The sequence below is a fragment of the Adiantum capillus-veneris genome, chromosome 12 (assembly GCF_014529385.1).
Source record: "Adiantum capillus-veneris isolate H3 chromosome 12, ASM1452938v2, whole genome shotgun sequence".
NCBI lineage: Eukaryota > Viridiplantae > Streptophyta > Polypodiopsida > Polypodiales > Pteridaceae > Adiantum > Adiantum capillus-veneris.
The window spans coordinates 137,262,048-137,334,136 of NC_140942.1; the positions used below are offsets into that span (position 1 = coordinate 137,262,048).

General features: G+C 41.1%; 1 protein-coding gene and 1 pseudogene across 1 annotated transcript; both read right to left on the minus strand.

Moving 5' to 3' along the window:
* Positions 1-19,288: 19,288 nt before the first annotated feature.
* Positions 19,289-19,954, minus strand: LOC147446569 (uncharacterized). The gene has a single exon (XM_086524725.1). It carries the CDS (start codon positions 19,952-19,954, stop codon positions 19,289-19,291), a length of 666 nt encoding a protein of 221 aa, XP_086380851.1.
* Positions 19,955-21,366: 1,412 nt separating this feature from the next.
* LOC147446570 (uncharacterized) lies at positions 21,367-22,083 on the minus strand (annotated as a pseudogene).
* Positions 22,084-72,089: the final 50,006 nt, after the last annotated feature.

The window sequence follows — 72,089 nt, forward strand, 5'->3', positions numbered from 1 at the left end:
TTGAAACAAAATTTCCATGTAAAAAATATCATGGGTAGTTCAAGTTGTGAGAAAAAAAACCATTTAAAATATAACCTTATAGGTTGGACAAGTGGTGGACCTTAATACCCAATCCTTTTTAATACAATGGCATAGAGTGGACAAGTGGTGAATCTTGAGAACAAACCTATCAAGCTACTAGGGATACTAGGTTGGACAAGTGGTGGACCTTGAATGTACATCCCCTATGTACAAAATATCATGGGTTTAGGGTGTTTCAATGGAGTGTAGCATATTGGAGACATGGTGGAGCTTGCTTCGCTCCATGTTTCAAGTGGTGGACCTTCAATTATTTTCCCATACCTAGTTTAGACAACCCATACACTTTGCAACTCTAAAGGTTGGACAAGTGGTGGAGCTTTGTTTATTTCCATGTTTTGATGGATCCTAGCTTGGACAAGTGGTGGACCTTGGAAAAAAGTCCCCTCTATACAATATAGCTGAGTTTTTTCATGTTTTAATGGAAGAGAGATTCGACAAATGGTGGAGCTTGCTTATCTCCATGTGGATTTTAGAACTAGCTTGGACAAGTGGTGGAGCTTTTCTTTTCTACTCTTCATAATACAATGATGTATAAGTTGGTTACATGGTGAATCTTAAGGACAAGCCTCCCATCTTACTAGAGATGATAGGTTGGACAAGTGGTCAACCTTCTATCATTTCTCCATGCCTATAATTAGACAATTAGTAGAACTAGCATCTTTCTATGTTGTCTAGAGCTGAGCTTGGACAAGTAGTGGACCTTGCTACTCTCTTCCCTTGGTTTATTAGTTTGAAGACTCATTATATATGCTTGCTTAGATCTATATAATTACTCATTAGTTAGGTTACAAGTAGGTACGTAATTTGTTAGCCTCAAGGGACTTTGAATATTGAATAGTAAGAAAGTCAAGTGCTGGTTTGAAGATCTTTTGCTTATCTAAACTAGACTCTAACTCAATAATAAGTTTCTTAAGTTGCACAAATTGTCCTATCTAGGCTCCAAAATAGTCTTAATTGGTTTGTGATAGATTCTAACTTTCTTGATGGGGTAGAATCCTAGAAAAATGAGGCACTATAAGTTTTACCTTAGCTCAAATGGATTTTCACTTAAACTAGACTGCAATTTGGCACTCTAGTATCTTTGTCTCGATGGAGTTTAACACTAGATACATAGTAGTGATATTTAAGCTTCATGTCTCTTCACTTGATCGAGATATGACACCATACTTTCAAGGTCACCACTTGTCTTACCTAAAGACCAATGTGAGACATGGGAGCAAGAAGGCCATCCGATATTGTTTACATAGACAATCAATAACTTAAGTAAAGAAAAAAGACTTGGATCTTTCACAATTAATAACTTAAGTAAAGCCAAAAAGACTTGGATCTTTGAGAGTTTTTTTCAAACTAAAAAAGCACAATCTCATGCTAACAAAACTATAAATCACAATTGAAAGTTTTGAACAAGAAAAAGATCAGAAATCTTAATAAGAAGGATACTTTTCATTTCATTTGATGATTACAAATTAAAAGAAAGTCTCTCAAGAAATTGATAAACAAAAAATGTAGGTGACTGCTTCATTATTTTGAGCAAAAATATCAAAATCTCTATTGATTGAGCTCCATCTAGTAGTATCCTTTGTAAGATCCTGCAGGAAGGAATAAAAAGAAAGATTTATTAGATACCATGCACATGAGTGTTCAAGCATGTGTATCAAGAATATATGACATGTCACTAGTACCTTAGGGTTGGTTTCTATCCGGCCTTAGAAGATTGTTCTCAGCTTTCACCTTATTTATATAAGCCTTTGCTATGGTTGCCTTCAAAACTACTTTTGTGTTACAACCCAATTGCCTAGCTAAAGTGGTCAATTGTGATGCCTTCATGCTTTCAATGGGTGTACGCTCCTTTGCCAAGATCTCTTGTATTTGGGCTCTTCTCATTTCATTGCGGTGGCTTGTGTCACTTGCGTCTTCAATGATAGTTTCATCTCTGTCACCTTTTGCAGGTGGTATTCTTCTTGTAAAGAACACCTTAGTTGACCAAACATCATTTTTTTGCTTCCAATACTCCATGATTTGTTTGTATTCACTATCATTTGTCACTATAGGTTGTCCATAATGATTAGAAGCAATTAAATCACGCACATCCCTTCTCTCATCAAGCTGAATCAAGTATGGCAGTAGCTCCTCCAAGAGCATATTGTCAACCATCTTCTCAGCATCAAATTGTGGTGGAAAAATGCAACTGTTTGCTGGTGAAATACATCCCTTGTAAGGAGAGTCATCAATAAGCATTGTTCTTTGTGGATCACATTCAAACCCCATGGCAATTTTGGCTAGAGGCTTGAACATTGCCTCAACGTTTGGATTGTCGGGTCTAAACAATTTTTGAGTTTGAGCAGTGTAGCAAACATCTTGCGACCAAATTGCAAAGAAAGGCAATGTATCCTCAGCTAAGTTGTTTAGTGCTGCAAGGATTTGATACACATTATTCCTAGTAGCTGTCGACCAAATTGCAACATTAAACCTCTGTAAAATAGTCTTCAAGAATTGGATGCAACCTGGCCTGAGTATAATATATCTTTTTGAATCCATTTGCACTGAGTTGTGGTGTGAGGATGGTTGAGGGGAACGTTTCAACAATAGACCATTTAAATCCAATATAATTGTAAGCATGGATTTCTCAACATCTACACTACATGACGTAGTACCAATTGGCAATAGCTCATGAGTGGACTTTTCAGTCTCTTTTGATGTATGTTGCATTTTTGAAGCATCGATTTCTTGGTTCTCATTATTGGAAGCTTGCTCAAGTTGCACAACACTAGACTCTAGTATAGAAATATCATCCATCTTGGGCACTTTAGAAACCATAGAATCTATGGATTCTATAGTTGTTGACTGAACCATAGGAGCATTATCCATCCCAGTTTGTGAATCTAAGAAAACACACACACAAATGGTATCTCAAAACCACTAGAATTTTATTCACCATATTTATATGTAGAACTCCTAGTAAGAAATTTATTTAAGGTAAAGTCGTTGTTAGAATCCTTGCAACAATTTTCAACATTCGTACACAAAACACCACTTGTCTAAAATACAATCTACTAACTCAACATTTTCCATCCTACACTTTAGTAAAGATGAGTACTTTTAGCGAAAACTAAAAGCCACAACTTGTTGAGGAAACATGGATACAAGGTCCACCAAATGTCCAACCTAGACTAAAAGAAAACAATTAGAGATTTGGCTTAGATTTGGATTCAAAGGCCACCACTTATTCAAGTAAGATAACTCCACTTGTTTAAGACAGTAATGTTTGAATCCCCACCACTTGTCCAACCTAGACATTGATTAAATTTTGGTAAGATTTATCACAAATCTAGAGTAGAATCAAGATTCTATGGCCAAGGTAGTCAAATAAGTTAGACAACACACAAAGCATAAGAGCACTCTAGATTCTCGTTGAGCATAAACTAAACAATAATCAAATGTTATATTCACTTGAGATTTCATCCATGAAAAATGAAAATGATGCATGTACTTGAGATTTCCATCCATGTACAATACTTTACAATGTCAAGTAAAGTTATAGTCAGCAAACAACTCTTCTCCTGCTTCAACTTGACAAATAGTCTCAATGCATACATGGCCATATTCTTCTGACTTGATGTGTGAAGAGGTGCATTTATGCCAAGGTGGAAAATTTGGATCAAATGTATAGCATACGTTGGGATAGACATTTGTACTGTGAGAACTATTTATATAGCCCGACACGTTTCCTTCTTCTACACAACCAATAATGTATGATTGATCTTCCTCTTCTTCTATGTTTGGATCCTCTAGAAGAGAATATTTATAAGCTCTTGGAAATATTTTGCATATCTTTTTCCAGTCTTGAAATCTATACTTATGCCCTCCATAGTTTAGAATAGTCAAACCACTTTCCAGGGTAGTATGCATAAATAGCCCATAACTAGCTCCTTGAATACATGAAAGTCGCACTTCAAAATCCACACTGTTAATATGTAAAATTACATCTTTGGGAATAGGAAAAGTTGGTGTCCCAAAAGGATCTTCATGCCAATCATAGTGTGAAATACATCTAGTTTTTATATCACTTAACTCCTTTGTGTCTGCAAAAAGAAGAAAATATTATGCATAAACAAGATCAAAGAAAGATATCATTATTTTATAGTCCAATAGGTCCATTGTATGGAAGACTTAGAGTGCCTCTTACATGGTGCCTCCAAGGTTTCCAAAAAATAAAATCATTGAAAAACAAAAGGCCACTGTGTCTCCAATCTATTGCCCATTTGAAGCATAGAGAGAACCAAGGTCCACCACTTGTCCAAGCTAGACATGGAGCATTGACACAAGATCCAACACTTATCCAAGAACCCTATAGTATATGTGGTAACATGGGATGCGTTGATGCAAAAAAATTAGTCTAGCCTCCTCATCCATCTCTTTTTTCTTGTAGCCTAGAGGGATTAGTTTCAAGGTCTATCACTAGTCAAAAACTACACATAGAACATTGATACAAGGTTCCACCACATGTGAAACCTATCATCTCTAGTAGCATGGATGGTTTGATATCAAGGTTCACCACGTGTCCTACCTATACTCTATTGTAGCATAGAGATTCTGGTTTGGTGGTACTACACTTGTCCAAACTTGGCTTGTTGTTGATATCTGGAGGCAATCAAGGGTCCTCCACTTGTCTAAGTTAGGCATATAAAACAATTGCAAGGTCCACCATGTGTACAACATATGATTGATTATAGCATGCATGGTCTTATTTCATGGGAAACCATCTTCTCTCCAACATGTGTCCAACCTCGGCTCCATTGAAGCATGGAGAGAAGCAAAGTCCACCACTTATCAAAGCTATTATTTTCTCCCAGTGCTTTCAAAAACCATAATACATTGTACATGGGGGGGGGGGGGGGGGGGGATTCTTGTTTCAAGGTCCACCACTTGGCTAAGATTGGATCCATTGAAACATAAAGAGAAGCAAGCTCTACCATTTGTCCAAGCTAGGTGCCATTGAAACATGAAAACCCCATAATATGTTGTATACGGGGGGTGTTTTTCAAGGTCTACCACTTGTCTAAGCTATGGTCCATTGGAACATGGAGAGAAGCAAAGCTCCACCACTTTTCTAAAGCTAGTATCCATTGAAACATGGAGAGAAGCAAGCTCCATTGTTTGTCTAAGCTAGGCTCCATTGGAACATGGAGAAAACAAGCTCCACCACTTGCCTATTATTGCATAGAGATTCTGGTTTGAAGGTCCACCACTTGTCCAACCTTGCCTTCATAGATGGAGATAATCAAGAGTGCAATGCTTCTCTAAGCTAGGGACATAAAAGAGTTTCAAGGTCCACTACATATACGATCTATGATGGGTTGTAGCATGGGAGGTTTCATTTTAAGGTTGACCACTTCTCCAGCTCCGCTTGTCCAACCTCAGATCCATTGAAGCATGGAGAAGAAAGGTCTATCAACTCTCCAAAATAGGCAAGAAAATCTCTATAAAACCCATGAATTGTTAATATATGCTATGCTGTGGAGTTTTGTTTGAAGGTCCACTCCTTATCCAAGCTACAATCCATTGAAGCATGGAAATAAGTAAGATATATCTCTAGTCCAAGATAGGATCCATTGAAACATAGAGAGAATCAAGGTCCACCACTTGTCCAAGCTATGCATGGGTAATTGATATAAGGAACACTTATGTTTTCACCTATACTATGCTCTATCATGGATGGTTTCATATCCCACCAATTTTCCAACCTATTTAGTAGGTTGTATTATGGGGGTTTGGTTTCAAGGTACTTCACTTGTCTAAGGTGGGTTCCATTGAACCATGGAGAGAAACAATGTCTACCACTTGTCCAAAATACGATCCTTTAAAACATAAAAGCAAGGTCCACCACTTGTCCAAGATAATGTTTCTCTCCATTAAAGCATGGAGAGAAACAAGGTCTACCACCTGTCCAAAATATGCTCCATTGAAACATAAAAGAAAGGTCCACTACTTGTCCAAGCTAATATAACAAATGGGTGTTGGTTACAAGGTGTACCACACTTGTCTAAACTAGTATCCATGAAAGGCCCACCACATGTCCAAGCTATATAAGCTTGGTTTGAACGTCTACCACACCTCTTGAAATTAGGATCCATGTAAGGTCCACCTTTTGTCAAGCTATGGCTTTAGTGAGTACTAAAACTAAGTAAATTGCAGTACTTAAATATCTTTCCAAGCTCATTAAGATTTTGATCTCTAAGGCCACTACCACATGTCTAATCTATGCTCTAATTGATTACTTATGCTAGTTCTCAAAGTCCAAACATAAGCTCCCTTCTAGCAAGGTTAGTTTAAATTTAGGCTCTAGCACCTGTCTAAGCTAGGTTCAATTTATGAAGCATCACCATTTAACCATGCTAGGATCTAATGTATCATATCAAGGGGGTATTGATAAAAGGTCCAAAACTTATTGAGTTCAAGCTCTTAAGTAATTAAGTGTTTGTGAGTATTAAATGTTATAGTTTTAGTCTAAAGATCCACCATTCAAAAACTCAAGTAATTTACTATTTACATTCAAACCTTGAATGCCTGAGATAAAAAATACAAACTCAATCAATACTATATAAAGCAAAATCTAACATTAAAAGTATCAAATCAGTAACAAGAAACACTAACATGCACAAGAAGCTCAAAACATACGTGTCTCCATTTCCAAAAAGTCCTCCATTGACAGAGGATGTTGTTGTTCTTCTTCTTCTTCTCTGTAATAGGCACATTGTCGTCTGATTGTGAAGTGGATTGTTGAAGTCCAGCCCATTTTTCTATATCTTCATGAGACTTAACAAAGTCTAGCAGCATGGTCTCCATGTTTTTTGCCTCCTCCACACTATCAACTAAGCATATAACTTCTTTTTTCTATTGTATTCCTTCTTGTGCAACCAAGGAGCCATCACCAAAAACATCAACAAGCTTGTGGTCTTCAAAACAATATGTACGAATGTAGTGCTTGACCAAAGCTCTTTTTTTGGCCTCCAAATATTGCAAATCTGACATATCGTTATTTGCTACTTGAAGAAGAGAACAATCAATTGGCATGGGATGTTCCTCTGATCTTCTTCTCAGGTCTTCAAATGCATTGCCTTGTCCCAAGAAGGCAATAACTGTTAGGAATTGAATTGATCCTTTGCAAGGAGCTGATGGAAAGTGATGCAATGCACCACAACAATGGTAGCTCAGATTATCTCCCATGGCGTGAAAGGCACATTGCAATTTTGTGAAGTTAGTGAAATCCACAAATGCAAGAAAGACAAATCCACGATCTGTTGACCCTCCAGCAATAGCCAAGATCCCATCCAAAGCATTGTTAAATGTCTCCTCACTCCACTTCAAATTGCCTCCAACGTTTTTTGTCATATCTAAAACACATAAGCCAATAGGCACTTTATTATTGAAGTGGCGCATCAAGTAGAGATTGCCTTCCATTTGTAGGCTCACCACATAGATTGACCATGGCAAATCTCTAGGCTCAAGTTTTCTCCTTTTGAAGGTGAATTGCCCATTGCATGTATTTTATTGCTCCATCTGGAAAAGCCATTTTCTTTGTTCCACGCGTCAAACTAGATCTGATCCATTCCTCGCATAGCATTAAAAGTGTTTTATAAACAACATCATTGATGTTATACATTTTGACCACCTCCTCCCAGTCTTTACATGGTGAAGACTCATTCAAATTGTTGAAGCCTTCAAGAAGTGCATCTTGAATCAATTTGTCTTGCTTCAACTGCTTGATTCGATCATACATGTCAGTTGCATCACCATCCTTTTCACTCTTTGACAGTAAAATCTTCTCATCTCTAATCTCTTCTTGAATAGTCGTTACCTCTGATTCCTCAAGGCCACAAAGGTATCTAAATACAGTTGTTGGGGGTTTCTTATTTTCCTCTTCTAGCCTTTCAATGATTTCTATCCAGCAATCATAAATTAAATCAGAGTACGTGACCATGTGTGGCATGTTTAGCAATCTAACTTACTGCTGCACTCATTCTTGCCAATCGAAGAAAAGCCTAAAAAGAAATAGAGAAATAATTAAACTATTGAGCAAGATTTGTTAATTAAACACTATAAAAAAGACAAAGAAAATAACTTACATCCCATCCGGCACGAGATGCATGTCCCTCTGCAATTCCACTTGCTGCCTTTGGTGGTCGTCCTGAGAAGATTCATTGACTCCGTAAGTGTCTCAATATTTGGCTGTAAGGTTGCTTGACATACAATGCCTGAGCCTCCTCATTTGCAATGGCAGATATAGCAGTTGCAACAAATGGAGGAGCATTCACAACAATGCGAGCCTTTCTAAATTTATACACGCTAATCAGTCTTTCAAATATCTCTTTGTTGTTTTGTTCATTGTGAAGAAAAACTTTTGCAGCATAGATTGAATGCTTCCCATCAAGAATCCAATAATGATAATCTTTAATTTTTTGCTCTTCTACCTCTTCTACTGCCAAAGGAGTCCCCTTCTTTGACTTTGCATTTCGAACATGCATCAAATATGCACATGCTGCACGCTTGGTCATACTCCGTGAAAATCCAAATAACACACTTTCAACGTGTTTTTTATCCATAATACGTGCATTATAGTGATCAGGAGCAAGCCAACAATTTTGAATAGGGATATCAAATTCTCTATATTGGAAAGGAAAAAGTTTATGTACTTATTCATTCCACCTGTATCTTTTTCTTGTCCTTTCATGGCCTCAGCTTCTAAAACATCTGGATCCACAATTCTCATCTTTGACATTGAACCCTCTGTTGATGAGGATGCCAAGGATGCCTTGTCTACATCCAAAATGGAACTAGTTTGCTTAGCTGCTACTTTCTGCACTTTTTCTTGCTTCTTTGTGGATGGTGGTCGTGAAGCTTTCAACTTTTTTCGTTGTAGTGTGGCAATTATGGAGCTTTGAAGTTGATCTGTTGTGATATTTGGATTTGATTCTGCAAACTTCCATCCTCGAGAAAACATTGTCTCTTCTTTGTTTCTAGACATGCTCTCCAATGCATATGCTACTGGAGATAGTTGAAATTCTAGATTCATTGGAACTAGAATTTCAATGCATTCCACCTTCGGATGACTATCAACTACAGAGACAGATGCTTCCACAACTTGTCCAACATCTTCAAACAAGCTGTCATTCTCCTTTTTGGCAATAAATAGATGCACCTTATGAAATTGTGCACCCTCTATACCATGTATGTACAAATACCATTTCCTGAGATCATTGCAAGTATAGTCAACTGAGACAGCAACCCTTGCAACCTGTTTTTTTGGAGACATCTTTCCTGAAACAAAAAAAAACCAAATGTTATTTTAACATATTCTTTTTTGTAATGGATTAAGTTTGTGTGAATACAAGGTCCACCACTTGTTCAAGCTAGATCTAAGCAAGTATACATAGTGATCTTTTAAGCTAGTAAACTAAGGGAAGGGAGAAGTAAGGTCCACCACTTGTCCAAGCTCAACTCCAGACAACAAGGAGAGATTTGAGGTCTACTAATTGTCTAATATAGGCTAACTCTATTGAAACATAGAGAGAAGCAAACGTCCACCACTTGTCCAATCTAGGGTCCATTGAAACATGGAGAGAAGGATGCTCCACCATTTGTCCAAAATAGGCTCCATTGAAACATGAAGAGAAGCAAGCTGCACCATGTCTCCAAGATGCTGGGATCCATTGAAATATCTTAAACCCATGATATTTCGTACATGGGGGGTTTACGTTCAAGGTCCACCACTTGTCCAACCTATTATCGCTAGTAGCATGAGTGGTTTGGTCTCAAGATTCACCACTTTTCCACTCTATGTCATTATATTAAGAAGATCTGGGTGTTAAGGTCCACCACTTGTCCAACCTGTAAGGCTATATCTTAAAGGGTATTCTTTCTCACCACTTGGAATGACCATGATAGGTTTTACATGGGGGTTTGGTTCCAAGGTCCACCACTTGTCCAAGCTAACTCTATTGAAACATAGAGAGAAGAAAAGGTCCACCACTTCTCCAAGCTAAGGTCCATTGAAACATGGAGAGAAGGATGCTCCACCATTTATCCAAGATAGGCTCCATTGAAACATGAAGAGAAGCAAGTTGCACCATGTCTCCAAGATGCTAGGCTTCATTGAAATACCTTAAACCCACGATATTTTGTACATGGGGGGTTTACATTCAAGGTCCACCACTTGTCCAACCTATTATCACTAGTAGAATGAGTGGTTTGATCTCAAGGTTCACCACTTTTCCACTCTATGTCATTATATTAAGAAGATCTGGGTGTTAAGGTCCACCACTTGTCCAACCTTAGACGGCTATATCTGAAAGGGTATTCTTTCTCGCCACTTGGAGTAACCATGATAGGTTATACATGGGGGTTTGGTTCCAAGATCCACCACTTGTCCAATCTAACTCTATTGACACATAGCGAGAAGCAAAGGTCCACCACTTGTCCAAGCTAGGGTCCATTGAAACATGGAGAGAAGGATGCTCCACCATTTGTCCAAGATAGGCTCCATTGAAACTTGAAGAGAAGCAAGCTGCACCATGTATCCAAGATGATAGGCTCCATTGAAATACCTTAAACCCATGATATTTCGTACATGGCAGGTTTACTTTCAAGGTCCACCACTTGTCCAACCTATTATCCTTAGTACCATGCGTAGTTTGGTCTCAAGATTCACCACTTTTCCACTCTATGTCATTATATTAAAAAGATCTGGGTGTTAAGGTCGACCACTTCGAATGACCATGATATGTTTTACATGGGGGTTTGGTTCCAAGCTCCACCACTTGTCCAAGGTAACTTTATTGAAACATAGAGAGAAGCAAATGTCCACCACTTGTCCAAGATAGGCTCCATTGAAACATGGAGAGAAGGATAATCTACCATTTGTCGAAGATAGGCTTCATTGAAACATGAAGAGAAGCAAGCTGCACCATGTCTCCAAGATGCTAAGATCCATTGAAATACCTTAAATCCACGATATTTTTTACATGTGGGGTTTAAATTCAAGGTCAACCACTTGTCCAAGCTATTATCCCTAGTAGCATGAGTGGTTTGGTCTCAAGATTCACCACTTTTCCACTCTATGTCATTATATTAAGAAGATCAGGGTGTTAAGGTCGAGCAATTGTCCAACCTATAAGGGTATATCTTAAAGGGTATTATTTCTCACCACTTGAAATGTCCATGATATGTTTTACATGGGGGTTTGGTTCCAAGTTCCACCACTTATCCAAGCTTACTCTATTCTTCTCATAGAGAGAAGCAAAGGTCCACCACTTGTCCAAGGTAGGCTCCATTGAAACATGGAGAGAAGAATGCTCCACCATTTGTCAAATCTAACTCTATTGAAACCTGGGGGGTTTACATTCAAGGTCCACCACTTGTCCAACCTATTAACGCTAGTAGCATGAGTGGTTTGGTCTCAAGATTCACCACTTTCTCACTCTATGTCATTATATTAAGAATATCTGGGTGTTAAGGTCCACCACTTGTCCAACCTATAAGGCTATATCTTAAGGGTTATTCTTTCTCACCACTTGGAGTGACCATGATAGGTTTTACATGGGGGTTTGGTTCCAAGGTCCACCATTTGTCCAATCTAACTCTATTGAAACATAGAGAGAAGCAAAAGTCCACCACTTGTCCAAGCTAGGGTCCATTGAAAGATGGAGAAAAGGATGCTCCACCATTTGTCCAAGATAGACTCCATTGAAACATGAAGAGAAGCAAGCTGCACCATGTCTCCAAGATGCTAGCCTCCATCGAAATACCTTAAACCCACGTTATTTTGTACATGGGGAGCTTACATTCAAGGTCCACCACTTGTCCAACCTATTATCACTGGTAGCATGAGTGGTCTGCTCTCCAGATTCACCACTTTTCCACTCTATGTCAATATATTAAGAATATTTGGGTGTTAAGGTTCACCACTTGTCCAACCAAAAGACTATATCTTAAAGGTTATTCTTTCTGACCACTTGGAGTGACCATGATAGGTTTTACATGGGGGTTTGGTTCCGAGGTCCACCACTTGTCCAAGCTAACTCTATTGAAAGATAGAGAGAAGAAAAGGTCCACCTCTTGTCCAAGCTAGGCTCCATTGAAACATGTAGAGAAGGATGCTCCACCATTTGTCCAAGAAAGGCTCCATTGAAACATGAAGAGAAGCAAGATGCACCATGTCTCCAAGATGCTAGGCTCCATTGAAATACCTTAAACCCACGATATTTCCTACATGGGGGGTTTACATTCAAGGTCCACCACTTGTCCAACCTATTATCCTTAGTAGCATGAGTGGTTTGGTCTCAAGATTCACCTCTTCTCCACTCTATGTCATTATATTAAGAAGATCTGGGTTTTAAGGTCAACCTCTTGTCCAACCTATAAGGCTATATCTTAAAGGGTATTCTTTCTCACCACTTGGAATGACCATGATATGTTTTACATGGGGGTTTGGTTGCAAGGTCCACCACTTGTCCAAGCTAACTCTATGGAAACATAGAGAGAAGCAAAGGTCCACCACTTGTCCAAGATAGGCTCCATTGAAACATGGAGAGAAGGATGATTCACAATTTGTCGAAGATAAGCTTCATTGAAACATGAAGAGAAGCAAGCTGCACCATGTCTCCAAGATGCTAGGATCCATTGAAATACCTTTAACGCACGATATTTTTTACATGTGGGGTTTAAATTCAAGGTCAACCACTTGTCCAAGATATTATCCCTAGTAGCATGAGTGGTTTGGTCTCAAGATTCACCACTTTTCCACTCTATGTCATTATATTAAGAAGATCAGGGTGTTAAGGTCGACCACTTGTCCAACCTATAAGGGTATATCTTAAAGGGTATTCTTTGTCACCACTTGGAATGACCATGATATGTTTTACATGGGGGTTTGGTTCCAAGGTCCACCACTTATCGAAGCTAACTCTATTCTTCTCATAGAGAGAAGCGAAGGTCCACCACTTGTCCAAGCTAGGCTCCATTGAAACATGGAGAGAAGGATGCCTCACCATTTGTCAAAGCTAACTCTGTTGAAACCTGGGGGGTTTACGTTCAAGGTCCACCTCTTGTCCAAGCTATTATCACTAGTAGCATGAGTGGTTTTGTCTCAAGATTCACCACTTTTTCACTCTATGTAATTATATTAAGAATATCGGGGTGTTAAGGTCCACCACTTGTCCAACCTATGAGGCTATATCTTAAAGGTTGTTCTTTCTCACCACTTGGAGTGACCATGATAGGTTTTACATTGGGGTTTGGTTCCAAGGTCCACCACTTGTCCAAGATAACTCTATTGAAACATAGAGAGAAGCAAAGGTCCACCACTTGTCCAAGCTAGGGTCCATTGAAAGATGGAGAGAAGGATGCTCCACCATTTGTCCAAGATAGACTCCATTGAAACATGAAGAGAAGCAAGTTGCACCATGTCTCCAAGATGCTAGGCTTCATTGAAATACCTTAAACCCACGATATTTTGTACATGGGGGGTTTACATTCAAGGTCCACCACTTGTCCAACCTATTATTGCTAGTAGCGTGAGTGGTTTGCTCTCAAGATTCACCACTTTTCCACTCTATGTCATTATATTAAGAATATCTGGGTGTTAAGGTCCAACACTTGTCCAACCTATAAGGCTATATCTTAAAGGGTATTCTTTCTCGCCACTTGGAGTGACTATGATAGGTTTTACATTGGGGTTTGGTTCCAAGGTCCACCACTTGTCCAAGCTAATTCTATTGAAATATAGAGAGAAGCAAAGGTCCACCACTTGTCCAAGCTATGGTCCATTGAAACATGGAGAGAAGGATGCTCCACCATTTGTCCAAGATAGGCTCCATTGAAACATGAAGAGAAGCAAGCTGCACCATGTCTCCAAGATGCTAGGATGTCTCCAAGGTCCACCACTTGTCCAAGCTAGGGTCCATTGAAAGATGGAGAGAAGGATGCTCCACCATTTGTCCAAGATAGGCTCTATTGAAACATAAAGAGAAGCAAGCTGCACAATGTCTCCAAGATGCTAGGCTCCATCGAAATACGTTAAACCCACGATATTTTGTACATGGGGGGTTTACATTCAAGGTCCACCACTTGTCCAACCTATTATTTCTAGTAGCATGAGTGGTTTGGTCTCAAGAGTCACCACTTTTCCACTCTATGTCATGACGTTAAGAAGATCTCGGTGTTAAGGTCCACCACTTGTCCAACCTATAAGGCTATATCTTAAACGTTATTCTTTCTCACCAGTTGGAGTTACCATGATAGATTTTACATGGGGATTTGATTCCAAGGTCCACCACTTGTCCAAGCTAACTCTATTGAAACATAGAGAGAACCAAAGGTCCACCACTTGTCGAAGCTGGGATCCATTGAAACATGGAGAGAAGGATGCTCCACCATTTATCCAGGATAGGCGCCATTGAAATGTGAAGAGAAGCAAGCAGCACCATTTCTCCAAGATGCTAGGCTCCGTTGAAATACCTTAAATCCACGATATTTCATACATGGCGGGTTTACATTCAAGGTCCACCACTTGTCCAACCTATTATTCTTAGTAGCATGAGTGGTTTGGTCTCAAGATTCACAATTTTTTCACTCTATGTCATTATATTAACACTAGAATGGTAACCTAACAGGACATAAAAGTGTCCTTTGAGGGTTTTGGGAAAAAATTCCAAAACCATCGTAGATCCACTCATTTTGGAAAATCCTTTCATGAGCTTATAGTTCAATAACTACTACAGATGGAAAAAATGAGAAACTTGTAATTTTTCTCATCCCTAATAAGTGCTGGTACCTTTTCCCATTGATGTGTCTCCTAGAGGTATTCTTTGTGTTTCCTAGTGTGTATAGGAACGTGTTGCTGTTGTTAGGATTTGGACCTTCATGGAATCTTTCTCTCGTTCATACTTCAAATCAAGCACGACCATCAACACAAACAGGTGTTTCTTGTCCATTAGCATTGTCCCTTATCTTTTTGCATCCATGTTTGTCTGCTTTAATTGTGATTGTGATAACATAATTTTCAACACATTTTCTTAGTATCAAACCTATCAAACATTAAATTCAATGTAATTTTTTGTCATAATCACTTGTCTAGGTTTAAAAATCAAGCAGTCTGACTAAGCTAGTTTGACCAAGCTAGGCGTTAGAGATCTTCTCTTAATACCATGGGGAATGCCTTCCTAATTATCAATGGTTACTTAGATTCTTAATCCAATTTAGGCAGCATTGTGTAAAATGTACTAGGACTTTCTAGTGGGCTTAGTCCCTATTGACCTTTAGCTTAAGTATCATAAAAGGGAGTTTACTAGTGTGATGAGCCTGGGGAGGGTAACAGTGTTATATGACTCCCCAAAGTTACAAAATTAAAATGCTAAAAACGAACAAACAAAAAAATCAAAGTGCCACAATGTAAAATCTAAAGTGGAAAGAGAAATATCAGCTTGGTTTGGTACTCCACTCACATGCATCGCCTATGGTACTAGAGCCCTAGAGGTTCCCAGTGTGGGCGCTTTTCCTTGAAAAGCAAAAAACCCAAGGCATACAAAATAAGCACGTACATCAAAATTTAATCACTGTGATGAGACTCTGGGGGGTCAAAGAAAAGGTAATCAGTCAGGTAATGATTTCATGAGAAATTACTTTTATCGTAGCTTAACTACAAGGTCTTCTAGGTATAGCCTCTAGTCATCTCTCCGACATGAAATACTTGGCTCTCGTTAAACAACTTAATTTACCAGAGAAAATTGAGAAGCTTGCCCATGGTATTAATAATCGATCTTTAGTGCCTTTCGACCATTGTTAAATTAGTGACCCTAGACTTGTTTAATTTTTTACATTTACAACTGTTTATGCGTTTGATTATATTGAAACTTAATGTTTTTGCTGACAAATGTTTTAAATTTCTGTTACCAATCAAATTGTCTGCCTACAAGTGCATATGCTTTTTAATTGTATATGAGAATGCAATTACTGTGCCAATGTTGTTTGATTTTGCAGTGGAAAAAGACGGCTAAGGACATTCATCTCAAATGATCTTCCACCTCGACGAACGAGCTTCAACTCAATAGCTTCCGAGGACAGAATCTACATCAAGTAGGGGGGCATGTTAACCCTCACGCACATTCCTATCACCTAAGATGGACGTCGTATTATTTATTTGGTAGAGTGTTAGAACGTCATCCTAGCATAGGGAGGACATCAACATAATGTCAATCCGAGGAGTAGGATCCGGCTAGGGCATGGAAACACACAAGTGGCTTGTGCGTGCCAAATGGAGGATTAGAAGGTGAAACCTACACACAAAGAAAGCTACGGAGAGGGTATGATGTTGCTACGAGGAGTGAGCACACTACTTACTCTACCATTCGGCCTAATCTCTCATACACAAGCTTAATCATGCACTACTCTCTAATCAATCACTAATCCAACTCTAATCAAGCACACAATGAGCATAGAATAGCATAGAATGACCACACCGGGCACCAACACTCTACACAAGCCTACACACACTTAGTAGCATGCTTAAACAAGAGGGAAATATGAAAAAAGAGAGAGATTAATAAAAAAATCAGCCACTAATCTTTGATTAATCAAGCATTGATTACACCATGAGCAAATGAGAGAGAAGAGGTTAGAGTTTAGTGATTGGCATGAGGCCAAATCGTCCATGCACGCGCGTAGGAAGCTCAAGAACTCCATAGCCATCTCCTTCTTCACAAAAATTATCTCAAGTGAGTAAGAATCCCCTTTCACATTGTGTGTTTTGAGTTATATACTCTCTAGGCTTTTTAGTAGTGGTCGGGCACTCAAATGGCCAAACTCACTTAATCTGCTATCTGCACTGCCCAGGATCTAAATATAGCTCAATGTTTACAACTTGAAACTCTTGATGAGCCCAAAACATAATTACAACCCGCATTTGTGGTCATTTGATGGAAAATCCTAAAACTTAAGTGGCCGTCAATTGTGACCGTAACTCCATAGATAGTCATCAATTCCAACTCTTCTCTGCATCTGTTGCTTGTATTTGCTTCATCTTCATCTTTACTTCACATCCGCATCATCTGGCCTCATTAGCATTTACTAATAATAGTAAATAGCCTCTTTGACTGGTCCGTTTGGCCATTGTTGACTTAGCCACCAAACACTCCCCACATCCGATTTCAGTGCACGTCCTCGTGCGTTGCCTGGTTGGCTTGCACTGGAGAGATTTGAAATTGGTGGTAATGTTGTTCTGAAGAGCTCTAAGCTGTTGGGTTGACTTGTTGGTGAATATGAGATTAGTGATCTGGATTCAAGTAAAAGCAATTGGCTTGATTTATTATGGGAATAAAGAAAAATAAAAGAATATGTATAGTGCATTAGGGTCTGGAAACCCTGGATGACCAATGGGGAAAAACCTCATGGGAAAAAGTGTCCAAAGGTATGTGATCTTATTATGGGAATATACAATGGTGGGTGTTTAGGGACTGAATTGATTGGGCTTATATAAATAATGTGAAAGTGAATTGTTTAAGCCTTCTGTCCCTTGAAAAGGGTCGATGATCTTCCTTGAGTCTGGAGTTGTTTTGCTGTTGCCTGTACCTGCAAGGTGTGTGCATGGGTGGAACAATAAAGTGTGTGTAATGCAAATGTCCAATAATGGGACATTCGATATGCTTGCAGAGGTTTATGCATGGGTAAGATTATGCTGTGCGAGAGAAGTGTATTGATGGGTGCTCCTCAGAGTTTAATGTAGCTAAAAAAGTAAATTAAATTCACTTTACTAGCTTCCATTAATCTCGAGAAGGTCGTTTGATGCAATGGTTACCACTCTCCTAATGTGCGCAAGTTCGTGTGTGTTTTGTTTTGAACACTTCGCCTCTCCACCATGATTAAAATAATACATTGACTATGCTCACCTATTCAGAATGAGCGACTTGATATAATTATGCTCAACTCTTCCAGCTTGAGCTGTAGCCTAATTAGCTAGACTCATAGACCACAGAAAAATATTAGGACTCGAAGCTTAGGTCTAATGCTTTGCTCATTTATCGGCTCAGCTGCCCGACTCTTGATTTTTTTTTTTGTGACTTGACTTGACTTGACTACTGTCTTGAGCTCTCAACAAAGTATATATCTAGACATTTAGAGCTCAGATCCTCAAAAAGAGGGTTATTAAAGGACCATATTGGCAAGGTAGGTTTTTTTGGCCATACCTGGGTGACCTTGGTTGTCAAAATTGCTTGTTGTAACTTTTGGTCTATTATCTGAGAAGATTGGCTAGTTTCATTTTGTTGGAAATGGGAGATGACTTTAATCTTCTTCTGCTCGTTTGTCTGCTTTGGCACCCATACGTATCTGCTATTTGTTGTTGGCTTATTTTTATAAACGACTTATTGACTTTTTGGACCTATAACCTTTATCTATCGGTGTTTGTAGCTGAAATTATCTTCAAGTTGTGTAAAATTTGGTCTTGGTGCCTTGGGTAACCAGATTTGTTTTTGTCCTCTGTAATATCCCTGTGCTTGAAGTATATTTGATGGCACAAATATTTTTGTATGTACTTTTGTATTCAACTGTATCTGTTCCGTGCCATTTTTGGGAATCACGGTTGGTAAATTCCCTTGAAGATATGTAGGCCTTTTAGATTGAGAATCGTTTTTGAACCTGTTTCTAGTCCTGTTGTTCGATCTCCTATTTTGAGTTGAATTTAATCTTGATTTACCTGTTTGTTGTTTTGGTTTGAAGTTATTTGCTACTGTATAGCCTGATATCTTTGGTTTGGGTAACCAAACATTCGGTTGACCATTGTAGTAGCCTTGCTCTTCTAAGTTGTACTGGGAGGAAATCCATCCCATTTGTTTACCTGAATTGTTGAGAGTAGGATCATTTACCCAAACTGGATCTTTGACATTGATGTCATTGGCTGCAACATAGGTTTTGATGTGTTGCTTGTGTCTTTATTTACACTGAGTTGGGTATTTTGGCTGAAAGACCTTTTATACTCTTGTCGAGGTTGTTGGTCTTGGTTTCCCTGGGGTGCTGAAGCCACTCCTGTTTGCTTTGATTGTTTAATTTCATTTGTGACCTCCTTGTTGGACTTTTGTTCTTCAGAGGAAGAGGTTAAGCCTCCTTGGACTTTTGCTTTTCCCTTGTCTTCTGATGATGAACGTCGAGATGTAATTACTTAGGATGTTTGTAACTTTCCTTGTTGATGACATGCTTTGGTGATTTCTGCTTTTAAACTGACTTGAACCGTCTTTTGTGCCTCTATTTTTGAACAACTGTTGGAGTCTTTAATTTCCTCTACCAGCTGGACAGAAGTAAGTTGACTCTTTTCTTCAGATGCAATGCTTACCGTGGCCTTTGGTTCACATTGCTCTTTATTGATCTCTTTGTTTGTCTTTTGATAGGCTCCATGTGCTTGATGCCCCATTTGCTTCTGATTGTTCAAGTTAATTATGATTTGCGTCACCTTTGGCTCTTTGGCATTTTCCACTGGTGGGACAATATTAGGATCTGACTTTATGACCGGCTCTGTTTTTTGATTCTTGCCATCATTTGAACACATTGAGATGTCTTTTTCTTGGTTTTGATATTTGATCTCTGCCTCTGTTGAAATCTTGGGTACATCCCTTAGCGATGAACTATCTGTGCTATTAGCATTATTATGTAGGATCTTTGATTCCACATTTCTGCTTCTTGAAATCTTCACTGGCAAGTCCTTGACTGCCCATCCCTTCTCTGGTTCTGGGTCACAGATAATTTCTTCATCCACTTCCTCTGACATTGAGTTCGCTGCATCCTTGTCAGATCTTTCGACTTCAGGCCTGAAAAATTCCAAGCTGACCATCTGTTGTAGCTGATCTTTTTTGGTAGCTTGATTTTCAATTAAAATATCATTGACGCCTTTGACCTCCAATATTTTAGTCATCAGTTTGTCTCTGGTATCCTTTGACAAGATATGCTTTCTTTCTGTTGACTTTCGACTTGGAGACGTCTGCTTTAATGATTCTGTTGCTTACAGTCTGATACTGTCTTGGTTTTGCTACTTCATCATATCTAAGTGCATCTTTACTGGGAAATTGGGTATTAGATGATTAATGCCACATCCGTAGCAATGCACATCTATTCCTATTTGTTCTATACCTGGTCGAGGTATCTATTCATAATATTGTTGGTATTCGTTTCCCATAGTATCTTTGATCAAATATGTCATCATCATGACATGTAGATACTTGAAAACCAACACTGACACTGGCTTTGACTGACTGCCCTTATCTTTTTCGACTGTGGCATTCTCAAGAAGCTTGTAATAGCTTCCATTGTAACCCTGGTAGATGGTCGTTTCAGCCCTGTGACCAACTTTAATTCTATGTCTGTTATGAACATGTGATCCTTTATCTGTGGCTTTTGTATAGTCTTAGGACTCTGTTGTCGCTTCGATCCTGTATTTGGCTTTTGTTGTCCTCTGATTTGTAAGAGAGTATTGTGACTCTCTTTTACTGTTTGCAGTTGATAGGGTTGTCTTGATTGCAGTAAGTGAGGTGGAGATTGGACTCCCCCCATCCGAGAGTGTTCCCTATCTATAAGAGGCATCTTCCTTATGCCAGATGTGGATATTTTAGCTTTGTCATCTAGCTCAGCTGATTGAGCTAGGTCTTTGTGATGTCGTGCTATCTCAATAGTTGATTCTTCCATTGATTGTACGTGTGTTTGTGTTGGTACATTTTGTGGTGCATGTGTAGTGTTTTGTACCCGTGACTATTGTGTTGTGGCACTCATCTGTGTAATGAAAGAAGTTGAATTGTGCTCATACAAATTCAAAGTCTGATCATGTTTCAGTGGAAGCCTAGAGCTTTTAAAGTGCACTTCCCTATCTTCTAGTGATTGACTTTGTGCAATAGTGGCAGTGTGACCAATATTTACCTGGTTAGATATCATTTCATCATGTGTCCGTTTCTCAATTTGGTCTTGTGGAGTTGAAGGTGACAAGATGAAAGCTACAGCTCTTTCTGAGAATTTATCTGCAATAAGATCTAATTCATAGCATCTTCCATCTATATCATAGCTCCTGTCCCCATTGCACGTTGCCCATAGTGTCCTAGGAATTGACTCGCAAAATGTCCTTACCCCTGTGACTTGAACCCATCTTTGTCCATCAGAATCTACATAAATTGGATCTTTCCATCTTGTTTCGTTGATCCAATGAATGGCTATTGGTTCAGATTGCTTGTTGACTTTTGAAGTGGTTGAAGGCAACCTTCATTTACACATGGCTTAAAGGAATTCCTTCCTACTGACTGTGTCTTCATTTTTTGGCAGATTGATTATAGTAGGCCTTGTCTCTTGAGTGATTTCTCTGTTCTGAGCTACCAGTGTATCTGCATTGGAAGCTAAAGGTAAGCTCATTATCAAGCGGTAAATATTACCACTTGTCGACATGTATTTGTAACCCAACTTTGAACCATCTTCATGTGCTATGAAGCATTGATCTGGCTCTTCCATCGCTTGTTGAGGTGTTTCTGCTTTGTACCATCTACCCTCCATATCTCTATAGAGACTGCTACAGTTTTTGTCCTTGTAATTTGACTTTATCAAGTGCACAGTGACTCGGCAACTGCTAACCTCTGGAAGATCTTGCCTGCGCAATTTTATTATGTCCAACTCACTACCTGGTTTGATCTTCATGTACACTGATCCTAAACAATCTTCCATTAGGTTCTTTTGTGAATTAGCCATGTTGGTAGCTTCTTCTACTTCCACTACCTGTATTGTCGGGCTTTTCAGAGCATTTTGCTTGGACTTTAGATAGCGATTGTCTGCATCATCCATGTAGCATGGAAAGTCTTTGAAATGACCTATTAAATCCAACCTGACGCCAACTGTTTTGACTGTTATTAATGATCTTGAAGTTGCATCATAACTGCTTTGATTTGCCGATGTTGCCATTGATTGTGGCTGTTGTATCTACTGCTCCATTTTATCTTTCAACCCTATTACTGACCTGCTGAGCACTTGTATTCCCTTTTTCTAGCCTCTCCCACGGGTGACCAGTGGTTTTCCTAATTCAAAGTTCATTGCTAAGCTTAGCTGTGATCTCTCTGATTTGACCTACCTGTATAGCTATAGCACTAGTTGGCAAGATACTTACCACTGTACTGCAACGACTGCATCTTCATAGAAATTAGTGGTTCGAGCTAACCTGTGTTTACTTTAGCACACAATCTGCAAAATTCTATTTAGCAGGACTGCCATTTTACAATGAACACAAAATTCTTGGTGTACCCTTGACAGTCACACTTGTGCCTTGAGCTCTCACTTTTAGCTGAATTAGATTGAAGCTAGCACAAAAGGATTTATGCACTACTTGCACTGATTTGCTAGCTAATGGCTGATTCAGAAACTTTCAGAAACTTGCGACTGTTACGACAAGTCGAGGTTCCTTGTGTACGGTCTCACCGCTACCAAATTCGTTTATGGATTCACAATTTTATACTAGGCCTTGGATTGATTTTACACCTTCACGCGGGTGACCAGTGGTTTTCCCAATCTATAATTTCAATTTGCTAGTATTAGCAGCCCTTAATGATCAATTAGAAGGCCTAAAGACCGAATCCGATTCCAATTTTCAGTTTTTAGATGATGAATAGCTCACATGCACTCGTGCCATCTCTAGGTCAACTTAAGCGGTCAAATTCAGTGCCTGGGTTGAGTCTAAGCGGTGGCCTAACTGCCAAATTTCTATCGTGTACTTTGATTTTACTCTGCTCAGAGGCTTGCAAGTGTGTTCACTTATGAATGCCACTTAGATATGGAATGAGGGATCTAGAAGTCGAGGCCAAGTCTAGAACAAGATACGGCTAATGATTTAGTCAATAAATAACTCGCTAGGCCTTCTTGTAGGCACTCAATTTCTTAGGTAACAATGTCTCAAATGGCGCTCACTAGTCGATGCAATGGATGTAATAGGTTTCTCTCGTGTACAATGTGCACGCAGTGTACTATACAACCGGCAATGTGATCCAAATGCACCGAAATCCAAGCCCAGAGTATATCCCACAAGCACAGCTTTCCAATCCTATGCCCTTGTCTCGGCCTAGATGAGAGATTTTATAGAGTCGAAACTCTCAATGCAATATGTTTAATCATGAGCTCGCTGGCGAGTTGGCAAGGTATATGGGCAATTTGTGCAGAGCGTGATGCTGACGAAAAAGGTGTGTGTGTGTTTCTTTAGCCAGGCCGAGATTAGCACTAGGAGGCGGTAGCTGCGGCCTTGCGCATGTGCAGGTGGGGCCGGCATCGGCAGCCAAGGCGGGACCAGGTAAAGCGAGAGAGAGAGAGAGAGACGATATGTGTGGAAGCTTATAGATAATTCCATTTTGTCAATCTAAATCTTTCTCATATTAGTAATGGAAAGAAAGCAAGGCAAAGTCAAAGGAACGGACAACCATGAAGTTACAAAGGAGGATTTGTTGAAGATTGGGGAAAGTGTAAAAGGGGCCTTACAACAGGTTGAAGCAAGGCTTACTCATGTCTCAAAACAGGTTGATGCAAAGCTTACTCGGAAAATTACATGCGTGCAGTTAGAACAAAGCAGATGGAGAGAGGGCTTGGTCAACAAGTGAAGTCTTTGGAAACAAAGATGGTGGCCTCTGATAAGCAACTTGCAGCCCTTGCGAAGAGCAGTGGTGCACTGATAGAGCATGTTGTGAGAGAGAGATTAAAACTTGAAGCAAAGTTGGGAAATCCATTTTTTTTTTGAAAGTAAAGCCAGCCGCCCGATCTGAATTAAAGTTAGTGGATCTTCAAGGCATTTTTAAGTATCTTGAGTTTACTAAGGAAGAGGAAGTGCTTCTGCTTCAAGGGATGGTCAAAACCTTGACAGGTCCAGAGTTTTTGAAGTTTTTACAATCAGTTCTTAAGGCTGTCAAAGCTTCAAAAATTGATCTCAATGATAACATCTGTATGAATATTTTGAAGAAAATACGACACACGTTGAACTTTATACAGGCAATTCATCGAAAGAAGAAAGTACTAGCAATCCCTGATTTGCTGGAGCACATGGGAGATGTGGACATCATGGATGGCATTCAGCTTGTTCCACAATTGGTGGAGAGTAGCCAGTGAAGTAGGGAGTGTCTGTTCATGTTCATGGTTTGGTTATCCACCAAGGAGAGAACATGCAGGTGGAATTGCTGGTCCGCATGGACTGTCGAGGCTGTGAGCGCAGGAAATTTTCTCGCCATTTCCTCTAACCTTATCTTAAACAATTTCCTCGCCATTTCTCCTAACCTTAATTAAATAACCTAAATCTAATTTAATATAACAATCCTAAACCTAAATTAATAAACCTAAATTTAATCTAATACAACGTAAATCTAAATCTAATGTAAATAAAACTAAATCTAATCAAACGTAAATCTAACTAAAAATAAACATAAATCTAATCTAATTTAACTTAAATAAACCTAAATGTAATTTAACGAAAGTCTACATCTAACCTAATCTTTAACGTCTTTTGGGATAGTTTCCTACGACGTTAAAGCTCTCTTCTTCTTGTGTGTGTGTGTGTGTGTGGGTGTGTGTGTGCCAATAAAAAGAGAAAAATGGTATAACCTTTCTATCACCCAAGTGTGGTAGATTGGTTATGCCATTTTCCTCTTGAATAACAAGTCTTGGTTTCAACTCCTCGTCGGCTAGAGTTTTAGGTCTCTTTAATTAGTTTCCTACGACGTTAAATTAAACTCTCTTCTTCTTGGGTGTGTGTGCACGCCAATAAAAAAAGGAGAAAAATGGTATAACTTTTCTATCACCGAAGTGTGATAGATTGGTTATGCCATTTCTCTTATGAATAACATGTCTTGAGTTCAACTCCTGGCGACTAGATCTTTAAGGTCTCTTGGGATACTTTCCTACGATGTTAAGACTCTCTTCTTCTTCTTTTCTCTCTCTCTCTCTTTGTTTTATATATATATCTCTCTCTCTCTTTTCCTCTCTCAATGTGTGTGCATTTTTTGATTATTCATGTATGTGTGCGTTTTTTTCGTTTATATATTTGTCAAAAGTACATTTCATAATCTCTTTCTAATCTTGTGCATGCGGTGATGTGGGGGATGTTGGTTGAGGTTGAGGAGAGGTGGTGGCTTGGGGGTTTGGGGGCTCTAGAGCTCATTCATGAGTAGGAGAGGTGCTGGGTGGGGGGTTTGGGGGATCTGGAGCTGCTTCATGAGCAGGAGAGGTGCTAGGTGGGGGGTTTGAGGGTTCTGGTTTCTTGAGGACGAGAGCTGCTGGAAGTTTGGGTTGGGGAGGCATCTGAGGAGATATTGATATGTTCTTGTGTTGGTATGGCAGACAAGGGGTATCTTGTCGACGGAGGCCTAGGCGTGGGCCTTGGTGCTGGCGGGATAAAAGCATCATGTGCTCCGTCTAGATGCATGGTCGCACAATTGATCAAGTTTTCAATCATTCTGTTTCTAAACGAAGAAACATCAGCCTTTGAATAATCTACCAAATTTCTTACCTGCATTAAGAACATCATGTTTATTAACATAGCTACTAACTTATTAAGATACAAATCTGTAAACGAGTGTCAAATGCTTACACTTCTACGACTTCCATCAAGCATGACCCCTAACAAAATTTTTGCATTGATTAAGAACCTCCACCCACAAGAGTAGGCATCGTCCTGCTTAGGGACTTTGCAACCAATAATAGTAAGATTATCATATATCTGCTCTTGCGTTAAAGCTTCAAGAGCGGACACAAGCTTCCGAACAGATCTGCGCAAAATACAATTAAATTTCATAAGCGCCTTTTAACATAATTCTATGCGATGTCGAACAAAATACAAAACCTCTTACCTACATACTTCACCATGAAATCCATGGGATGAATTAGCAAGGTAGCACCGGTTTCGTTCAAGGTGTAAGAGAACAAGACTCCAATGAGCGCTGTTACAAATAAACATAAGCAAAAAATATGTCATCACAACAAATTAGAGTTCAAGATAAAATAATTTTACTATTGAAAACATTGCGTATCCTTCATGATAAGCCAGAATAAAAAATTTTGTCGTCTCCATGTTCATTGACTGGAACTAGTCAACTACTTCCACTAAAGATGTATTCTCGGCCGCCAAAACGACCTAGAGGTTCGAGTCAAGGACGGCGACATCATTTTGCATATTCCAAGGCAAATTTGAAACTACAAAACTATAAAGAAATTCGTGTCATACAAAATTCAATATATTAAAAGAATTTATTGTGAAAAAAAGAATAGCACACACCTGCAAAGCAAGCAATTGATGATTGAGTCTATGAGTTCCCTCGTCTGGTTCTGTAAAATTGCAATCTCGTGGGGGTGATAGGGAAAATACAGAATGCGTCCCCACACAGGAAGGCCAACATGGAAATAAGGAAACAACAATGACAAATCATCAGCGTTGGCGTCTCTTATGGCATCTTCCATTTGTTCCTCCATCATCTCAAGGCGTAACTTCTCCAATCTTTCACTATCGTCTTCTGTTGTGTCCCGCTTGGTGTTGAGACGGGTGCTGTATCGATGTATTTGTGTAGACACTTCATGAACTTTGACCTTGTCAATAGGTGGTATTCTAAGAATATTGTCCATCTTTCGGTCTGAAATATTGGCAGGTGATATTGTTTTGTCATACCTGAACCTGAGAAGGCGAAGTGTGTTGATGTCTCGCGGCATCAATGTTGCCCTATGGGCGTGGGCTGAGAGAATGTAGCTGTCCTGGAGAAGCTCTACAAAAACATCCTCGACGGCCTCGTGCAAGCATCCCATTGCACTTCGAGACCACCGAAAATTCAGGTTGTGTTGCTCGCAACTCTCGCAAACAACTCTCTAGAATGGCAGTTTAGGTATTGCCAATGTAATGTGCTTTTGGAGCTTACGAAGTTCGAGTAGAACGCTCCTATTCTGCTCGTATCTTCTTCTTCGCATTGTTGCCCGTAACTACGGTATGGTCTTGCTCGGAATCACTTGCGATGTTGACGATTGCACTGCAGACGAGCTAGCCAGGCCCTACGGACTAGACTGGCCAAGATAAACCTTCCTTGCTGTTTGCTTTGTGCGGGCCATGACCTAAACGAGGAGAATGCGAGGAAATATGGAAATCTGGATGTGGGTAAAAACGCAGAGTGACTAGAGACACTTCGGAAAAATGATGAGAAAAAAAGAGGGAGGGGTGTTTGTATTAGCAAAATAAGTATAATCACATCTTAATCATGAGAAGAGGCGACTGCATTAATCATGACATTGCGAGGTATGACAAGAAGCGTGCGAGCATAATGTTTACGTGCCACGTGGCACATCGGGACTCGACGCGATATTGGTGGTGCCGAAATTAGTGGCATTGCCTATTCGCGGTGTGGTACGATGAGGAAACAAGTGCCCCAACGGGTTGCCCTAGCAACAACGGTATGTCGCGGCACAACGCGAGGAGGCGGACCCTGAGTACTCTGGATTGGCCGTATCGCGTTATGACGCGACAACAAGCTGTCGTGCCAAAACGCGATAGCGGTGCTTCTGTGGAGTGGCGGCACCAGTTTCGCATTGTGGCGCGACTGTTCCACAGCAACTAACACGTGGCGTAATCATCACGGAGATTGCATGATGTACGGGTGGCGCGACAAAAAGGCGTCGTGTCACAACACGATACAGGGCGTTCTTGAGTACTCTAGATTGGCCGTATCGCGTTATGACGCGACAACAAGCTGTCGCGCCAAAACGCGATAGCGGTGCTTTTGTGGAGTGGCGGCACCAGTTTCGCGTTGTGGCGTGACCGTTCCACGGTGGCTGACACGTGGCGTAATCATCACGACGGCGACTGCATGATGCACGGTGGCCCCATGATGCACGTCAATCGATGTCATCAATGTCCTATAAATATGACTTGCTCCCCCATTTGCCCTTTGTTTGGATGTTGTGCTCTCTCGTCTATCTTTGCTTTTGAATTTCCGTTATGGACCCCTTCAATGTTGAAGCAGAGGAGGAAGTGCCTTGCTCTGAGGATGCCCCCCAAGACAAACTATCTCATTTTCTATACTGCATTGGGCTTCAGCAGCGCGAGATAGAGATCAGGCCGATGTTCAATCCAGATTTTTCTTTGCATGAGTGGATTGTCTCCGTGCAACATTACCTATCAGGTTTTGAGCAGACCTACCAGCAGCAAACGCCCGGTGGCACTGTCGAGATACAAGGAGTTCGTTTTGTTCACATGAAGGATATCAATTCGGACTCCTCCAAGAAACAAATATTTTCAAGGAGTTGCCTTTCAAGCTGCTAGTGCACTTGCGGATAACAGACTACAAGTGTACACTTCATAACCACAAGTGTCGAGTGGCTGAATATTATGCAGGTTTTATTTTATATTTGCATTTAATTTTGGATGAGCATGTTGATGTTGCAAAGGCCTCGCTAGAGGATCAAACTGGGGAGGGTCAAGAGTCCAAATCTCGGGGAAGCCTTGCCTTTCAGGTTTCAGAGGGAGTCCAACTTCAGGAGGGTGCTTTGCCTACTAGTGTTCTACCTACCATACCTATTGGTGATTTGCAGTATGTCATGCTTAACGACATTATGGAGCTTTGTGACCTTCGAGAGGACTATTGCCTTGCCATTTTGGCACATAATCTTGAAGAGAATGATGCTGTCATTGACCTTGAGCACGATAAGTATTCTGTTATAGATGCCCATGTAAATGACGATGAGTTTGTTGACCCCGCAAGCGCACTTGTGATGATTTACAATGATGTTGCTAGGTATGTGTGCACGCTTCCAACAGAAAAGGAGTTCATGGAAGTGTAAAAAAATCTAGGGATTGAAGAAATGGGTAAGGCAAGAACTTCTTCATCATCTTTGGCCTCAACATCCAATGCGTCCACTGGACGTCAGGGCGGCATCAACCTATGGAATGAGGACTTACTTGAGGAAGATGAAAACCAGAAGGTAATCTCTTTTTTTTTCCTTACCTTTTTGGTTTCTACTTATCTCATTTCATAACTTTAATTTGTTGCAGTTGGTGTCTATGATGATACCTTCATTCCTCGCCCTCGTGGACGAGGCATGGGAGATTTAAGGAAGAATTCCTCTCTCGGCCAATACTTAAAGAATCTTAAGTATCCGAGTTTTTTGGTCTTTCTTTCGTCCTTCTCCAATGACAACACGGAGCTACCCTTGATGACATTGAAGACACTTTCAAGATATTTAGGAGGGGCCGTCATTAGGTGGAACGCAGATAAAATAATGCTTTTAGAAAAAAAGGCCGCATTGTATACATTTGGCCAAGGTTCAGGAATGTATGGTTTGCGTAGTCGCTATTTTTTGACCCAAGCAGCATATGGTTTGGCATGCGGAGTCACTGACCCTGTGCAATTACTAGAGTATGACAAGCATGCTATGTTTTGCAATAAACAATCAATTGCGCATCTGCCTACTGAAGAAATGTCTCTTGTGGCTGTGGAGGTGGAGACAAATGTATTGTCGACAAACGAACCTGTAGGACTAGGTTGCAAAAGACCAAGGCAAGAAGAAGACGATAACACACAGCAAGCAAAAAGGAAAGAATATTTTGTAACTTTTCCTGACAAAGATGAAGAATAGAGAAGCTCCAATGTATATTGTCGATGCCAAAAAATAGTACATTTTCTATCAAAACAATGAGTACATTATGTTTCTCACTTTTGTGACTGGTTGTCTTTTCTTGGCACAAAAAATTATAATGTGTTACAATGTGCTATCTTTAGGGAGTCTCAAACAACTTGGGTCGAAGTTGTCCAAGTTTTTCCAAAGCGTTCTTTTTGAAGTCGCCACTCTACATGTCACGATGCCGCAGAAGATGCCTCCCATATTTTCTTCTTCAGTCGTTTGCTTGCTAATCTCATTGCTTGGCCAATCTGACTATCTTTGAAACATTCCTTTCGTTGTGTTCTATGCATAAGTTTTCGATAAGTCCATTGATGTAGTTCCTCCAAACTGTTGGCTTTGTTTGCACCACCTCCGTGACGAGTGTGGCTGAAATAGCCAGTACGAGCTTGGTAGTGAGTTTTCTCCATACCTTGTGTAGACCATATAGCCAAGCTACCATACTGCCTAGCAAACCAAGGCATGTGGTTGCATATGATATGCTGCAAAAAAGACCAGCCTATTGTTTATATGTAAATATATAATCAAAATTTTATCAAATAAAGTAATATACCATGTAATGAGTTATGTGTTGATTTGTCCATGCAGCTATGTAAGACCTGTGGAAGGTCTCCAGAGCGTCTTGAAACAATGTATAGTCAGTATCTCTCCAAGTATTGAGCTCACAAAACTTGAATATGGAATCCAAACTTTTCTACACGTTCGCTTTGCGAGTCCATGCTGCACCATTGTCTGCGTGGTCAACCACTGCATTGTGCAGGTTTCTCCACCGGTTGTATCTCAATGTCAACCTTTCCTGAGCACTTTGGATTTTGCATTGTCTGCCACTTGTTGGTATCGATAAGAAGAGACGGGCTTTCACAGCGCCAATAGACAACTTCTTTGGCACATCTCGACCATTCTTAGACCTCTTCTCGTCCTGCTCTATTTTCACATGTCCTCCATGCAAGCCCATATCTGAGAAAACTGTTCTCAATGATAATATAGCCCTTTGTTTTGTTGATGCTGGCCGAGTGGTCCAAGCAAAACAAATGTAGAGAAACATAATTTTCTCAATGATTCTGCAGAGTGCATGCATCGTGCAAATATGTACTCTGGATAGTGGAATATCCAGCACTGAGCGGAAGTTAAGGTCCTGCAAGTGCTTGTCCGGTGCTCTCCTCCAATTTCTTTTATCAAGATCAATGACTCCTCCCATGCAATACAAACAAGGTCTTTTACTTGTTGCTCCTTTTGAGATGTTGTACATACACTTTAGGGTTTTGAGATCTCCAGCCATATGCCACTCTACTGTGTATGAACACATGCCTAATACATCAAGTGTCTTCCCATTTCTCTGTTTGCTTATGACTTCAGGGATACTTGTTTGATAGAAAACCCAATTAAGAATATCGAAATTCTCTGCAGACACCTGAAATGGGAAAACCAAACCAATCAAATGAAACATGTCTAACCATTTTTTAAAGCAAAAACTTGTTGATATCAAACCTTGAATGTGGCTAATAAGAAAATATTGTTTTCGGATTGCACGCTAAAGTTTCTAGGATCGTCTGAAGCAATGCTTTCATGTAATGCTCTATTCATAAGTGTTATTGTGACACGCTCAACCTTTTTCTCTTTCACTAGCTCGCACTCATCCAATTTAAGCAAAACTTCAAAACTCCATTGCATTCCTTTTGAGAAACCTCGAACAATTGAACAATATATGTCTGTAAAGCTACTAAATCATAAAATATATTATTGTATTTGTCATAGACCACTTCCTCTGCTGATGGCGATCTGTACATTGATTCAATGTGAAAAGGAGTGTCCAATGTCCAAAGCACTTCCTGGTTGACCTCCAGTCTTGTCTTTTGAATGGATAAAGTATTTGGCAGCAAAGTGTGCTTGAGATTGAACTTCTTACTTTGTTGCTGCATAGTTCTGTGAACAGAAAATTAAGTAAATGGACTATTTCCAAGTTTTCAAATGCTACACATATCCAATATACCTAAAAATTATAGACATTTGATTTGACAGGTGAAGACAATTGATTCAAACACCAGGCATACCTAAAAATTGCAGAATAACCTTTGTTGGATATTCCGGCTTCATCCAGAATTGACTGAACATCACGTGTTTGGAGTTGATTCTGTTTCAAAAGAGTGTCAAGGTGCTTAGCAACAATCTTGCAGTAGCGCTTATTGTCCAAAAGTCCGGTGACATCTTTGAGTTATAGTATGAGACTATAAGGAATTGAAGAAGTTGGTGTGTTGCTGTCAATATTTGACTGAGGATGTAGCAACGATCTAAGCATAAATATGAAAAGTAAGATATAAAACTACAAATATAAAGATGAATTAAACCTGCTTGAATGATAATCTTACTTGATTGCTTTAACCCAATTCTTCAAACCCCCAAAACCAACCTTCAGCTATTCAATGTCTCGTAAGCGTCGTTCTCTTAACCGAGGACCCAAGACAATATTTTTTTCTCTGAGATCCTGCATGAGCTGCGTGATGCTTTCGTCCTTGCCTTTCAGTTGCTGAGCGCACTCTGTCACAGTTCGCTTCAAGCAAAAGTTTTCTTTGTGTGCAAGGTCTCTCTCAAGCTTAAGAATATCACTTCTGGCCGCCAAATGCTTGGTGTAGTCATATAAACTAGAATAACCGTCTCCTACGTAGTTCATCAATGATGTTATGTTTCTGAACAGTGGAGTTGAGTTGGTGATAGGATGCTTAGGATACATCCTGCCATCCACCCAAAGATCGACAATTTTTTTACCTTGAAGTCTAAAGTTCTCTTTTGAAGCTTTGGAAAGGATGCCTTGCTTATTCTTCTTCTGGACGGGCTCGTATTCTCTGGACAGTTTGATATGCATATGATACACATCGTTTTGAATCCTCGTCTGAGTTTTGTGTGAAGGTGATAATGACATTGAGACGACTTGGTGAATGAGAAAGCTCAAAACAGAGGAGAGAGCAAGAGTGGAGCAAATGGAAGAGAGGTCAAGGGAAGAGACTGCGCGCAGGCGGAAAGCAAGAGAGACGCGAAACTGAGGAGAAGAATAAAATTCAATGCACCTCGTTGAGCACCAAATCTTAGTTTTGAAAAATCCAAAAGATTGAGATAATCGGCGTTCAATTCGGAGCCGTCGTATGTTATCATTGTCTGAGCACTTTTTGAGAGTTTTAATAAACGTACTCCCCAAATCTGCGTCTTCTTTCTCTCTCTATCTCTGTAGCAGAACATTCTTCTCTCAACACTTCATGCAATGATAGTTGAGAGTTAATGCGAGTGTTTATTGATGATATAATTTCTTGAGTAAGATTTTACAAGTATCTTCCTTGAAGTTTTAAAGATTGTGTATTATGTTTTTTACTTATCTTATAGTCGAATGGGTGCATAAAAAGGAAGAGGCTAATGTTAAGTACCATCTCTTTGCTAAAGCCCGATCCTAGATTTTAGTTCGTTCTTATCTTGTGCTGAGTTTAGTCTTCTCAGTTGAAGTAATCTTAGTTTCGTTTGCAACGTTTTCTTATTAGTGAGAGAGGAATATTGAGAGCTTTCCTAACTTCCCTTAGCTTTTGCAGGAAAATCTTGCAATACTTTCTAGCATGTCCAATTTGTGAAAGTGGACTAAGTCTTCTTTACCAATATGTCTTGGAATTCCTATGGATTTGAACATGAACGGTGAAGTGATTCTCTCTCTGCGCTTCTTTTCTTCCCTTGTCTTGAAGTATTGCTTGTCGTGTGACTTGTCTTGAACTTTCGCTCTTAAATATAGATTCTTTTACAATTTTACCAAGCAATGAACATCTCAAAAATTAAGTGAAGCTCCTTGCACCGAGAACTTGCCTGAAGTGGCTTCAAGTAGTGTGCAACTTGGATCACCGAGTAGTTCTATTCCTTAAGCCACTCAAGTAAAAATCTTAGTACTAAATCCAAACTTAAGAAAACTTCTCCAAGAGCTGTGCAAAAGGCTTTGAACATTGCTAGAGGGATGGGTTCCATTAAAGGTATATATTTATATTGTGCTTTTCTTAATCTGAATATTTGTCAACATTCTCGAGTTTGTCATAGGGCGTTCTACGCTTAGCAATTTCAATAGAGCCGATCCTTCATTCGATATTGTGAATTGCTCTTTGAGTTTAGCACCTATCCAAAGAACAGACAAGACCAATTTTTGACTCCTTTGGTTCTCAGTTGGCATTGAGCCAATCTACACCTGCGCTTCTAATATCAGAACTCTCTGATAGTATAAGTTATTGCTTTGTCTTTATTGGAAGGTCTTTGCAAAGTATGGCACACACAAAATCTGAAAAGCCAACTCCAGTAGGTTTTGGAAAGCGGATCTAATGGATAAAGTTGTTGATCATACTATCATTTTTGTTGTGACAAAAAATTACATTGATCAATTTGTCAACACATTTGTGGTGGATGATTTCTTGCGCATAGAGGGTCATGTTGTGAGGAAGAAAAACCCCAATGATGGAGGCACTTGTCAGCTTGCTCTCTATGATGATGCAACTACATTTATTGTGAAAGCATCTTCCTTTGACTATATTCTTACTTTATTTATTGAGCACAAGATTAAAGATCCTGTTGCAACATGGAGTTCAGTTCTTGAAGACAATGTACCTACTATTGCGTTCACTATTGTTAGAGTGGAGAATGTGGCCAAAAGTAATGGTAGTAGTGGCACCCGACTCATTGTCACAGATGGTCCTTTCGATGTTGATAGAGTAATGGTAAGCATACCACATTCAGTCCCGAACATACATTTTGAGTATGCTCGTATACTTTGTGTTGTTATTGTAGCTCTTGTTTGTGCCATCTCGAAAGGAAGATTATTACCATATCACCAATGAAGAGAAAGGGTTCTGTGATTGTGTGGCTCACAATATAAATGTTTCAAGCAATTGCCAACACTCTATCTATTGTGGATTATATTATCTTGTTGCCCTTACATGAATAGTTTAAGGCACTCTTCAAAGACATCCATTCAAAGTAAATCGCCAATATGGGATTTGGAAAGATGGTAAGAAGCTTTTTGTAAAGTGGGTGAGGCTTTTTCTATTATTGTGTGATCTTGTTATGCTTTTTTCAGGTGTTTGGATCTCTCAAGGTTGTGAATGTTAATACTATTGGCTTGGAGTATTTGTGCGGTGTATGCAAAACAGGTCAAGTTAGCTGTCAAGTTCAAACCTTACTATTTCACGTGTGACAAGGTTGTTGAAATATGGAAAGTTCTTGCTCTTCAAGCAAAGTTGGTTGATCATGACAGTAAAGGCATTGCAATCACTTTGCATGGAAAGATTGTTGATCAGTTACTTTGATTTTCATCTTCTTTCTTGCACATGTATGAGACTGATGTAGTAGGCTTGAAAGCTTCATTGGTGGGAATGAAGAGAGCTGGCCACTTCTCAATAGATGCACAAGGTTATGTAACAAGCTTTAAGTCTGAATAAGAAGAGACAAGCCTTGTTTCTCTCTTTTCATAGTAGCCTTGCCTTACACCTATCCACAAAAAGATAATATTTTGCCAAGTAGTCAATACTATCCTATTGTATGTACGCATTATGGCGATGTCGCTTAATGAGAAGACTACCTTTTGCATAAATGACGCGACCTCAAGAATTGATTCAAGTTTTTTGAAGAAATCTTTTTGCAACCAAGATGTTTTAAGGGAGTTTTTGTTTGTGTGTGATGTAAGTATTTCCATGCAAACATTAGAAGAAAAATGGGTTCGACACATTGCTCTATAAATTGTTTCTCACGACACCGAGACCATAAATGTCTGGTGTCTGGATGAAATTGTGGAGTGATAAGTATGATGTTTGGCATTGTAAGCACCAAAATCTTGAACATTTAATATATCAATGTCTGAATACAAGAACTAATTCAGTTTTGCTATCAATCAATTTGATCACTCTAGCTTGCCATGTGTTGGAGATACGTGTTCCAAGAACAAAATCATCAACATTCTTTCAATAATATCCTTGCATTGCTTCTTCTTCCTCCTCTCATGGCTTGTTTGTCTTTATTACCCAAAGTGGCTTGTTTGTTTATCCACAGGCAACTTTACACAAGAAGCTTAAGCGTTGTTTATGGTCTAAAGATCACATTGCTAGTTTACTTGATGTTGTGAGGAGTTTTACAAATGAGACTGCATTACATGTAGCTAACAATTATAAACCCAAGTCCCTTCCTCTTACACTTTGAAATAATTTCAAACAAAAGTTTACTCTATATGGAAAATATTGCATGAAGACAATGATGTGCGCCCATCATACAAGAGATCAAAGATACGAAAAAATGTGGAAGAAATACTAGACACTCCTTCATATGCATGTTTTAGCTGTGAAAACCTTATGTTCAAAAATAATTGACTTCTTTGGAGGTTTCATTTCTTGAAACTTTGTGGGATTAAACACCTTCAGCATTTCTCCAGATAAAAGAGTGTGTTTGTCTTGTAAACAAAGCTTAAAAACTAAAAAAAAAACCACTCTTTTGCATTTATCCACATTCTCAATTGAATGAAAGTATTGCAAGCATCACATTATTGAATGGAATTGAGAAACGTCTTGTGTCACTTCGCATTCCTTTCACGCAAATCCAAGAGCTCAATTACGGGATTCGGGGGAGTGTTGTTAAAGTCATGGCCGATTTAACAAGAATTCAAGCAATCTTGCCACGTTTCAATAGTGAGCATGCAACAATCCTTGTAGAGATTAAGTGAAAACTTGATTATAACCATGCATATCTTAGTGGTGTTGTTTGTCCCTTTTATGTGATCAAGCATTGAAGGACTTGATTCGTACCCCTTTGTACGTAGAGCACAAAGCCTCTATTAACAAGACTTGGGATTCTAGCTTTCATATGAGTCTACATGTAATATTGCATGAAGAAGATGAGTTTGATTAGTTGGGGGATGAGCATTCTGACACCCTTGTCCATGGCATCTACTCCTCACAACAAGTCATCGATCATAATGCACATGCACATAGTGTTGCACCCTGCAAAGGATCTAGTCCATTGGGCTTGTTTGATGATGCCAATTGTGACGAATTATTATTCCTAGATTTTTTCTTTGGAAAACAAAGAGCCTACGCTCAGCTTGCAAATAAAAAATACCTTAAATACCTAAAGTGGCGCAATGGGAACTTAAAAACAAAGATAGATGCTTCTCCATAGATATTAAAAACTTGTTCTTCAAAGTGATGAAAATTATGATCGGCAAGGTACTTGGCTCTATATCGTCTACGCAAGGGGAAATTGCAAGGTAGACAATTATATGCAAAAGATTTTCAAAAAATCATTAACATTGAGCAAATACTATCATCACAACTAGGATATCATGACTTTGAATCATTGCCAACATCATCAGAGTACAAAAACAAACTCAAGCGCAATGTGTTCGCCATGATTTGACAAGTAGGACAACGTGATTTTTTTTGTCACTCTATCGTGTGCTAAGTAAAGATGGAAGCCATTGCATGAATGCCTTACTATGCTCAATCCACAAATCAACAAATCTGATTTTCAAACTATTGCTCACTTTATTCGTGCATTGGTGCGAGCTGATCCTATCAATCCAACTTGATACTATGTCCATAAATTCAAAGCACTCAAGAAGGAATTGAAACGAAATTCAGAAATACTTGACCAAATCATGGATTTCTTCTTCGTTTGAATTTCAACATAGGGGAAGCCAGCATGATCATGGATTCATTTGGATTAACAATTCTCCAAGCTTGGATTTCTAATGATGAAGAAGTGGTCGCTTTTGTTGATAGATACATCTCAATTAACAAATATGAATTGGGTGTTGAGCTACAAAAAGTGCAGATCCATTCCCATTGCAAGACATGCAAAAAACAAAAGAAGCATTGCCATTTTGGATTTCCTAGAGCACCTGCAAGGCAAATGACTATCCTACGACCTATACAACCAAGTGAAGCAAGCTTAAACATGCTTTTTTCACACAAGAAACAAATTGAGATCCAACTTGAAGCTCTATCACATTGCCTCAAAATGAGTTTCGACGATTGGTTATCCTCTTTGAATATGGATGAAGGAATGTATCTTGAGACACTCTCAATATCACTCTCAGAACTCACACTTTTGCTCAAGAGACAACCAAAAGATATAGACACAGAAAATTTTAACAAAACATTATGCACGTTGTGGGATGGTAATGTTGATATCCTGTTTATTTTCAATGCTCATGGAGCTGCTGCATACTGCACATCATACATGACAAAAACAGATTTAGCCACAAGCAGAGCAATTAACAAAATCCTTGAAAAGCGCAAGAAAGAGAGTCTTCCTGCAATGGAACATCTTAAAAAACTGGAGGTGCCTTGATCAATGCACAAGAAATCAAATCCCAACAAGCAGCATACATTTCACTATGTCTCACATTGCACAACACAAGCATACTATCTATGTTCATCAATACAGACTTCAAAACCCAAAGAATGCTATTGTTAAAGAGAAAGACTTCCTTGCAAACACTTCATCTTGATGATACAAAATACTCTTTGATGACCCCTCATGAAAACACACACAAAGAGACCAGCTAGTCCAAACAATCTTTGGTTGGCAGAGTATGTAAGAAACTACATCAATTCACAAGGGACCCATCACAAGTGCAAGAAGCCCCACAACATCAGATATACAAACTTCAGTAAAGAGGTCGACAGTGAGAGGCATTATCATCAATTATGCTTGCTATTTCTACCATTCACAACTAGTGAAAATGCATTCAATGTTTCCACAACAACTTGGAGAGAAAGGTATGAGTCTACATTTGCCACAAAGATGCACAAAACATGAAACCTTTCAGAAAGCTATAAGTCAACAATAAAAAATCATCAACATCATTCTCTACCTCCTCACAAGAAACACAGCAAGAACAATTCACTTATGAGCTTGATCTCAATTTGCCAAGTGCAAGGCATTATACCACTCAACTAGCAACATCATCTAGACTTATGAGCATACCAAATGAAGAATATCACTCAATTGTCATGAATGTGAATATAGAGCAACAACATCTTTATGATGATACCATGACAAGAAAGAGACTATGTCCTAAAGATGCAATCCACCTTTTATTGACAAGTGGTGCCGGTACAGGAAAAACCTTTACTTTGCGTGCAATCGTGCAAGACCTGGTCCTACACTATGCACCTTCGATAGAAGGCAACATTGAACTTCCAACAACATTGTTGATGGCGTATATAGGCAAAACAACATTTAACCTAGATGGCACAACAATTCACGCTGGATTGCACCTCCCATTGATGCTAAATGATATGGTTCCTCTTTCCAATGACACCCTCAATGAATTATCCCAAGTATACATGAACCTCAAACTAGTTGTCTTTAATGAGGCTTCCTTGATAGGCAATAGACTATTGTGCATTATTGACAAAAGACTCTGAGCTATCAAACATAGACACAACCAACCCTTCAGTGGCCCATAAGTTATCTTCTATAGTGATCTTTGCCAAGAAAGCCCTATTCGTGATTGATGGATATTCAATTATACAAACAATACACTTGACATCCTCACACCATCATGTTGGAACACACATATCACATGTGCTGAGCTAAAAACACCAATGCGACAATCAACGAGCTATTTATAGGTGTCCTGAATAGGATAAGGGTTGCATAACAAACGGAATCAGACTTGGCATTTATCAATGACACAACAACTTTGACATTTCCACAACACCTCATCTTTTCTTCACAAACAAACTAAAGTCCAAAGCACAACCAAAAGGTCTTTGAGGACCTGCAAGAAACACCATACATCATCAAGGCTTGTGACAAATTCCACAAAACATGCTCAAAAAGACTAGTCATTCCAAACAACCCTCAAATAAATGTTGGGTTATTCTCCATCCTTGAACTAAAACCAGGAATGATAGTCGAGCTTTGTGCTAGCAATATCAATGTTAGTGAATGGTGCGGATGGAATCTTCCAAATAGCAGACAACAAAGCACAGTCATTGATAGCATGGGTAGAGCTCTTTGATACCTTGATTGGAAAAAAGCAAAGGTCTCAAAATGAATATCTTTACCATAAAAAAATTAACAAAAAATAGAGACCAATACTTGAAATCACGAAAGAAATCCAAGTAGGTAGGAACCCACTTAATCTAGTCTCAAGAACATAATTCCCAATACAAGCAGTGAATGCATGAAGACTCCATAGATCCCAAGGCTTGATGATGGAAAATAGTGGCGTTTGACCCTAGTGGGATCCAATCTCATGGCTTGGTCTACACAACGCTATCATGTATCAAAGACCCTGCAAATTTGCATATTCTTAGCCCCATTGTCAAGACCCACATCAGAACTGACCCCATCCTGCTAAAAGAAATCATGTGCCTATGAACAAATGCTAAATGGACCTACTTGAACGAGCCCCTGATTGCATTAAAGCAAACCCATCACATTATTGTATAATTGAATGTAGTGTCGATTAAGAAACACATTGACCACATCAAGAATGATCTAGACTTCATGTCATCCAGCATCTTGTGCTTCCAAGAGCAAAACAAAAAAGGGATACCAACCTCCTCACACTAGAATTTTGGCATATTCAACATTATAATGGTTATGCTCTATCCATATCCCATAATCCAAGCATTCAATCCATAAACCAAAAATCTATCTCAAGACTGCGACTTGAAATATTGGATGCCGCTTTCTCTTTTGGAAATAAATCTTCAACTCATATCCATGTCATAAATGTGTACAAGTCACCCAAGACACCAATAAGCACACTTCTTTTAGAACTCCAACACTTGATACAAGACAATGATAAAAAAAACTAGAGCATCATACTAGGAGACTTCAACATTAAACAAATATCATCTATATATTAAGGAAACAATTCAATGCTTGACCATATTTGGATGAGAAGCCAACAACCTCACTACATTTGTGGCACAAGATTTTGCTTTTGGTCGGATCATTCCACCACATATACATTACTTCAAAAAAAAACTCCATTAAAAGACCAAAGATTGCTGGAGGGGACACCTCCCCTCCCTCCTCCCACCCAAAAGCAAAGAAAATCCAAGTTCTCCTCATACCAAACAATAACAACCCCTCCAACTAAATATTGTATTTCAACAGTACCTCCCTCCAAAACCTTGTTCCGCTCGTTCCACCATGTGAATCAAACACAAATATTGTAATCTACTACCATTTTGTCAATATCGTTTTTTCCTCAATCTCAAATCTGGGCATGAGTACACAAAAATTCTTTTGTCTCTGAAATCTTTGTCTTCAATACAATTTAGCTCCAAAAAGCAGACCTCTCATTTTATCACTTTTTTAAATAGAGAGCTTCACGACTAGAATTTTGGCCTTCCCAAGCCATGTGCTAGTGGATTCAATGGGTTTCCATTTGCCTCTCTTTCCTGGTTAAGTTTTTCTTTACATTGTTACCAAGCACTGTTACCATATACATGTGGTAGTGATGTGTGTGAACACACTAGGACCGCCGGGGCAATTTTTCCCTCTTTAGGAGGGTTTTTCCCCGTGCATTGTATATACGCCCATCACTCTAGGGCTATCTATCTTTCCATTGCACACTAAGTAATATACTCTCTGTTGTGTGCCTTGAGCTTCCTTTGTCTCCTCCAAGCTATGTGCGTTTCCCTGCAACCCTAATTCCAACAATTGGTATCAGAGCTGGTCACGTCCTCCCAAACTTAGTCGCCAGAGTCAACAGAAGACCCTTGCTTGTTTTCTTAGATTTCAATGAGCTTTGGCATCATTTTGACCTCCATTTCCACTACAGTCAAGTCAGCACAAGTAATTTTGTCATTTTGTGCAGAAGTTTCGTCAATGCCAAAATTACTGCATAATAGGTCCCATACAGTCTATTGCGGGTTGTGCTATATAGCACGTGCTAGTCTCACTCAATTTTTTGTCATTTTGGGTAGTTTTCACATCAGGTGCAGGCATTTTCCATGGCCGACAACAACATAGACATGTTCAAGATGTTTGCTACTGTGGACAGATTGGATGGGGACAATTACCCTATGTGGGCTTACATGATGCAACATGTGCTTGTATCAAAGGGAGTTTGGAACATTGTGCAGGGCATTGATGTACATCTTGGTACTGTGGATGTAGGAAATGTTGAGGATGCTCTAGGTTTTGCTACCACGGTTGCTGCTGTCAAAGTTTTTTTGCCTACGGCTAAGCAAGCTCGTTGGGATGTAAGAGATGCGCAGGCTCATGCATTGATTGCATTGTCTATGAAGTGCAGTATCACTCCTCACATTCGTTCAACAAAATTTGCAAAACAGGCTTGGGATATTCTAGCAAGTCTTTATGCAAGCCGCAATGAGGCTAAAATTGCTTTGCTGTGTAAAGAGTTGGAATCAAAGATTATGCATGAGAAAGATGAAATGGAAACTTTCCTTGCTAGTGTTAAGGATGTTAATGAGCAACTAATTTCTGCAAGAGAAGTAATTTCTAATAGTTCACTTCTGCAGAATGTTCTTGATGCTTTGCTAGATTCTTAAACAGACTTCTGCTACTACTTGGAGACTTATGACCAAAGAAAATACTAAAGTTGTCAAATTGCTGTTGCAAGAGTCACTTTCTAGAAAAAATAGGACTAGGCAGCTGCAGTTGAACACGCTTTTATGGCATCTCAAAGAAAAGCTGGGAACAACAATGTAACCACTTCTTATGGGTATCCTGCAAAAGTGGAAAAATTTATGTTCCTAATGCTTTTGCTGGAAGAACTTCGTCTGACAATTTTGGTGATAAGGGCAAAAAGAAGATGCGTTGCCATTATTGTAAAGCTAATGATCACTTGATCAAGTGTCCAAAATTGAAGGCAAAAGAGGCTAGATCCACTACAGGGTCCAATACAAGTGCAAAAATTGTAGAGTCTTCTGTCAAAGGAGATTGTGATGCAAATGTTGATGCAGAATAGGCATTTAGTGCAGAGTGCACTTATGATCCTATTGTCCATGATGCATGTTTGTTAGTTGCTGCAGATTCACATGTATGGTATTTGACAGTGGTTCTACAAAGCACATTACCTCACATCGTGCTTTGTTTACCATTATCCAGTTTGTCCCTCTTGGGAATGCACTGACTTGTTCCAACAATGCCTCTTATCATGTTCAAGGAGTTGGAAAGATTGTGCTTTGCTGCAAATGGCAGTTCTTTCACACTTGTTGATGCATTGTATGTACCTAGGATAAAAAATAACCTTTTGTGTGTATCTGCACTTGCTAGACTTGGTCTCATAGTCAAATTTGTGGATGACTGTGCGCGTATGTCGCACGTGTCAATGCAAGGAACTTGCCGATACACCGTGTGCGAGCCACAAATGGCTCCAAGCACACAACAAGCCTAAACTAGTAAGCTCAAAGAAGGCAATGGTGTGTCACTCACCACTCTATGCTTGCTTTGTGGAGGATTCCTTGCCGCGAAGAAGAAGGAGCCGCTGCTTCGCCGCGTTCAACCGCTTCGCCGCCGCCGTGTCGTCGTCGTAATGCTCGATCGCACTCTCTCTCTCTCACATGCATACACATACACAAGGAGATGAAGAAGAAGAAGATGGAGATGGAGCAAGAGCACTCTTCTATCGCACAAATGAGAGAATGAGTGAATTTTAGGTTTAGTTGACTTTTATATGAGCTCGCCCCATTCACACCTGGGCACCCATGCTTAGCCAACTAATCCCTTGAATGTTCTAGTTAAAGTGCGCCTCTCATCGTCGATCACTCTTACCCTTTTCCTATTGGACCGACAAGCCCGATACCTGACTCTACCAAATAAATAATACAATGTCCGCCGTAGGTTACAACGTCCACGTAGGTGATAGAGTGTCCGTGAGCCATGAGGGTTAACATGCCCCCCCTTCCTGATGTAGATTCCGTCCTTGGAAGCTATTGAGTTGAAGCTCGTTCGTCGGGGTGGAAGAGCATTTGAGATGAATGTCCTTAGCCTTCTTCAGTCACTGCAAAATCAAACAACATTGGCACAGTAATTGCATTCTCATAAGCGATTAAAAAGCATATGTAGTTTTAGGCAGACAAATTGATTGGTAACAGAATTTTAAACAATTTGTCAGCAACATAAAGATTAAATTGCAATATAATCAAATGCATAAACATATGTAAAGGTAAAAAATTAAACAAGTATGGGGTCGCTAATTTAACGATCAAAAGGCACTAGAGATCGACTATTAATACCATGGGTAAGCTTCTTAATTTTCTATGGTCAATTAAGTTGTTTAATCGCGAGAGCCAAGTATTTCATGTTCGAGGGCCGACTAGAGGCTATACCTAGAAGACCTTGTAGTTAAGCTACGATAAAAGGAATTTCTCATGAAATCATCGCCTGACTAATTACCTTTTCTTTGACCCCCCAAAGTCTTTTCACAATGATTCAATTTTGATGTGTGTGCTTATTTTGTATGCCTTGGGTTTTTTTCTTTTCAAGGAAAAGCGCCCATACTGGGAACCTCTAGGGCTCTAGTACCATAGGCGATACATGTGAGTGAAGTACCCAATCAAGCTGAGATTTCTCTTCGAGCTTAAGATTTTACATTGTGGCACTTTGATTTTTTGTTTGTTCATTTTCAGCATTTTAATTTTGTAACTTTGGGGGGGTCATATATCATTGTTACACCTCCCCAGGCTCATCACACTAGTAAACTCCCTTTATAATACTTAAGCTAAAGGTCAATAGGGACTAAGCCCACTAGAAATCCCTAGTACATTTCACACAATGCTGCCTAAATCGGATTAAGAACCTAAGTAACCATTGATTATTAGGAAGGCATTCCCCATGGTGTTAAGAGAAGATCTCTAACACCTAACTTGGTAAAACTAGCTTAGTCGGACTGCTTGATTTTTAAATCTAGACAAGTGATTATGATAAAAAATTCATTGAATTTAATGTTTGGTGCTAAACAAAGGCATTAAATATTATTCTACTAATCACAATCAAAGCAGACAAACATAGATGCAAAAAAGATAAGGGGCAATGCTAATGGACAAGAAACACCTGTTTGTGTTGATGGTCGCGCTTGATTTGAAGAGTGAGTCGAGATAAAGATTCCATGAAGGTCCAAATCCTAACAACAGCAACACGTTCCTGTATACACAAGGAAACACAAAGAATACCTCTAGGAGGCACATCAGTGGGAAGAAGGAACTTTGCTAATCACTCAACTCTAAAACAGAAACACTTCTATCATACTAATTCTACCTATCCTCCATCACTCGAGTGATGAGGATCAAAGGTGCTTTATGGCATAGGTTTTTGTTTTAGTGTACGGGATGTGAATGTGTAGGTCTGGTCAATGTTTTGACTTTTATTGTGCATACTCGTTTGCTATTGCTCTTGCTCTTTATTATTATTTTTTTTGGTGAGTATAAGTCTTTATATGTACATTCCCTAAGATTGGAAGATTTAGAGGTCAGGGAGGAAGGTTGAGAGGGAAGCAAGTGAATGATAACTGTCAGCAAACACTCACCCCTTCCTTGGGTAGATCATACCGTTTGAAATGAGCTTGTCACCCTTTGAAACCAATTGTTCCAGTTGGTAATAGGTGAGGATTTTTGCCAGTAGTTGCCACGTCGAGTTGCAAGGGTGGTAAGGTACTCTCCCAGGATCGAACTTGAAGTGGTTCATCAGGTGATTCTTGAACACTGGGAGGTGTGGATTCCTTTGTAGCTTCATGGAGGTCCACTATTGTAGGTCGAGGTGTGGAGAAGCTTTTACCTCTATGGATGCATTACATGAGGAGCTAGAAGCTTCATGGGACTCCCCCCTTCCTGAGCTAGGTGGAACAAATCGTTCTTTTTTCGGTACCCAAACTAGCTCTGGAGCGGGTGTGTAGCATTTTGCGATTTTTTTCTTTCCGTGATCGTTGATTTGTTTTGGAGCCACGGGATTGGGCTCACATGGAGTAGGTGACAAGTAAGAACACAATCTACGTTTTGGCACCCAGATTTGGTCATTTCCTTGATAGTAGCCTTGGGCTTCCAATAGTTGTTTAGGAATCCAACGCCACGTTTTCTTACTTTTCTTGGAGCGAGTGGTACATTTCTTGAAAGGCTTCTGTTTTTTAGCACTAGCTATGGTCGCTAAAGAAGATTTAGGGACCCACTTGTATGTTTTCTTCGTTATATTAGCATGAGTCTTGTCAGAAGCTATATGCATTGCTTGTAGCATATTTAAGGGTACGGGCATTTCATCCCCTCAGGTGTTACCCAGGTCGTCCCCCTATTTCCCCAAGTGTCTATGGTTGCTGCTAGATGGACGCAATCCACATTGTCTGACTCAGTCATCCCAGGTAGTACATCCATATAAGGAGAATCTTCCCCAACATCAGTGTCCGCTTTACACGTGTAACAATACTGCAACTGGGCCGAGTGAACTGTGGTGTCAGATCTATGATCAATTATAAAACTGTTTCCTAGAGGATGTGCTCAACCCGTCACAAGATCCACTCAAATGACAGAATCTTGGAGCTGCAGGTAGACATGGTTTTTAGACCAATCATGCACCATTTTTGCTTTCCTCATGAAAGGACATCCTAAGATCATCTCCAATGCCATAGTGTGCTTGGAGAAATCCATAACAATGAAGGTAATCCTTATTTTATGTCCAAAGACCTTGATCTTGAGCTCTTCTAGCATCCCAATAGGTTTAACGATAGACCCATTGGCCATTTTCACTACTATGGTTGTGGTCGCAAGGTGAGGTCTTCCCATAGTTTCCCAGCAATTTTTAGTCACAATGCTAACCCCAGCGCCACCATCAAGGATTCCTTTCATAGTGAATCCCTTAGTAATGATTGGTATGGTCGCATTACATTCATCACCCTCAAAGTATTGTCCCAACTTGTTAATAGGTATTTCTATAACAAGGTTCTCATCTAGGTTGGGTTGTGGATCTAAGTGTTCCTCCTCTATTGGCATCTCCACAGATCCATCCATCTGTGCAAATTGTGGTATCCGAAACTTTAGTTCTCCATTGAGTAAGGCTCGAAGAGCTGAGACTAGCTCAGGGTCTTTATATAGTTTGGACATGATGGTGGTTCTAACTTCTGAAGACATGAAATCCATCAATTTCGCAATGTTTAACGGCACCTTTTGGCCTTGAGTCCCTTGATGTGGGCAAGATGGTATCTCCATTTCTTTGATAGGATCAGGTAGTCCCTCTGTAAACATTCTTTCCATCAAGAAGTGAGTACGTCCACTTTCCCATGACTTTAAGTCACTTTCTTCTCGGATGACACTAGGTATGTCCAAGGGTCTATGGACTTGGTGAGGTTGTTGTTGCGTAGGGAACACGGTGTCTGTAATCTGGATCTTCCTAGGTGCTGGTTCTTAGGTGCTGGTTCTAGATCCCTTTGGGTATCTTCTACCAAAATCCTTAATTGATTGACTCGCTCAATCTCCTCTATAGGGTTTGGGTAAGTTCCTATCTTCTTTTTGGATCATGGCCATTGTGACTCATGAAGATCTTCCTTGTTGGTTTCTATGTTAGTGGTCGTTTTGGTATCCATGGTTTCACCTGAATCAGAATCTTCTACAGCGTCGTTCATATATACGGGGTTGTCACCAGTCCCTATGTTGGTCTTTGAACTGGGGTCTAACTTCGCTGCTTTTTGCGATCTCTTTCTTCATGTTTTCTTCTTTTTCTGAGACTGGGCAATTGATGCCGTGTCTCTTTCCTCAAGAATATAATTTTGTTTTTGGAGCATCGATCATGTGAGTACGTTTACTGGTACCACAGGTGTACTTTGTGATGGCTCCTCGGTAACTTCAATCAAGTTTAATGGCGTGATCTTCGGTGCATTTGGATTATTTGGACATTGGGCAATCAAATGATCTATGCCACATCGATTACACATGAGTATCGGCATTGTAGACGTGCTCGCTTGACTGGTTTTCATTAGTGTGGGGTTCTTTTGTAGCCTAATAGGACACTTGGCTACACGATGTGGACCTCCACACTCATAGCATTGAAGAGGTGGTCTCTTAGCAGTGTAATTGATATTTTGGCCTCTTGCCACAAGAGCAGCTACTTGATATACAGGTTTGACTTGTCCCCAATAGTCCTCCATGTAGTATTGTGGACTTTCTTCAAGCACATCCATCCCATAGGCGATATTAGGATCTATATCTTCCTCACAGCCTTCCAAACAAGAAATAGATGACTCACAACCCACTTGATTCACAGAAGTGATTCTCTGATGTGGTGGTTGTGGGTCCTAGCACTGGAGGTGGTAAGGGTGTTGTTTGAACAACATTTTGGGCCCTAGAGACCATGTGTTGTGCTATTTTTTCAAGAGGTGGGGCCGACATCAATGTAGGCACTCGAGGTGTGTCTGTCCATGCTAAGGTTGGTCTATTGGCCATCATGCGCTTAAATACTATGCAATCCTTAGCTTGATGACCATACCTTCCACATGCATTGCAGTTCCCATTGAATTTTACGCTAAAAGTAGGGCATTCACTGGTACTATGCGGTCCATAGCATACCGAGCACCATTGCTGCTCCCTTCTTGGATACATATAATTGTTTTGCGGAACACGATTGTCTCTAAGACTCTCTTGAATAACCTTGGTGAGATCTGCTAAAGTCATCTCAGATATCTTTGGCTCCTTAGCAATAGGCTTTAGGGTCATTGGCTGATGCTCTGATGCTTGCGAGCTAATAGATTTAGTCTCAACAGACACTCTTTCTCCTTGAATCATTAAATTATCCTCCAATTGGATCGCATTGGTGGTGACTGCTTCCCAAGTGGTGATACCTTTAATGACTAGGCCATTGTAGATATCCTCATGTCGTAACCCCCTAATGAATATATCGAGCAATTGGTTATTGTTGAAGCGTTCATTTGGATTACAACGAGAATTCAAATGCTTCAAGCGACTAATAAAGTCTCTCACCGACTCTCCTTCGTCTCGTTGGGCTTTTTGGAGCTGAGAGGCTACACCCCAAAGTACTCCCTCTCGTATGTATTCTTTTAAGAACAGTCTCCTAAGAGTAGGGTAAATCATTTTTTCTTCCACCCTTAGGGTTCTATACCAATCCCCAGCCTTTCCACTTAAGGTTAGGCTTAAAGCATTACTCTCATGCAGGTCATTGTGTTCTCCTAGAGAATCGCATATTTGTTCAAACACTTTGATATGATTTCTCACATCCCCGTCTCCACTAAATTTTTGTGTGAGCTTGGCTATTTGTATTGCCTTACTTCTAGGTTCTCTATCAGGCGCGTAATGCATATTCTCAGCAATAGATCGACCAATAGCTTGAGAAAATGTTGCCAAGTCACCTATGTGTGCAGGCACCGTGGGTGAAGGCGCTCCAGAGACTACATGTGGAGTAGGTATTGGCATTGGGCTTGGCACATAGGAGGCCCTTAGGTTCCACGTTGGGTACGATGTTGTGCCATGTGGTGGTCCATAGTTCATATGGTAGCTCAATGCCTGCAAACAAGACCTACAAGTGTGTACCAAACGTATACACCCATGGGCCTCGTATTCATGTAGTCCCTACCCCTCCCGTTGTTTCAACTACCTATGCTCCACAACCACAATACACAAGTTCTTATTTCCATGGGACTATACCGGCTAGCATTAGCATGTCACATCCGACGTCTACTATGGCCGCTTTACTAACAAATGAGGTCCATGGCGTGTTTCTCGGCATGCCCATCATTGGGGTAGGCATGGTAGCCATGGTGTCATCAAGGGAAAGATGAGCTAGACTTGGAAAGGTAAAGCTATCACTTGTGGGCTTAGATTGCACTGAGACCCCTGGCGAAACAACATATGGAGGATCCATCGGACTTATCGAGGGAGTCTCCATTTGCGATAAGGTCGGTTGTTTAGCCTTTCCTGTATCTAAGAATCTCATGAGACCCGTTGAAGGAATGTTGATCCCCTTGTTCTGTCTCTCTAACTCAATGACCCTATGGATGACCTCACAAACTCTTTGTTGTTGATCCTCTACACTAGTAGCACCCATTGTGGATTGTAGGACATCTAACCAACCCACGTGATAGGTGTGACATGTGTATAGATCGGTCAGAGTTTCCGTTTGTAGTTCGTACTCCCAGTTCTCATTTAGGAACACTCCATCTAGGATTGAGGTGTTATGGGTGTCCTTTCAGCTAGATGCAATGTTTCTTTCTAGGGGTTGGCCCTTAGCGGTTGCTAAGTCAGGAGCACTCGATTGCTCTCTTAGCAAGGATATTGACATAGGCCCTTTAGATTTTAACTCTCTTCGTTGCTCCGCTTTGCGTAAGCTCTCGACTTCATTTTCCCTCGCTGCAAGGATATATCGCTCAACCTCTTGCACTTTGGCAAGGCTTTTACCATCGGGTAATATGACCTTGGAGGGAAATAACTCTGAAGAGTCACGAGGTGCAGTGAATGAAGTATTCACATGCACATTCTCTAATGGTATATTGTCTACGTTGGTCACGAATGGAGAATTTACTTCCCCACCCCCCTCATTTACATCATTAGCTCCATGTTCCAAGCGAGTGGCTCTACTAAAGGTTTCCTTCAGGCGGCTAAGCACGCTCGGCCCGGATCGTGGGCCCATGGGATGCATGTCTTGGCTTGAGCTATCGGGATTAGGCATTGAGAAACCCTCCATGACGTCGTAGTCAGAGGAAGAGTCACTAGCCGCTATGTTTGGGTCTTGGTTTGTCCTACCTTGGGTCCCCGCCGAGGGCCCGGAACCTAAAGTAGGTGGATATTGAGAACTCGCGTAAGTCGAAATTCTCTCTAGTTGCTCCGTCTCTAGCACACGACTAGAGCGTAGATGCATGTGCCTTTGGCACCCTACAAACGTCAGCGAATAACCTCGAAGGTTAACCGCTTATCTTTTTTAAACGTCCGTTTTCACTCGTGTTTTTTACGTTTTTAATATTTTTTTTAATGTTTTTTAATGTTGATTTTTTTGATTAAAGTGTGTGATAGCTCCAAATGAGCGTATCACTTAGAGGGTCGCTGTGTGCTTTACAGCACAATTCTCGGACATCTGAAGTTCCATTGGTCCTCAAAAAATCGATTTTTAGCTACGTGTGAAGCTTGTTAGGATTTGGATCGTGCTAGCTATGGTGGATAAAAGAGAAACATGGTGCAAGTGTATGAGTGTGTGTAAGCAAGATTATCACTCAAGTGAATTAGGTTCCAAGATAGGATTAGCTTGGACTCATAAACACAATCTTGAGTATTGACTTAGCTTAGCACAAGCTCACCATAGACAAGCATGTAGTGAAAAATGAGTTGTTGTTTATTCATTCAAAAAATGAGCTTTAAGTAGCTTTATAGCCTTGCTCCACAGTATGTGGGATAAATCCACTCTCCTCTTCTAGACTCACACCTTAGGACAAAGCTCACACTTTACAATCCTCCCCTTGAGGGTTGGACTAAGACAAGATACTGAAGATGCATGATCCACACAGGCTAACCAAATCCACATAGGATGGTTATATCCACACAGGAAAATAAAGTCCACAAAGGATGGTAATATCCACACAGGATGGTAAAATCCACAAAAAAAAGATCCACAAAGGATGGTGATGTCCACACAGGATGATAAGCTGGTATCCACACAGGAAAAATAAAATCCTCCCCTACCAGTAGAGAGTCCGCATCTTCAAAATGGGTCTTCCCAAACGCTACCTTCGTCTTCATCCTTTCTGTCTTCTACTATGTGAGCTGATCCTCTGCCAGGTCTCTTGCCTTCGTTGCTTCTGCTGTTGCTTCTACTGCTGCTGCTTTCTCCACTGCTACTGCCTCCACTTGAGTAGCACCGAGAAGGAGGGTGTCCCTTCCTACCACATTTTTTGCAAGGTTTGTTTGTGTAGCAATCTTTCGCTACGTGTCCCATTCTTCCACATTCATAACACTTTTGTCCGTTTGTCGATGTCGATGGCGAATATCTTCCCTTTGAAGATGTTGTGATGAAAACTCCTCCTGATGGGGTAAGTGAACCTCTTTGCTTTCTTTCTTCTGCTTGGACTGAGTTGATGACATCTTGGAATGGTGGTGCTGGCTCGTTTTCTTCAAGAATTGTGACTAAGTGGTCATAAGAAGGTGGAAGTGCACTTAAAGTTTAGCCACTTTGTCATCTTCTGGTACTTCAACTTGGATGTAAGTGAGTTGTGTGACAATGGTCTTAAGCCTATTCACTAGGCTAGCAATGTCCTCCCCTTGAAGCATAGTAACTTTGTAAAGCTGTCTTTTAAGACTAACTTTGCTTCCTTTGGCCCTAGCTCCAAAATTATTTTCTAGGACATTCCACGCTTCACGTGAATGCTTACATTCATCTATGAAATGCACGTAGTTGTCATGCAAGGAGGTGATGATGATTCCCAATGCTTATTCGTCTTTGGCCAAATTTTGTGCACTTGCTATGAGTGTAGATGCCCTAGTGTGCACTCCATCAGGTTCGGCTTATTGCTCTAATGCAGTGCTAATGACAGACCACAAACATTTTTTCATAAGGTAGCCTCTTAACTTCGTTTGCCAAGTGTGAAATCCCTCCCCATTGAATTTCTCTATTCCGTTGTTCCCCATCTGTGCCAATAGAGGGGTCTTAGCTTAGGAGACTCTGCTAGCCAGTGTCTGCCTCTTTACATTGTGGACAATTGATGATAGAAATTTTTAATTTGCAAAATTGTGCTTGGTTGCAAGATTTCAATTTCAATGTCACTTTAATAAAAAATTCTCTCAATGTGAAGTACCTCTTCACTCGAGGTGAAGTCACCCTTCGCATACACCTTTGAGTTCTTCTTTGATGGCTGAAATGAACCTTCGAAGTTGGCTTTGGATGTTGTTGAAGCTTCTTTTTAAAAGCTTTGTATGCTCGAAGAAGCTGCCTTTGAATGCAGGCATTAGAAAATTTCGGAGGTCATTTGGAGGGCCTTGTAAGAAATTGTATTTCTCTCTCTAGAAAATTTTTTTAAAATGCACTTGCACCTTGTAAGTACGTCCAAAAGGACAACCAGACACTCTGAAAAGTAGATTTATATTCCCAATCGTCCTTGAAAACGGTCACTTTTTTATTTTAATGCGAGCGTCTTTTTCAGGAGGCAGGTGCGGCGCATTCAATGCAGCTTACGTCATCACTGAAAGTTGAAAAGTCACAAACTGTAAAATAGTGATAGATTTTGAGGATTTTGACACCACCAATGCATCCGGAACGCCAAAATACCTTAAAAACGAATGTCTACTTGTCTCATTCCGACATCCGGAGAGGCAAAAAATGTCAAAAAACCCCCAAAAATGGGCTTTTTACTAAAGGCGCGCGAGGAGGCATTCTAAAAGTTTAGAATGCCCCTCTGCGCGCCGTTAGTACAAAGCCCATTTTTGGGGGTTTTTGGACACTTATCTTTCCAAAAAGCCCCTTTTTAGAGGTTTTTGGACATTTTCCTCTCAAAAAGCTCCCTAAAAAAAAGAAAAAAGGGCCTTTTTACTAACGGCGCGCGAGGAGGCATTCCAAAATTTTGGAATGCCCCCTCGCGCGCCGTTAGTACAAAGCTTTTTTTAGTGATTTTTGGACACTTATCTTTCCAAAAAGCCCCTTTTTAGAGGTTTTTGGACATTTTCCTCTCAAAAAGCTCCCTAAAAAGAGGAAAAAATGGCCTTTTTACTAACGACGCGCGAGGAGGCATTCCAAAATTTTTGAATGCCCCCTCGCGCGCCGTTAGTACAAAGCTCTTTTTAGTGATTTTTGGACACTTATCTTTCCAAAAAGCCCCTTTTTAGAGGTTTTTGGACATTTTCCTCTCAAAAAGCTCCCTAAAAAGAGGGAAAAAGGGCCTTTTTACTAACGGCGCGCGAGGAGGCATTCCAAAATTTTGAAATGCCCCCTCGCGCGCCGTTAGTAAAATGTTCTTTTAGGGGTGTTTGACATTTTTGGCCTCTTTGGATGTCTAAGCGAGGCAATTGGACATTCATTTCTAGGAGATATGTGTGTTCCGGACGCATTGGCAGTATCAAAAGTTTCAAAATCTTCCACCACTTGATAGTTTTGTGAATTTTTGAGTTCTAGTGATGACGTATCCCGTATCAAATGCACCGCATCTACCTTCTGAAAAAGGTGCTCGCATTAAATAAAAGAGAGTGCTCGTCTTCAAGGACCACTAGATTATTAAATGAGGAGAGGGGCACCTTTTATATTTTTGTTAATATAAATCTATTTTTCTACGTAACGTAGGCTCTTCTCTCATTGGAGGAGCTTATTTTCCTCTCTCTACCAAAAGGCCCTCCAAAAGACCTCCGAAATCTCCTAATGTGTAAAAGCTTTCCGAAGCTTTGCTGCAGCTTTGGTGTACTTGCCTTGGAGCTCTTGAGTCAGCTTGGGAAGGGAGGCTTTGGGCCTCTTGGAGTGCTTGGCGATAGGCTGTGGGAAAGGGGGCGTAAAAAGCCCTAGGATTTTTTCTTGAGGCAGTAGGTTCGTGGGATTGCCCCCTTGAGGGAATTGGAAGTTGATTGGAGTTCTTGAGACTTGTTGAGGCAGCGCGAGAGTGGTTGCTTGGTGAAGGCAATGTGGCAAGGGGAAATTCGGGCACGCGGGGCAGCCCGTCGGGCAGTGGGGCAGGCGGGGGCAGGTCGAGCGGCGGGTAGCGTTCCCGGGCAAGCGCGGACAGCAGGGCAAGCTAGGAGGCCGAGTTCTGGGCAGCGTCGAAAAGCGCTTTGGGCAAGGGAAGGCGCGCGCGCATGTGTGGGAACCTGCCCTAGCGGACCCGCCAGGGGCTAAAAGTAGTTTTAAGGCGACTTTTCAGATCCACCGGGCTTGCCCGCTTTAGGTTAGACAAATTGAACCTTGGACCCCACGAAATCAAGAGTCAACCATCTATTTTGAGCTAGCCACCAAGCCCAAGGGAGTTGCTTGTGGAAAAGCTCTGGAAAACAAATTCTTAAGCTAAAGTCGGCAGAGTTTCCCACACAAACTCACACACACACACACACCTATTTTTGGGCAAGATTGGGGATAGCTTCAATGGAGTTGTCGGGCTCAGTTTGTAGAGCTTGAAGGCTCTATAGAGAGCTTGCGTCGAGTACTTCGAGATGAGGTTAATGTTGTTAGGCAATTGCGAAAATGGAGAGATTCATTGGAGGTGCAAATCACTAGAAAATTGACACAAAAGTGAATTAAAAATGCAAAAAATTGGATGCTAATCTTCTCCCTAATCAAACCTATCTAGCCATGGAGGGTAGTGGCCTCTTGGGTGTGCCAAGGACATGCCCACACATAACTAGATTAAGGCCTAATTAGTGAGATGCAACTAATTATGAAGAATGTTAATGGGCCGTGATAATGAAATGCAAATCGATCTAATGGAGATGCTAATGATTAACACACACTAATGCATAATGAAAATCCTAACTAGCACACCATGGCTTTGTTACCAAATGTTAGGATTAGGATCGTGCTAGCTATGGTGGATGAAAGAGAAACATGGTGCAAGTGTGTGAGTGTGTGTAAGCAAGCTTATCACTCAAGTGAATTAGGTTCCAAGATAGGATTAGCTTGGACTCATAAACACAATCTTGAGTATTGACTTAGCTTAGCACAAGCTCACCGTAGACAAGCATGTAGTGCAAAATGAGTTGTTGTTTATTCATTCAAGAAATGAGCTTTAAGTAGCTCTACAGCGTTGCTCCACAGTATGTGGGATAAATCCACTTTCCTCTCCTTGACTCACACCTTAGGACAAAGTTCACACTTTACAAAGCTAAGATTCGTTTTTTTTAAAAAGGCGACTGAGGCCTATGCCTGAGCGTGAGCTTGGGCTTGGGTCTAGGAGATATTCCCGATCCCGGTTCTACCTTTAAATTTTTTAAATTAATTAATTTATTTATAAAGATAAGGTCTCCGCGGCCTGCGCGAGTGCACACACACACACTCTATCTACCTACTTCTAACTAATACACCTACTGTTATACACTAACACACTATTAACTCTCACAAATCTACTTCCTACTTACTACATAGAAAACTAACAACCTTAGTACACAAAGAATAAACACAGCACCTTTGAAAACTCCATTAACAAAGAAAACTAACAGCCTTAATACACAGAGAATAAACACAGTACCTTTGAAAACTCCATTAACAAAAAAAACACACAATATAACACCAAATCCCTCTTCTCAACACACACACCCTCCTTCCTTACCTTTCCTACAATAGAAATTGCACCACGGAGAAGCACAGAGTGCTTCTCGAGCTTAATGTATGGCATTCCCCGCAATGGCGCCAAAAATGTGCGCGTATGTCGCACGTGTCAATGCAAGGAACTTGCCGATACACCGTGTGGTAGCCACAAATGGCTCCAAGCACACAACAAGCCTAAACTAGTAATCTCAAAGAAGGCGATGGTGTGTCACTCACCGCTCTATGCTTGCTTCGTGGAGGATTCCTCACCGCGAAGAAGAAGGAACCGCTCAACCGCTTCGCTGCCGCCGTGCCGTCGTCGTAATGCTCGATCGCACACTCTCTCTCTCTCTCTCTCACTCATACACACACACACACACAAGGAGATGAAGAAGAAGAAGATGGAGATGGAGCAAGAGCACTCTTCTATTGCACAAATGAGAGAATGAGTGAATTTTAGGTTTAGTTGACTTTTATATGAACTCGTCCCATTCACACTTGGGCGCCCATGCTTAGCCAACTAATCTCTTGAATGTTCGAGTTAGAGTGCGCCTCTCATTGGCGATCACTCTTACCCTTTTCCTATGGGACCGACAAGCCCGGTACCTGACTCTACCAAATAAATAATACAATGTCCGCCGTAGGTTACAACGTCCGTCGTAGGTGATAGGGTGTCTGTGAGCCGTGAGGGTTAACAATGACAGATGTACAGTTCATGATCTTAGTTTTGGTGATGAAATTGTGCATATGGCCGTTTGTGCCGTGGCTGTATAAGCTCACTTTATATGACAAGTGTGGACAAAATTTTACAAATGCAGTTGCAGATTGAAGGGCTGTTTCAGATGCAAAACTATGGCATGCACGTTTTGGGCATCTAAATTTTGGCAGTTTGCTACATTTGCAAAAACATCATATGGTTGCTTGTTTGGTGCCTCTTGAAGCACCTGTCAAACATGTTTGTGAAGGATGTTTTTTGGGTAAAATGTAGCGTGCTAAGTTTTCAAAGGATGGGTCAATTCATGCTACATGCAGATTGCAATTTGTGCATAGTGATGTTTGTGGGCCTATGCAAACTCCGTCCTTGGGAAATTACTTATACTTCATGAATTTCATTGATGACTACTGCAGGAATGCATGGGTATATCGGTTGAAAGCTAAGTCCGAAGTGTTTATATGCTTCAAACAATTCCTTGGTAAAATGTCTTGAAATGTGCTATGGGCACCCTCCGTTCCGATCGAGGGGGGAGTATATGTCTCATAAATTTAATGCATTTCTGGCTAGTCGTGGGATATGTGAGACCATGGGGGACTAGATCATGTAACTCTCCACCCAACCGTGCCATATATAGACTCTTAGTCTCTAAATATAGCGCCCCTTCACCGCATGTCCCTCTTGGCCCTTGGCCTGACATTATTCCCCCCTTGGAGAAGCGTTTTCATCCTCAAAAACACAAGTGGTAGTATCTTCATAAGAACAATGATGTTTTCCTTATTGGCATCCCATAGGCGAGGCCAATGTCCATAAGACCGATATTTGGTGCAGTGAGGAGGTTCAATGAAACCACGAGCAACATCTTGATTTTCAACATTGTTGTCCCTTTGCAACCACTTATATCTAAATGGTAACTCAATTTATAACTCACTCGAGTACTTTAAAGGATTAATCACAACTGAGAGGTGTCTAAAGACATAATCAGTTTTCAGACTTTTTGAAGATACTGGAAAAAAGCAAGAAAAACCTTGGCGCAACTTTCCATGAAGTTGTGAGCCGTATCTTGAAAAGCTCATCGCTACTGAAGGATAGAATAGGGAGTTTCCTCATGTCAGAATTCTGAACACATTGAAACACACAAAACTACATGATCACCCCTTATGAAGGTTACATGCCAACATACTTTGTCAGCACACCTACTAAGTCTTTGACTTATGAAATTATTGAAACAGTAAGAGTGAGGTGCTTTCCCCCAATCATTTACAGACAATCATCCATGGATGACGTTAAACAATCACCAAGTGAGGTTCCAACCATATCTTGGATATGAATTGTAGTGAAGTAAACTCAGAGAGTTTAGATCATCCAATCACAAACACCCCTACTTGAACTCATACTAAATCTGTTTTAGAAGTTGCACTTGAAGTGCAAATACTTGCAGAAATAATAAAGTCCATGAATTTGCATGCCGCTTTGAACAAATATGTGTTAAACACTAGGGCCCATAACACCTAGTGCACATACATTTAACTGTTGGGTTAAAGGCCCGTGTGCTTGGCTGCCCGTTGTTCAGCCGCCCATGTACAACAATTCTTTTACTCATTCATAATAACTATACTCATAACTACACATTGTAGTGTGAGTACCGCCCCGCTAGACACTGTTTCTATCTCCTTCTTTGTGCTGGCTCTCTGTGTGTGTGCTCTCCGATCCCAACAAGTGGTATCAGAGCTTGGTAGTGAGAGAATTGAGAGCTTCATCATCATTGTTGAGTGTGCTGAAAATTGATGCTGTTTCATTGCCGTTTTTTGGTCTCGCGCACACGCGCATTTCTAAAGAGCAGAAGGTTTTCTGAGCTTGGCATTGGGAGGTTCAGCACTCCACGAGTATTTTCAGTAGGTGTCCTAGGGTTTAACCCCCCTTTCGGAGCCATTCGTGCCATCAGAAATCCCATCCGAGCTACAGACTAGGAGCTGCGTTTTTCAGCTCTCTTTGGTAGTTTTCTGCTGTTGCAGAGCTTCCATAGCCATTACAGGTGCCATTGCTGCGGTGTCTTCCACTTACGTGAGCCCACAACTCATTTGAGAGTGTGTAGCCTCTTCTTGGATTGGCCTCATACACACAGATAGAGTGGGAGTTTGGCGGCATTGTCTTCTTCGACTACAGGTACAGGTACAGGTACAGGTGCAGGTACAGGTAAAGGTTACAGGGAGCTTTGGATACAGGTTTCTTCCGTGGTTACAAAACATGTATTTTGACTATGGGACAACCATGTATATGGTTGTGGTTGAGTGGGAGCTTCTACTTTTCTGGGCAGTCTGTTTATGCGTGTTCTTGAGCTACAGGTTTACATCATCTATGTATGTTGATGGATGTGGATATGGCAGTTTGACAGACACTCTTTATGCATGATATTGTGGAGATTTGGTTCACTTATACATAGAGCGGGCTTGCTGTTGCTTGCTGTTGCTTGCAGTGTTGCGGTTTGAGTACGGACAGGTACTTGGTTGATAGTAGAGATTGGACTTCGTTGATCTTGTGCATTGGTTATATGCTCACTTGGATCCATTTATGCTCCCGGATTTGTGTAAGCTTGGTCAGCTTATGTCTCTATTGTGGTTATTCAGACACGGAGTATGTTTATGCCTCTATGATAGCTCATTGTTGATGCATTTTGTGGCACAGTTTGCCTAGGCCGGTTGAGTTATAGGTGTCACAGGTTTATTCATTTGTTTGTGGATTTCTACGTACGTTTTTTGAACATATTATGGGTTGATTTATACTCTATGCGTTTGCTCTTTTGATTGAGCAGCAGGTGTTGTCAGATTTGCAGCACTACTTTGTTGTGGCAGTTTGTTGGTTGGTTACAGGTTTCTGATTGTTGCATTCTTGTTGTAATAGGCACTAAAGAGGACACAATTTTCAATATTGAGAAGTTGGATGGTGGTAACTTTTCATATTGGAAAGATCAGATTTGGGATGTCTTGGTGTAGAAGAAACAGATTCGACCTCTAATGTTGCAGGGAGTTAAGCCAGAGAACATGGAGAGGGATGATTGGGAGGAGTTGGATGAGATGTGCAGGTCTACCATTAGGCTTTCCCTTTCAAAGTCTGTTTATTACAATGTGAAAGATGCACAGGGTGGAGCTTATGAGCTATGGCAGTGGATTTGCGATATGTATGATAAGCATTCGGCTGCTTCTATGGTGTATTGGATTAAAAAGCTTATTGATTTGCAAATGGAGGAAGGTGCTTCCATGAATGCGCATTTGAATGAGTTCAATACAATTTTCAGCCAACGTGCTACGCAGAAAATTACGTTTGAGGACAATGTAAAAGCTATGTTTTTACTTGTCACGTTGCCTGAGTCATGGGACACATTTAGGACAGCCATAAGTAACTCGGTTCCTGCGGATGAGTTGACAAGTACTAATGTGGAGTCTAGTCTTCTCACGGAAGAGATTAATCGAAAGAATAATGCAGGTAGTAAGTCTTCTAGTGCAATGGTTGTCAGAGGTAGGACTATGGACAAGTATAAGTCCAACAGGGGTAAATCTAGAAGCAAGTCCCGTGCAGGCACAAGTAAAAAGGATGTGGAATGTTTTCATTGTGGTAGAAAAGGCCATTTCAAAAAGGATTGCTACAAGTGGAAAAGGGAAAATGGAGATGGTAAGAAGAAAGACCATGATGCTAAGGACAAGCCTAAGTCCAATGCCAAGATTGAGGAGTTAAATGCAACACAGGGAGATTGTAGCTCTCAAGATGACCATGTATGTGCTCCGAGTAGTGCTACTAGTGAAGAGCTTGGTGATGTGCTGCTTGCATCCTATTTTGATGATGCTTTTCTTCTCACTCATGAGAGTAGTATGCCTATGGATTGGGTCATTGACAGTGGTGCTTCTTTTCATGTTACGCCTCATAGGTCGTGGTTTCATGACTATGATGCTTCGAGCACAGGTACTGTCAGGATTGCCGATGGGCGTTCTATGCAGATTCATGGCATTGGGGATATTCATTTGGCTATGACAAACTATACTAAGTTTGTCTTGCAGGGTGTGCGTCATGTTCTAGCTCTTGCAAAAAGCTTGATTAGTGTGGGTCAGTTGGATTCACTTGGTTTCAATGTATCTTTTGGTGACGGAGGTTGGAAGCTCACTAAGGGCAGCCTTGTTTTGGTTAAAGGTGCTAAGTGGAATACGTTGTATTCCCTTTTTGTAGCTAGTGTGGCTGATCACATTGTGGGGATCACTGATCAACCTCTTGCTTCTTTATGGCATCATCGTTTGGGGCATATGTCACTGAAAGATTTGAAGTTGTTGGCACGTGCGGATTACATTCTCGTTTTAGATTTTGGTGGTTTTGAGTTTTGTGAGCATTGCCTTTATGGTCGACATGCTCGGTCTTCTCATAAGAAGAGTGTTCCACACAGATCTTTGGAAAAGCTAGCTTTGGTGCATAGTGATGTATGTGGGCCGATGCCCAATGCTTCTCTTGGAGGTGCTATGTACTTTGTTACGTTCATTGATGATGCTAGTAGGAAGGTGTGGGCATACCCCATTCGTAAGAAGGATATGGTGTTTGATATGTTTAAGCAATGGTTGGCTCTTGTTGAGAACCAATCAGGTTGTAAGTTGAAGTGCTTACGTATGGACAATGGGGGTGAATTTATGTCTCATGCTTTCACTACATTATGTGTTGAGAAGCGTATACGGCGTGATCTTAGTGCTCCCTATACACCTCTTCAAAATGGTGTGGCAGAGCGCATGAACAGGAGGACTATACAGGAGAATGTCCGTAGTATGCTTTCTATGGCTGGTTTGTCAGATGGATTTTGGGCTGAAACCATTGCCACTTATGTGCATTTGATAAATAGTTCACCTAGTGTTCCTTTGGGCTTCAAAGTGCCTGAAGAGGTATGGACAGGTTTGCCACCTTAGTATGGTCACCTTCGTGTTTTTGGCTGTGAAGCTTATGTACATGTACCTAAGGCAAAACGCAGCAAATTGGATCCAAAGAGAAAATGTATCTTCTTGGGTTATGGTAGCTCTGGTGAGATGGGTTATCGATTGTGGGATCCTATTGACAGGAAGATTGTGCGCAGCCATGATGTTGTTTTTCATGAGGACTCTATGTATAGAGCATCACCGCGAATGGTTGAGTTTTGGCATGTGATATTTGAGGAGGATGGTCATCGGTATGATGGTCTCATGGCTGCTCGTGGGCAGCCCATTGACCCTCAGGTGGGAGATCAGCCCTTGTTGGGAGATCATGTATATGTGGGACAGCCAGATGCACCTCTTGCACAGTTTTTGAGGCGTTCAGAGTGGCATGCAAGACAGCCAGATGCACCTCCTGCACAGTTTTTGAGGCGTTCAGAGTGGCGTGCAAGACAGCCTCAGCGTTTTGTGCCTTCTATTAATTATGTATTGTTGACTGATTGCGGGGAGCCATCATTTTATGATGAGGCCATGTCTAGTGTTGACAAGCTCAAGTGGGAGCAGGCTATGCAGTCAGAAATGGATTCGTTGATCCAAAATGATACGTGGGAGCTTACTCCTTTGCCAAAGGGTAAGATGGCACTACCATGCAAGTGGGTTTACAAGATAAAATTGTGTTCAATGGATGCAAAGCCTAGGTACAAAGCAAGGCTTGTGGCTAAAGGATTCAAGCAACAGAAGGGCATTGATTTTGATGAAATCTTCTCGCCAGTGGTGAAGATGTCTACATTGCGTATGTTGTTTGCTTTGGTAGCTACAAAAGACATGGAGTTAAAGAAAATGGATGTAAAGACGGCTTTCTCACATCCGGACTTGCACGAGGATTTGTACATGGAGCAACCAAGTGGGTTTGTTATTCATGGTTCAAAGAAGATGGTATGCCGGCTTCTTAAGACCTTGTATGGGCTGAAGCAATCACCTCGTGAATGGTATCATAAGTTTGATGCATTCATGAGTTTAGAGGACTATGTACACAGTTATGAGGACCCATGCCTCTATACTCGCAAGGCTGCAGATGGCAGTCTTATTGTTTTGGTTTTGTATGTGGATGACATGCTAATCGCAGGGAAGTGTATTTCTGATGTGGATGCCTTGAAACATAGGCTACATGAGACCTTTGCCATGAAGGATCTTGGGGATGCCAGTCATATTTTGGGTACGCGGATCACTCGTGATCGTTCTCGCAGGGTGCTCTTTCTTAGTCAGAAAGAGTACATTGACAGGGTGCTTGAGCGTTTTCAAATGGAAGGGGGGAAGGCCATTAGTACCCAGTTGCCTCCATATGTAAACCTCAGCCATGATGACAGCCCTCAGACAGATTTGGAGACTGCAGAGATGTCTCAGATTCCCTATGCGTCAGACGTTGGTTCCTTGATGTATGCCATGGTGGCTACGCGTCCAGATCTTGCTCATGCAGTTGGTGTGGTTAGCAGGTACATGTCTAACCCGGGCAAGCGTCATTGGGATGCAGTGAGAGGTATTCCCAGATACTTGAGAGGAACTTCAGAGTTGTCCCTATGTTATGGTGAGAAGGATATGTCTATTTGCGGATATACAGATTCAGACTATGCAGGGTCACTGGACTCAAGGAAGTCTACTAGTGGCTATTGTTCACAATTGCAGGTGGACCGGTTTCGTGGGCATCATGTTTACAGCCATGCGTTGCTTTGAGCACTACAGAGGTTGAATATATGGCTGCCACTGAGGCTGACAAGGAGGCCATATGGCTCTCACGACTAGTGGGAGATCTTGGTATGGCTGGTGATGCTCCGATGCTACAGTGTGATAGCCAGAGTGCCATAGCGTTGGCACGGAATCCTATCTTCCATGCGAAGACAAAGCACATTGAGGTGAGGTATCACTTCATACAAGAGGTGCTAGAGGACAAGCGCATAGAGCTTGTCAAGGTACACACTGACGATAACCCTGCTGACCTACTCACGAAGTCGTTAGCCTCACAGCGGTTTGCACACTGCAGATCACTGATGGGTATGGCTTGACTTATTTTGCTGTACTTTGGCCACTTTAAAGGCACACTACCTTTAAGTGGGAGATTGTTGGGTTAAAGGCCCGTGTGCCCGGCTGCCCATTGTTCAGCCGCCCATGTACAACCACTCTTTTACTCATTCATAATAACTATACTCATAACTACACATTGTAGTGTGAGTACCGCCCCGCCACACACTGTGTCTATCTCCTTCTTCGTGCTCGATCTCTGTGTGTGTGCTCTCCGATCCCAACATTAACACAAACAAATCCAAACCGCAATTTCATTGACGAGACTTTCCACGGTACGTATGTGAAATCCTTGCAACGAAAGTTGGACCATAACAGAATGTGAAAGCTCACTCACACCTAGGTACCAACCATGGGACATGCTCATGAACGTAGCATACTTGGCTATATGTAGAAACAACCTTCCGTTAAGGTGGGTTCACAGCACTTGTAAGCGTAACAAGTCTGTACTTAGTACCCGACAATTTTTGGCCACTGAAATTGTTCCTAATACTGTGTGCTCCAAATGGTCTAATGAACGGATGCGACCAGCACCTAGGGACTTCGTCCCGACACATCATTAGGAATTAGGCACCAGTGTCAGTCCCAGAGACTCATATTCTCCAAATGTGGAATATGTTTGAAATAAGGATGTCAGGAAAAGTGACATCCATCAACTACGAGATGTACTTGTACGTGGAGGTAATTGAAAATACTCTGCGACGTGAGTGAGAGGGACCCTCATTATCATTGCTCCACATTGGCAAAACCAAACTCCTTGAGTTCCTTGACCATGTTCTATCCCATGCGAGAACATATGCCAAATCGAACCCTACAGGTGGGTTCATAACAACATAATGCAGAAATGTAGCTTGGACAAAACGGCCCAAAATACTTTGGGGTCTGACATGCCCTTGGCATGTCTCTGAAACGTTTGATCGTACCAAAAATTGGAATACACCAAATCAATAGATGCGTACCTGGGGATTAAATGTAATGTTCACTTATCCGTATTCAAATGCACAGGAGCATGTCTCCCACCTGTGAAAAAACAAGCAACATTGCACTGGGAACCCTGGGTGTTGCCTTCACAATTTAAACCCTTTGGTTAGAATCTACATAGTGAAACCCCTTGGTAAGACCCTTTATAGAAACTGCTCAACTAGCAGGTAACAGTAACCAACATAGTTGACCGTGCACAAAATGAATGGAATCAACTTGAAAAGTTGGAGTTGTCGGACTTTTTTCCTTGAAAGTATAACTGGGATAGATCAACTTGTGATTCGCAATGCCTATGGGGTGATTTAGCAATCCCCCGTTGGGTCTTACCCCAAAACAGTGTTTCCATAGACACTCCGTAGTGCTATAGAGGGAGCAGGAGATCTACACAAGTGAAATGCCTAGCTCTTATGGACAACCATGCTGTTTCAATTGATTACTGTATCTATACTCCGTGGTAGAGATCAGCTGATGTGAGTTTAAGATTATCAAAAACTCAACTCGAGTGTTGCACTAAAAACATGTAGTGCAAAAATGACACCCAAAACATGCATAATCACATGAATCTTGCTTGTCCATTAACGTTGATGGGTACTCCATTGGGTAGATCTGTTTGCTCTTGAGAACAATCACCCAAGGAATACCAACAGTAGGGTCGTACCCTAGGCATGAGAATGGCTCTTAGTCTGTGTGGCTCATAGCCCTTATGCCAATAACAAATTAGTGTTCGATCGACGAACCGATGAAGACTAATTGGAGTGGCATCTTGACCACTTTTTAGCTGAGAGTCAGAGCACCTTGGCTCAGGTTGACTCACGAGAAAAACATGTATCAAAAGATTCTTAAAAAGTTTTCATTATTCTTCAAGAGAAAAAAGAAAGAGAGAGAAAGAGAATACTAGACTGAGGAACTTTACGTAAGTTACAACCTTGTAGATGTTGTGCCCATGCTCATGTGCATCTTATGCCTAGCGTGCAACTTATCCTATAAGCATGCAATAGTGTACTTGTATGATGCTCCCACAGAGAGAGGTAACAAAAAACAAGTTGCAGATTGACCCACCTACATTGTATGTGGTCGTGACGACACGAGTATGACTTAATGATAGCACCTTGCCATTGAATGAAGTCCTTGATTGAGTTTCCTTTTAGTGTTGTTGTGCGGTGACAACAACTGAAGAAACAGAAAAATGAGTTGAACAACCCATAATGCATCGTGTCTATGACAGAGTTTCTAGTGTGATAGAGGAAACATAATTCATAGGGCGGTAGAATTGAATGCACCTAGCTAGCATGCCTTGCATGTATAATTGTAAGCCCATGGCTACAGTGACTGCCTCAAATGTAAAAGCCAAAACCATAAGTACCGTGCACATGCTACACTGGTAGGGGTTCTGGGAGCTGATATCCCTATTGTGCGAGTGCTCCAAACTTGTGTGCCAATGTCCTTGATTCCCTGTGAAGAAGAAGTAGCTTGGCATGAAGTAGAAGCCTTGCTTCACGTTAAACTATCAAAGAGCTTTGCTTTGCACAACATACAATATTTTCCAAAATAGATGCAAAAACATGGAAAAACAAACAAGAATTAAAAGAGTCTAACATGATCATCCTGCAGCTAGTTGTCTTGAACTTTTGATGGAAGAACTTGTTCCAATCCGGCTCATAGCCTATTCAGCTCTACGAGAGAGAGAGTTGTCGTGTGTATCATATACACCTTCTGTGCAGGTAATGAAATAACATGCATGCAAATTGATAAATCCCTCCAAGTTTTTATGCTCATAGCATAATCCAAACGGGGATAATCTCAATGCAAGATGCCAAAATGGAAGCCTTGCTTCACATAACTACTGATGGAACCAAATTGGAAGAGTGTGAGAACTTTGATGCGCTAACGGTAGTACACAACCCTTTCCCATGAGCATCTTTGGATGAGCCGTGCTCTATCAAGGTACTTGAAAGAAATCCATGCCTCGGATCAAGACAACGTGTACTCAAGCCGTGCTTGAGGTTAAGCTGGATTCATGTCAAGGTCGGAGTGCATGTTGATGCACACATTTAGTGCATCAACTAAATTCGCTGCATCTTGATGCGTGCATAGAATTCTTTGCACCATGCACGCCTTGCTTCCCTTCACCTTGCTCTGATACCAATGTGAGTCCGTGGGGGACTGGACCAACTATTGTAGGCACGATCACCAACTCGCTTGAGTATCTTGAAAGGCCCACAATGGTACAGACGGGAGCGCAGAGAGCCCTGCAAAATACCAAAACTAGATACTATTGACTATGAAACACACAAATCTGCATACCTGGCAACCATCCTTGCACATAATCGAGCTACACACGAGCAGAAGAGACAGAGAGGGAGATAGAGCGAGAGAGCACGTGCAGGCGCACCTCCTAGAGCGGAGTGCTACACCTGGCACGGCGAGAGAGAAGAGGGGAGAGGAGAGAACAAGACACAAGCACTGGGTACAATCTCCCCCCGTGCAAGAGTGACCATTTCCCTCTTGCACGTATTTAATTTATAGATTCTTGAATGGTCAAAGTGAGTACAAACTGGCGGGCCGGTCACAAATGGCCTAAGCTCATAAAGAGCACTTGAATAATAAAATGTACATAAAATATGATATCCTTTTGCAATAGCTTAGCTCGGTCAAGCCTTTTCCACCTGTCACAGCTACAATAAATAATAAGATATCAATTCCATAACACACAATGTCTTGGAGATAATTTAGGTGTTGGCACAATCTTCAGACTTTCCGAATGCTCTGGCACACGTAAAAACACTTCTTCCCTTTCCTCAAAGGTAATTTGTCGATGTTTCTTATTAGCATACTTCTTATACCGATCCTGGAGCTTGCCGTACATTCTGACGAGCGAGTTTCAGCATATCCATATGGCCTTGGAGAAAATCCTTAACCTACAGAAGTTTTTTGGTTGCCAACCCCACCGTAATGGGTGACCTAGGTTGAAAACCATACATGAGCATGAAATGACTAAATCCAATCGCGTGACATGCTTAGCACTAGTGTAAGCAAACACAAGAATAGGTAGATATTCTTCCCAGTTTTTTTTTTCTTGCTAACGTATGCGCGTAGCATATCCTCTAGCACTTGGTTAATTTGTTCAGTTTGACCATCTGTTTTTGGATGATCTACTATACTGAGGTTGATTTGTGTATCCAATCGTTTAAACACAGCCATCCAAAAATGACTGTTAAACTTGGGATCATGATCACTCATAATGTTACTTGGCAAGCCATACAACTTGTATAGATTGTCCACAAATAACTTGGCTAATTTTGGAGTTCTATGGTCGACTTATTTGGAATAAACTTGCATAGTTTAGTCAACCGATCTACGACCACCCATACTGCGTCATGACCGCGCAGTGGTTGCTAAACCCACAATAAAATCCATAGAGATACTTTTCCATTTCCCGTTGGGAATCTCCAAAGGATGTAAGAGTCCTCCTGCCTTCAGACACTCTGCTTTGTTAACTTGAAATTTTTGGCAATGCAAGACATAGTTTTGAACAAATCCATGTAAACATGGTGAGTAAAACTATCGTCGTACAAGAGCATAAGTCTCTTTAATACCTGGGTGCCCTGCACTTGGACTATCGTGACATTCATAAAGAATTCGGTGCCAAATACCCGTGTTCGTCTGTACACAAACTCTCTCCTTGTGGAGTAGGTACCCATTGTTGATTATAAAATTCTTCCATCGCTGCAGTTCATCACTCGACGGAGGAGAACTGTGTATTGAGGCTAACGACACACTACCAGCATTGGAGTGACAAGGATCCCTCATTTGCACATAGCTCCACACTTTGGAGTATGCATCATCATGCTCATATGTGCCCTTCAGAGAATCCAAAAATTCACTGCAAAGCTCCGTGAACAATAGTGAATTGATCTCAGGCATACGGCTAAGAGCATTGGCCACCACATTGTATCGTCCTTTACGATACCGGAGCTTTGCATCATACTCCTGAAGGATCTGAGCCCACCTATCCTTTTGACCCTTCAAGTCGGTTTGTTGTGTAAACCATTTTATGCTTTCATGGTCAAACACAATCTCAAACTGAGCTCCATACAAATAATGTCCCCATGTCTTCAAGGCCCCACTATTACGTAGAGTTCACGTTCATAGTAAGTAGGATAACTCTCCTATGTTGAATCAAGATTCTTGCTTTCAAATGAAATTGGGCTCCCCTCTTGTAGAGAGACTGCTCCAATAGCACGATTACTGGCATCCACTTCCAAAACGAATGGTTTCAAAGAATCCACAATAGCTAGAATAGGAGCTATAGCTAGTGCATCCTTGAGTGTATCAAAACTATGCTGGTGAGTGTCCCCCCACTGGAAGCTCTTTCCTTTGCATTGCACTTGGTCCGTCATCATGGGAACAACAATACGAGCCTAGTTTTTAACGAACCTTCAATAAAAACCTGCAAATCCCAAGAAAATCTGTAACTCTTCCAGATTTTTAGGAGAAGGCCACCTCCGAATGGCATCCACTCTGGATTGATCCGTGTGCAGCCGAATAGGTGAGAAAACATGCCCAAGGTAGTGATTTTCCTCCTTGACAAAATCACACTTGGATTATTTGGCATATAATTTATTTGTTCGTAACAATTCAAACATGTGCCTCAGATATTGCAAGTGTTCTTCCTGAGAAGCACTATATACAAGAATGTCATCGAGAAAAACGATAACAAATTTGCCCAAGTACGGTCTCAAGACACTATCCATGTGTGTCATGAATGTTGCGGGTGCATTGGTTAAGTCAAAAGGTATAAGCAAAAACTCCTAATGTCCAAACCTTGTTTGGAATGCAATTTTGGGTATATGAGCAAGACCAATACATACTTGGTGATGACCCGACCATAAGTCTATCTTCGTAAAAATACGAGCATGAGTGAGCTTGTCGAACAACTCATCCACGCGTGGTAATGGTACTTGTTCTTAACAATAACCACATTTAATCCACGGTAGTCTACACACATGCACATACTACCATACTTTTTCTTGACTAACACGATAGGAGAAGCCCATGGTGAAGAACTGGGTTGACTAAACCCTTTGCTAAGATAGTCAGCAAGCTGACCACCTCAGCAGCTTCACAATAACTCATTTTGTAGGGTGGTTTATTGATTGGTTTATGTAATGGCTATTGCCCACACAGGAGCAATAGGCATTTGCAACTACATTATATGAACATCAACGCACAGAATGACAAGAGAAGGAAGTACAAGTACACAGACACAGAACAACCCTTGCTTCATTCATCTGTAATCGAGACACAGAGTACAATAGATGATGCCCTGAATATCATAGAGATGGGTTAAGTTACATCAAAAGACAGGTATGCCCCTCCATATACAACCGCTGCTCCAGCACAGATCGGGAACGGTGCACACACTCCTGTCCCATGATATCCTATGAAGAACTGCCGCTCCGGCTGCCGCATACCGCATGACTCCTGACTCCTGATCCGCAGTGTCCAGAGGACCGTAGGACCGCATGTGCGGCTAATGCCGTAACACCTGGCGCGCACGGTGGATTGCGCGAACCCACAATCAGCCCCTCCGGTTGGAAGGTTCTGGTGGTTGCTCTGCACCCTGCTCTGGTGAAGAGGAAACATCAATATAGCCAAAGCCCCGAAAATCTGCAGTATGGGCTCGATAGACCTCATCCAAAAGATGTGGATCTATCTCAATTTGTTCCGGCCAGGCAGCTCGAGGAATAAACTGCGTTGGCAAGGAGATAGATTGAGGCGGCTGTGGCAGAGGAGCAAGAGGTGTATGCAAGGGATAATAACGAGCAAGGTAGCGATTAAGAGCAGCCCAAAATGGAGGGCAAGGTGGGAGACTGAGAGAAAAGGAATGAGCTAAGGTCTCCACCCAAAAACAGACCCTGCGCCTCTCCTTACGAAATTGACGAATCATTTTCTGCAAACGAGAGACATGAGCCTGGGCTTCAGCACAATCCTCTGTAGCTTGTGCCCAATCAGCAACATCAAAACCCTCTGGAACAACACTCTTACCTCTGTCAGTGTTGGATGACTCGGGTTGGTGCACCACAACCTGCTGAGCGGGTGGCTGTGCTCCCACCTCAGCAGCCAAGCGTGTGCTCTAGCTTTGTAATTGATTATCTAAAAAAGTTCGGAGATCCTCTTGCATCTCCACTGCCAATGCATCCAAATCAGTCATGTTGATCATTACATCGCCAGGGTGCGAGGTTAAGTAAGAAGCTAGGCTATGCTGTGTTCTCAACTAAAGAAGTTCTTGTTGAATAGACCTTACAAACTCAGCATTAGCCCCTCTTAATCTTTGTATTTCTGCCCCTTGCTGGCGAGTAGTGGTAGTCAGCTGTTCATTCTGAGTGTTTAACTCGTCAATCCGAGTCTGCGAAGTCGCTACCTGCGCTTCTAGCTCATTGACTCGTCCCTCTGTGGCTGGGGCTGGCTAGGCTGCACGAATAGACTCTGGAAGTCTTCTAAAAAATGTGCCGCATGCCTGTAATTGGTCAGCTGGGGTCGCTGCTGCTGTAGCCTCCCAAGGTAGCGCTGTGGGGAGGATACCTCCCATTGAGGCAGCCGCATTCGTAATACCCGATGTTTCTGGTTGAGCGGGGACGTCCGCAACCGCAGAGCTCATCCTCAATGGAGTCGTACTGCTACCTCTTTCCTGCATTCGGCGGCGCCAGCGAGCCACCGCAGAATCTTCCACAGCAAGAGATGCAGTTGCTGGAGGTGGTGTTGAAAATTGCTGCTCCTCATGGCCGCGCTTGCGGCTTGCTGATCCTACACCTGCAGTGGCCATCTCCTGGGCTCCAGAGGATACCAATGCCGTCGATGAACCAAGCAATTCCACAGTACCCACCTGTTGCTGCTGTGTTTCCCTCTCCGCCGGCACTGCCAAGCTTTGTGTTTGCGACAGAGGAGGATTAGTGCCTTGGACCACCAAGCGATCATCTTCAAAGTGGCAAAGAGGACGCAGGGTAAGAGGAAACACTTCTCTCAAAGGAAAGATCAATGTGAGCAGTTGGCCCACCTTTGTATTGGTTGGGGTACCCCTCCCCAACTGTGCCATCACTCGTTGGCACTCCGCCAGCAGTCGCTCTCTAACCACTGCTGCCCAAGCTACTGGCCCAAAGTTGGCCGAATGCAACACATTTCTAGCTCGTGTCGAAATAGTATACGTTTTGACTTGTAGCCAAATCGCCTCAAGGAACCACCGATATGCATCCCTGGTTGCCACATCTGACAACCTTGACAGTTTATACTCTCCTTTGACCTTCAAGCCAAATTCCTGCTCGACATCTGCAGTAGGGATCACATGGGAGGCTCGCACCACGCCATCGTTGGGTAAAAAGCAACATCTTGAGATTCTTTCTGCTGTCAACTGTATCTGTTGATTGTTGAGG

Excerpts from the sequence above, each read along its gene's own strand:
- LOC147446569 (XM_086524725.1), bottom strand. The coding sequence starts at position 19,954 with ATGGTCAGCTTGGAATTTTTCAGGCCTGAAGTCGAAAGATCTGACAAG.